This window comes from Cajanus cajan, chromosome 5, assembly GCF_000230855.2.
Source record: "Cajanus cajan strain Asha chromosome 5, NIPB_CcT2T_4, whole genome shotgun sequence".
NCBI lineage: Eukaryota > Viridiplantae > Streptophyta > Magnoliopsida > Fabales > Fabaceae > Cajanus > Cajanus cajan.
Genome location: NC_138521.1, coordinates 60,541,383 through 60,601,768, shown reverse-complemented (window position 1 = coordinate 60,601,768; position 60,386 = coordinate 60,541,383). Strand labels below are relative to the sequence as shown.

Below are 60,386 nucleotides of genomic sequence, written 5' to 3'. Positions count from 1 at the left end.
TGTCTATAATTTTGGCAAAATTGCAAAGCCTCTAACTGGCATGCTTAATAAGGAGGGATTTACTTGATTCGAAGAGTTTATTGAGGCTTTCTAAACTATTAAGAAAGCCTTAGTTACAACCCTTGTTTTGGCACTTCCAAATTTCTCTAAACCTTTGTGGTTGAAATTGATGCTTCAAGCAAAGGTATTGGTGTTGTTTTGATGCAAGATCATCATCCTACTACTTGTATTAGTAAATCTCTTGGTCCAAAACACTAAACCATGTCTATTTTTGAGAAGAAGCTTTTTGCTATTGTGTATGCCATCTAGAAATGGGAAACCTATTTGTCACATGGTCCTTTTGTGGTTAAGACTGATCGAAAAAACATTAGGTTTTTGTTGGAACAAAGGCTCAACACTCCCTTTTAGCAGGTACGGATGTCTAAATTCATGAGCTTCAATTTCATTTTTCAATACAAGGAAGGAGTGACTAATGTAGCAGTTGATTTTCTTTCATGACATACTAGAGCTGAACTATTACCATTGTAGTTAGATAATGCTCAACAAGGATTGTTAGACCAAATTAAAGTTGTATGGCTTTCAGACTCAAAGTTGCATCAACTTATTTCTGACTTAAAATAGAATCCTACTTCTCATCTGAAATTCACATGGAATCAAGAGGAATTAAGAAGAAAAAGGTAAATTAGTTATTGGTGAGGACTTAGTACTAAAAGATATCATTCTCAAGTGGCTTCATGACTCCTCATTAGGAGACCATTCTAGAAGATATGTAACAACAGTAATAGTTAAATCTTTATTCTTTTTGGAAAGGCATGCTCAAGGACATTCAACAATATGTTAGAAAATGTGATATTTGTCAGGAATTTAAACCAAACTTGGTTGCTTCTTTGGGTCTATTACAACCTTTTCCAATCCCTAATAGGATTTGGGATGCTATTAGCATAGATTTTATTGAGGGTCTTCCATTCTTTGTTGGAAAGCAAGTTATCCTTGTATTAGTGGATCATTTGAGCAAGTATGCACATTTTTTTGCCACTTTTACACCTTTACACAACACTTGAGGTTGCTCAAGTTTTCCTAGATAACATCTTTAAATTATATGACATGCCTATTTCCATTACAAATGATAGAGACCTTATTTTTCTTAGTAAGGTTTGGAGTGACCCCTTTCAACTCTAAGGGGTGGCATTAAACAAGCCTACAACCTACCATCCTCAATCTAATGTTCAAACTAAGGTTGTCAATAAATGTCTTGAGACTTACCTTCATTGCATGTGTTATGAGAAACCATTTTATTGTCTCATTGGCTTTCTCTAGCTAAATAGCGATACAATACAAATTTTCACACTACAATTCAAACTACCCCATATGAAGTAGTTTGTGCCCAAGCTTTTCCTATACACCTCCTTATTTGCTTGGGGAATCCACTAATGCAATAGTTGATAAATCTTTAATGGTTAGAGAGGCTACTATTAAACTCTTGAAATTTTACTTGTTGCGTGCCCAGAATTGCATGACCCAACAAGCCAACAAACATCGCAATGATTGAGTCTTTTCCATTGGTTATTTGGTTTACTTGAAGTTCCAGGCTTATAGACAACATTTCATGCATCATAGTGCTTTTCACAAGCTATTATCATGGCCCATTTGAGGTTCTGGATCATATGGGACAAAAAACTTATCAATTAGAGTTACCTATTGCAGTTGAAATTCATAATGTTTTTCATGTTTCACAACTAAAACTTTGCAAGGATCCTACTAACAACCTCATTCATCCTTTGCCTATTGATTATGATGCCTTTACTACAAAAGGGGAGCCAAAGGAGATCTTAGATTAAAAGAGGTGAAAAAGGGTCACATAGCTGCTACAAAAGTGTTCGTTAAGGGGAAGAATTTGCCTCGTGATCAGGCAACATAAGAGTTTTACTATGATCTCTTTCACAAGTTTCCTCACTTCCACCTTTGAGGTCAAGGGTGTGCTTATTGGAGTGAATATTGTCACATCATATTTGTGATACTTAATAATACACAATATGTGCTTTTTATTTTATTTCTAGTTTTATATAATAGATGATGACTAGTGAATTGTGAACACATGTTTCTATGATGCCCAAACTGAGGTGCCATTGAGTTTGTTAGAATTCGTCTTTTGTTGTCATGTAATTATAATCAATTTGGGTATTATTACACCCTAAGAGCCAATGAAAACTTTACATCGTCGTTCACTAAAATTCTATCTTCTCTGATTATTCTCTACACAAATATTTACGCTTCTTACAACAAAATCCATTCTAACATTGGAATCCTTATTTTGAGCAAGGATTATTCTTGATATACTCCCTGAATATCTAAATTGTTTCGTAGTCTAAAGTCAAAATCTTGCTCCTTGGATTAAGTATTGTGTTTTGCTGCACTTAAAATGGTGTAAGTGTAACTCCATGATTTTCAAACCGAAAGTGATTCTTGTAATTCATTTGATCCCAATTTTTATGTAGGTGATGTGGTTTATATTGTCTGAATAGTTGTTAGAGTATTATCAACATGCAAAACATTTAGTGCCCATATTTTCACCACAATAATTTTCTTTTAATTCAATGTTACTTATTGATATCCATTATTCACCACTTGAAAAATTTATTACTTGTCTTTTTATGTTAAACTTGTTTTTGTTAACAATTGTACAAACTAAAAAAAAATTATAGGAGTAAATTGTCCTAATAATTTTTGCGTTACACTTAATGAGTCTAAGCTAACCCATTAAGTTGAGTTAAATTGCCTCGATTCTTTTTAAACTTAAAATTTTAGAGTTCAATTTGGCCTTATTTTTAAGTTGTTTGGGATGATCACTAGGGTGAACCCATTTGGTCACCTCTATATACAACTTTACATGTTGAAAAATCTCTCTTTTGGGTATTGGATGTATTATCTCTTCTTTTAGAATTAAGTAGTTGTATCTTTTAAATTAAATAATGAAAAAATTATTAATTATGTGTTTTATATATATATATATATATATATATATATATATATATATATATATATATATATATATATATAAGGGGAGTTATAATTATACCGGTGTAACTTTTACTAAGTATTACACCGCTCAATAACTTTATATTAAATGTGAATTTTGTAATCCAACCGTTAAATTGAAAGTTCATATCTTTTAGATCATATATACAAAATTTTATATTAATCCAAGATGATTTGATACTTCATTTTTATAAAACAAAATTGTGTAATATATTCATTTCAAAATACACTAAAATATGAACACTTTGATTACTTTCATGTTGTTGTTCAATTTTAACAAAATTTGATATACACTTATAAAGTTATATAAACTTTCAATTTAACGGTTGGATTTACAAAATTTACAATTAATATAAAGTTATTGAGCGATGTAATACTTAGTAAAAGTTATACCGATATAATTATAACTCCCTCTATATATATATATATATATATATATAATATTGACCGCTAATTTTGTTATTAGTGACTAATGTTATTTATTTATTTATTTTATATAATGTATTTTTTTTTTATATAGTGAATTATTCAATTTAGAAGACCTAAATCTCAAATTTAGAAGACATGTCAAGCGAGTAAGTCTTGACAATATTGACACATGTCTCATGTTAACATATTCATTGAAATAAAAAAAATTGTAATCTTCGACTTCACAAATTACACTTTCATCTTCAAATTATCATTAATTTTACTCTTTCTCACATTGATAACTTCTCTTTCAATTAACTTTTTTTTTTTAAGAGAGGCACCTCTAACGACTACTTTCATTACTCATAATACTTTAACATTAGGATGGAACGAGGCAGGTCGGGTACGAGTTTCATGATACCCGTCCCCGCGAGTCAAACTTATCCCGTCCCCGTACCCGTACCTGTCGGGTATGTAATTTTCATCCCCGTCCCCTCCCCGTCGAGTATTGAGTATACATGTACCCGTATCCGTACCCGTCAATTTATTTATTTTTATTTTTTGTAAAAAAATATGATATTTTTAAATTATTTTTTTATTATATTATAATTATAATTAGGTTATTTTTCTATCTCATATTATAATAAATAATTACACATAAAAAATATTAAAATTATTTAATATAATTAAATTAAAAGTGGATATTAAATTAAAAATAGAAACGGGGACGGGTATGTGTACGGGTACGGGTATGGGGCGGGTAAGTACATACTTATACTTTTACCCGTACTCGATTTAATATATCGGGTTTTATCCGTACCCATACTCGTATCCCGGCAAACTGAGTATTCCCCATCAAAGTCGGGACGGATTCAGATATTACTCGCGAATACAGATATATTTGTCATCCCTATTTAACATCCATTATTGTTGTTTGTGAATTATGATGCATAAATGTCATATAAGATAACATCTTTTAAGTTTGTAAACAATGTTAACACAAGGTATTAGTGTGAAACCAAAAAAATAAAATTTAAAAGAACAAAATGGAAGCTTAATTTTCTTACGTTGATATAAAGATATATTATCAATTCATCAATAATCATTTCTAGAATATAAATAACAATAGTTATTATAAAGTTAACCAACATATTTGAGTTTAAATAAAATAAAATATAAATAATGTATAAAAATATTTTTAAAATTTAAATTAATCAAAGATAAAAATAAAAACTAGAATTTCGTGAAAAAGAAAAAATTATATATCTGTGTAAAAAAAGTATTAGTATTAGATTGTTATCTAATGCAACCAGAAAGAAAATGTTAGTTCCTTCTAAACTAACCAATCGAAATTTTCTCCAACGTTTAAAACTTGAAAATATTAAAATTAAAGAAATATTTTTTTAAAAATTGTTGGCAGATGCAAATGAGTGACGAATGAGTCGGAATCTCTCAAAAAGAAATGGTTGTCTCATTTTGAACATAAGGAACACAAACAAGACATACAAAAAATGGTGCAAGCATAAACGATTCAAAATGCAGGGTTTAGTTCGCAAAGTGGTGTCACAGGCACACCGGCCCCATCGCCACATCTTCCAAACTCGAGTTCACAGCGCCTTCTCCTCAGTTCCCAAACCTTCACAACCCCAACTACAGCAATTCAACCACATTCCCTCTCTCTTCCTCCCTCATCGTTTTCACTCATGCCGCTTCCTTTCCACCAAGCTTCGCGCCTTTCTCTCCCAACCAATGCCTCGCCACTTCGCCTTCAACACTCTTCATTTTCGTCGACACAACTTCAATTTCAACCACAATTATGCTTTTCTCCAGCGTTCCTGGTAATTTTCCCTAACATTATGCCTCCAATCACCGCCTCGTTTTTTCTTATTAGAATACCTCCTGGATTTAATTAGGGTTTTTGCTTGACATTTTTCCCTCAACTATATATTCCTTGCATGATTTTACCCTGTGGTTGAACTTGAATGGCAATTTGGATCTCTGTACCACGCTGTCCTCGTAAACTTCTCTATAAACACTTACCCAAAAAGAAAATAATGAGGTCAAATGAATTTAGCTTCTCTTATAAGCTACAACCAACTTATACACTTGAGCTTTTGGAGAAATTAAATGAGACAGTTTCTATAAAAGTTAGGTGTTTAAATTAATTTTTGCTTACGAAGGAAACTTAGGGGGGTGTATTGGATTAGGATTTTAAAGGACTTTTTTAGTTAAAAAAAATCCTGCGGATTTTAAAAGACTTTGCAGGATTTTCATGACTTTTAAGATTTTGCAAGATTCTACAAGACTTAAAATCAGGATTTTAATGGATTCTGCAAGACTTTTAAATTAGGATTTTAATGGATTCTGTGGGATTTTGTGGAGTTTTGACATTTGATAAGATTTAAAAAAAATTATACATTCAAATTTAAAAAGAGTCAAAGATAAAAATAATAAATAAAAAAAATAATGTCTAGATAAATAATAATAATAATTTTCTATAATATTCTATCCTCTTTTTATAGCATCCACTATCAATTGTAACAATTCATCGGAATCATCCTTAATCCAAGCTTCATAGTTTTCTTTCTCTTTTCATTTTTCTTTATTATTTCCTTGTGAATCTCCCATTTGAATTACTAAAACAATATATGTTAAAAAATAGTTATATAAATAATTACGGATAATAGACAAAATCAATAAAATTATATTATTATTTTTAGAAGCACACCATCATACAAGATCGAATATATTTTTGCTATCCAAATGGATCAAATACCTCAGTTATTATAAAAAAAAATGTAAAAACAAAAATATAAAAACATAAGATAATTTTTTATATAAAAAAATTAGTATATTCGATACTGAAAAAATATTTAGATATATAATTTTTTTTATATAAACAGAAGTATTTAGATATAGAGAATATATATATATATATATATATGATAATTTTTAACGATATTTATAAATATAAATTATTCTAACAAATATTTTAACAATATTTTCTTTTTTAAAAAATAAGTTAATGAAGGCATAAATCCTAAACCCTAAAAAATTAGATATTGCAATGTCTTATGTTAATTTTCTTTTTTTAAAATATAAAAAATCTTAATTTCATAATATAAAAATAAAAAAGAAAAATTCATAGTAAAAAAAATAAAATAATTGTTGAGTCATAAAAGGAGGAAAGGAGGAGGGATAAGAGTAACAAATTCAAGGGAAAGAGAGAATTCACAATTTTTATGCTAAGAGGGTTCTTCCCCCTACTAAGATCCATTTTTATTTCATTCTACTCACAAAAACCCTAACAAATTCATCTTTTATATATATATATATATATATATATATATATATTGTTGAGATTATGATATCAATTTCATCTTTCACCTTTTTCTTTTCTTAACGTGTGTCATAAAAAAAATTACCACTTAAAAGTTAAAATTTCAAGTATTTTTTTGTGTTATATAAAGGAACAAATTCAACTACATAGAATAAAATAAAGTAAGTCAATTAAAGAGAACGAACAGAAAAATAAAACAAGTCAATGACACTATCATTTACATATTAGAGTTTCACAAAATAGGAGAATGGTATGAGAATAGTATTATATATGAGCAATGAACAATAGTGTAGTATTATTAGTAGAGAAAAAATGGAGAAGACAGGAGCATAGAAAAAAAAGATGAAAAACTCACTTGAAAATTCTTAAAACACTTGAAAAATCATTTCAAACAATCCTTCAAAATCCGATGGGTTTGGATGGGATTGTTTTATGAATCTGGTATTTATAGATAACACTATAAAGTCTTTCAAAATCCCTCTCACACAACAATCCTTTAAAATCCTTAAATTTTTGAATACCAATGGATTGTTTTTAAGTTGTAAAAAATCTCAAATGAATACCAGTGGATTTTAATGGACTCTTTAAAAAATCCTAAAAATCCAGATTGAATACCACTGGATTGTTTTTAAGTGACATAAAATCCTGATTGAATACCAATGGACTTTTTTACTCAAAAAAAGTCTTTTAAAATCCTACGAAATCCTAAACCAATACACCCCCCTTAATTCATTGTACTTTATTTTCTTATCCATGTATATAGAGAAGTTTATGTAAAGAGAGTCAGAATTATGTAATGTCATGAATTTTGATTTCATTTGACTAATTCCTAGGTTGGTGATTTATGGCACTGCTTCTTTTCATGGTGCATAAAGCTTTTGTGGCTTTATTCATTCCTTCTTGGTGGTCTGATAAAAGACAAGACAAAGTTCGATTGTAGACATTTGTGTTTCAAAAGTGTTTATAGTTGCATTTGGAAGTGTCTTAGAGGAATAGCTATAATTAGAATATTTAAGAATCATTTTGAGGGTTTGAATTCAGTTTCACTCCTCATTGTAAAGTTACTAGTGGAGTGGTAATTAAGTAGCTACTAGCGATGGCTATTTTGAGCTATCCTCATTATAATTTGTGTATATCACTTTTTTTGGTCCCTGAAAGTATTTAGCATTGTCACATAGGTCCTTGAACTAAGGAAATTCCAAATGTATCCCTAAAACTGTCTGCCGTTTCATCTAAGTACTTAAACCACTTATTGTCAATTTGATTCCTAAACATATGTTAATATTATCACTTAATTTCAGGGAATTTTTTTGAATTTCATTTGTTTCAGGGATTAAGGTGATAACACCTAACACTGTTAGGGACAAAATAGGTGATTTACCCTTATAAAGAGACAGAGCAAGTCTTTTATAGTTTTGACACCTATACAAAAAGGTTCAATCACTAATAACCCTTTGTCTGGCAACTTATTAGAGAAAACTTGGTGTTTCTAATAAATGTAAGAAGTGAGAAACTAACATGTTGACTTTTGTTTAATAACCATGTTTTTCCAACTATCTGCCATCTCCACTGAAAAATAAAAAATATTTACATCAACATCACCTTGATAATGCAAGTGATATCACATTTAAAGTTTATAAAACATGTCCTTGCTTAAATCATCTTAATTATTGATTTTTTAAATTATGGTTTCAACACACTGCTTCTAGGATTAAGGTTTCAATGCATTACTTACCTGCACTTGTGCAAGCTTTACTGTTCTGGTTTCCTTTTCCACATGAAAATTCAAATTTATGTATTTATTAGGCTAATACTACCAAATATTACATGGTTATGTGTGGAAATCTCAGTTCATCTCCCATTATGGAAATTTTTTTTTTTTAATGTAAATTAGTGATTGCCAATATTCAGACCTGAGACAATTCAGTAATTAACTCTTTAATTTCTATAAATTGGAAATTCAATTTTTCAAACTTCACTTATTTATTTGAATATTAGAAGTTGTAACTAATTACTTGCTAATTGGAAGGAGGGAAAAAATGGAAGAGCAGATGAAACTCCTATTGAGAGAACATGTCATTTTTAGCATAAAATGTGCAGCACGAAGGCCAATACTTTCTGAGTGCGAAATTTGAAAGTTTCAAGTCTTATATCTCTGTTTTAATGTACTATATTCAAACCTTTTATTCATTGTATTGTAGCCTATCTTTCTTATTCTTTGAATTCTTGGTATGTGGAATCCTCGATGGTTTACATTTCATAGCTATTTTCAATCCTTTGTATGGTTGTGCGCAATTTGTCATTAGTGGACTTGTAATGTACTGCAGTCTCCTTCCAGCCTTTGTGCCTGTAAATCAAACAAATGGAATGGCAGACAATTATGCTCTAAATTTTGTTGTTTCTTTGGCAACTTGTTTATGCCTGATGTTGGTGAAAGTTCAAAATTTCTGGTCACTTTCTCCTTCATTAGGGCCACATAAATAAAAAGATTTCCACTAATAGTACTGTGTAGAAAGGTCAGGGTTTCTAAATTTCAGTATTCTTGTTTAATCTGTTTACAAGTTTACACATGATATGGTAATTTCAATAATGTATTTTATTCTGTTTGCAGGAGATCATGGCTCCACAGGCTAACGCCTAATGACATGGTTTTGGGCTTGATTATAGCTAATGGTGCTATTTTTTTATTGTGGGGGATAGCAGATGAGAAGTTTATGATAAAAAACTTTACTGTGAGTTTCTTGATTTATAAATTTTGCTCAACTTGATGATGCCACACTTGTAGATATTTATTGTCTGACCTTTGCTTTGTATGGCAATCCCACCTCTGTTGTGGGACTAACAATCCCACCTATGAGATGGTTGAAGTAAATGCATGCCTGATGTATATAGATTAGTATGGATTTTGTTAGGGTATATGAAAATATCTTATCATAGAATGCCTTAGATTATCCTCTTGGTAGGATTAGTTTCCTTATTTGCTCTTAGGATTGGTTATCATATTTCATCTTTTCATAACTTGTTTCTCTAATTAATTAGGGCTTTGATTAATATAAACTATAAATAAAGGTTAGTGCTTTAGGTTTTACAAAATATAAAACACACCAGCACGTTGAAATACATTTCCATTGATATCAATAAGTGTTTCATTCTCCTTTATCTTTCTCCCTCCCTCTATACCTTAAACCTCCACCATTTCAACAGATATCATCAAACATCAAAGTACTAATGATTTCTGGTGTGGCACTTTACCAGCTGTTTAATGATGAAATTGAGAAATGTGCTGTTTCAACCCTTAATGTTATTGTCTGTATGGATTTGACATCAGACTGCTAATTTAATTATTTGCTGTGAACAGGTTTCTTTGGACAATTTTAAGAGTGGACGTTTGCACACTTTAATTACCAATGCATTCAGTCATGTAGATACCTGGCATTTAGTTTTCAACATGCTTGGACTCTACTTCTTTGGATTGAATGTAAGATGCTATTCTTGTATTATATCTTTGGTCATTATTTTTCACATGTCTCTTACTAATAATTGTACCTCTCGCTTTGAGATACGACATGTTAGGAGTTAAGTTAATACTGTTTGTTAGGACTAGGTGTTATGACCTTTACAGCAATAATATTTGAAGGCTGTGATTTTACCAAAAAAAGAAAGATATTATTGTCATTGGCATACATGGTAAATAGATTTTATTATTAATTATTAGCATATAGCTTGGTTAGTTGGCTTGTTAAAGAATTAGTTTAATTTAGATACCATACCATCACTTAGTGGATAAATTTCTTTCCTGCTTTTCTTCAACTAATTATTTGTTCTTTTAGCTTTTATTACTCTTAATAACTATTAACTATTCCTGCTGGGCTTTGGGCAGGTTGGAAGAAATTTTGGACCTGAATTTTTGCTGAAGCTCTATCTTGCTGGGGCAGTTGGTGGCTCTGTTTTTTACTTAATGCATCAGGCCTATAAAGCACAAACATCAAAGGTCCAATGATGATTAAAAATTAAGTACAATGCCTCTCGAGCAATTCTATAACTCTCTTTCTTGCATTTTCTGAGTAAAGAAAATTAACAAAATTTTGATTTATGCCAACTTCAGAACCTAGAAGGAAAAAAAATACAGTAATTAATATACCAATTCTTCAAATCACAATCTTTTGAGATATTAATTTTTATATTTTACTTTCTTTTTGATGTACCTACCTGTAACTTTTGAAACTCAATGCTGAAACTTTTGTTGAAATGTTTGATAATATATTTGATTTGGAGCCAAGATCTAAAAATGCTTTTTTCCTCAAAGATAGTAAAAAAAAATTGTTATAGGATACAATGGTAAAATGATAATAAACATATTTTATGCTTAGGTGATTACTGGCTAGTGATAAATTTCATTTACATATAAACAAAATTGAATACTTGTTCTCTTGTTTTTTCTCAATTATTCTTTATTGAATTTCAATGTTTCTCTGCGTTCTGTTTGCAACAGGACTGGAGAGCTATGACTGTGTCAAAGGAAATAGCAATGGTGAGCCTTTAGAAACTATTATATAAATTATTTAATCGGCTCCTCTTCTTTAGGGGATATAGTCCATGTTTTGTGCTAACAGACTTTCTTGGTTTGACTTGCCAATTATGTTTTTGATGAACAATGCATTTTCAGGGAATTATTTTTACCTTCTACTTTTAAACTATGTTAATTCTTGGAAATATTTCTATTCAAAATCAAAAGAGGATATTGCTGCATAAAATTTAATTTTTCATGGGTGCTTAACATGACAGGACAGAAAATTTCTTTCTGGTACGAGATTCAATGTAGTAAACAGTTCATTCCATTTTGGGTCCTACACCTTTTTTTTAGGCACCTTTATGGCACACTTCGATATGTTTAGATAAGCTGTCATTGCCTACCAGCATTAATCTATTTTGTGCTGTCCATTCCATTAAGTTCTCCTAGTTGCAGGAAACGTCATTTTTTTTTTTTAAAAAAAAATGTTCTCTTAATTGTTAAATTGTTTCTATCATTTTTATTTTCTTGTATAACTTGTGACATTGATTAAAATCACTACCTCCTATTATTGGACTGGAACTTGGCAATCATCAGGGGGCAAGTGGAGCTGTGAATGCAATTATGCTACTTGACATATTCCTCTTTCCAAAAGCGACCATTTACTTTAATTTTTTTATACCAGTTCCTGCAATCTTTCTGGTATGCTCTTCTCAACCTTATGCTAAGCCAAAATTGTGAAGTTTGTAATGCGGATACTCATCTCTTTCTTTTTGTCTTGTAAATTCCTGTTAATTAAGGGTATCTTTTGGATTGGGAATGATTTGCTGCGGATAATGGAGGTAGGGTGAACTTTCCAAGGCTTACTTGTTAACTATTTTTCATAGTATTTTCCATCTTGAGTAACTTAGTTGTAGAGAAATGATCAAATGCTAGGGTCGTAACTACCAGTTCAATGACATTAACATAATTCTGCTAAATAAGCCACTAGGATTGGGTTAGTGGCGATGGTCTCAGGTGGTTTGTATGAGTCTATGAGATCATTGGTTCCAATCTCATTAGTCATTGCTACCATTTATACCCAAAAGAAAAATAGAGTAAATTATACCAACACATTCTGAGGTTCTGCAAGATTGTAGACAAACCCTCTGTTTTTTCTACCCCCTACACTAACCCCCATAATTGTTTGAAAAACATGTCACTAATACTATTTAGATATTATATCAACCCTCCTTAATTGTTTGAAAAACATTTACCGTGTCTCTTATAAGGGATGTTTCTATAATTGTTAAAAAAAAAGGGAGTGTTTAATTTACTAAAAATAAATATCAACTTCATTTCTTCATACTGTTTCAAGATTAAGTAGATCTCTCCTGTCGGTAGTAATTTTTGTATAAAAAAGTAGTCTTCTTTGTCACAATCTTGATGCCAAACTGATGTAAGTCAAGCCTCAATTGTTTGAGTCAGATCATTCCGCAATTGATTCAAATCACCACTAACTAAGAATATCCAAAGAAGAAAATGAAAAGCGGAATTAGATGACTGGATGAACAATGCCACAATCATGAAAACTCACAATAATCTTTTGGCCTCTCTCCCTCCAAAAGCATTGCTTTCTCACTTGATTGTGTTTTAGATAGATCTTCATGTGCTTGTTGGCTCCTATCCCTTGTGACGAGTCCTCCTAACCTTGCTGTCATCTTCCTTTTCCATGGACCGTAGTCTCCTCCTCAAGTAATCCTCTATCACAAACCAGATTTTGAATAGTAAATAATAAATTGAATTGGTTAATAAGATTTAGAAATAGGATGAAAAAATAGCTTTATTTATATATATATATATATATATATCATATAAATGATTTATAATGCCTAACTTGATAGATTTTAACTAGGAATTGACAAAACAACTTGATCAAATGTCAAATTGGAATCATAAGTCATAATAGAGTCTTGCTATTAATTGATATAACTACATAAGTCTTGTTTCACTAGATAAGATTAGCTATGTGGATTACACAACGTCATTGTGTTTTATAAAACCACATTCTTGGAAGTATTATTCACAATGAGATACCTTATTACAAGACTAGAAATCATGTGAATTACTCTTCTCACTGACTGGTGTCTTCGGGGACTTTCTTTGCACATGTCCGAAGTACTTTAACTGATTTTCTATCATTTTTTTTTTTCAATAGGTGCCACACTAATATTTTTGTTATACAATCATTCCATATCCTGTCCTTTCTTGTGTAGTCACACATTCATGTTAACATTATCAACTTATATAAAAACTGATAATTAAAAACCCATAGCACGATCTGTGAACTGTCGACGATAATTTCACCAGAAAAGTATAATTTTCTTGGTTAACATTCTTCTTCCCTTTCTTCTCTGTTTAAGAAAAACGGTTATCACATAAAATGACTACATAAAACCTATCTTTTGATAATAACTAAAACAAAGCAATGCCAATGATACAGCCAAACAAGTTACTTATATAAAGTGAGTGATTATCCCACGTTGGCCTTTATCATCTCCCTTGCCTCTGCAGAGAACATACATTCCTCTTTGCTTGGCAAGCCGTTGCCTCAGCACGATACATGCATATCTTTAGAACTACACTTCTCGTCATTCATTGGATGAATACTAAAAGTTATTGTTGACTATCACATTGCAGGGAGACAGTCAAATATCAGGATCTGCACATTTGGGAGGTGCTGCTGTTGCAGCCTTAGCTTGGGCACGTGTTAGGAAAGGAAGATTCTAAATCGTTATCCATACCCTGCAAAACTTTTTAAGTATCGTATTTATGTCATTGGTTTAACAGCGTCGCATACAAAAATTTACTGTTTTTCTTTGCAAATTTGAATGAAATTACCTTTTTATACTTAGTTTGGTATGGAATTGAAGAAATAGGGAAGAGGGAATGATGAGATTGTTTGATTGCGAAGAAATAGATGGGAGAAAGAAAAATAAAAGTTGTACTTACACCTTTTTAATATCATGCTACACTATGTGGAAATCTCCTACCGTTCACACTCAAATTATTGAGTGATAAATGATGCTTTGTGTTAGATTGTTTTCTAGTTTTTTATTTTATTTAATCGATTAAATATTTGATTTAATCAATTAAATAAAAAAAATTGAATGTTTTTTAATTGATTAAATAAAATTAATAATTATTTAATTTAAAAGTTAATGAAAAATATTTTTTATTTTTCTTTTTCTTTTCTATTTATTTTTTTTATTTCTATAAATTTTCACACTTATATTTTCACTTTATTTTTTAATGTATAATTCATTCTATTTCAGTCTTTCCTAACTTTTATTTATTTATTTTTTTCTCATCTATTTTTTTTCTTCCAATCAAATACACTACTAGTCTTCCAAAACCAAAAATATATATATATACATATATATATATATATATATATATAGATTAATTTTTTTACCTATTAAAATTACATTAACAGTTCTAGAGTATGAGCTTAACATTATGCATATATTATCTAAACTCTCTATTACTAGGTTGACTTTGGTAGTTATATAAGTTCTTTTGTAAGTTAGCAAATAAATGTGAACCTCATTCTATTTTATAGAAGTATAATTTTATTAGATGATATTTTCTCATACAATATAAATTTGAAATTACATTCTTGAACTAGAGTGGTTTTAGTAGTTATATTTTTATTCTTGATTCACATAGTTATTTCTCTTGTATATTAAGTACTTAATTTTATCTCTTTTAAAATATTATTACTTAATTTTATTTTGATTTAAAAACTTGGTATTATCAAATTGAATGTATTTTTTTTTCCTTTTAGCTGAACTAAAATTTATTATTATCATAATCTTAATTAATATTAATTTCAAACTGATTTATGTTGAACTTTAATACATTATGCAAACAAAAGTGATATTTTGACTTAAATAATTTAATCTTTCAATTTTAAAAATTTTCTCTTTAAATATATTTGTATTTAGTATAATAAAATATTCATTATTCATTATTCATTATTTAAATATATTTTTAAAAGTTAGGGACTTGTTTGAAAATATGTAAATAATTAGAAACTTATTTAATAATTTAACCTCTATTTTTGTGTCTATGTGCTAGAGTAGAATTTAATGTAGTAACGAAATTTTGCTTGATATATTTTTTTAGATGTGTATATTACTAAAATTCTTCCACTACTAGAAAATCCTTTTGGTAGGAGTAGGAGTTTATAGAATGACAGAGTTGGTGATGATAATACAGCATCTAAGTATAAGATCCTAATTTATAAAAATAAAAAAATGAAAAAGAAAATTTTCCCTCTTAAATATTCCTTTGTTTCTTCTCTTTATCTGCCTAAACCTTATCCCACGAAAACAGAAAAACCCAATCATCTTCCTCCGCACCACACGTGAGATATGTTCACCTCATCATCTCCCACCTCACTCCGCACCCCAATCCTCCACCACCGTCTCCCCTCCCCCTCCCCCTCCCCCTCCCGCATCCACTTCTCCTCTCTCGCCCACCGCACCCTCTCCTTCCTCCCCCCTCCGCCGCTCCGCCTTGCCCCGCCCCCCCTCTCGGCGGCTGCGGCCAAGGGCGACAAGTCCGGCGAGCAGAAGTGGGTCCACGAGGGCCTCATCATGGAGTCCCTCCCCAACGGCATGTTCCGCGTCCGCCTCGACAACGACGACCTCATCCTCGGCTACATCTCCGGCAAAATCCGCAAAAACTACGTCCGGATCCTCCCCGGCGACAGAGTCAGAGTCGAGGTCAGCCGCTACGACTCCTCCAAAGGACGCATCGTCTATAGGCTCCGCACCACCACCCCCTCATAGCGTCCCCAACCTGTTTGTTAAAATCCCTCACACAACGCCTGCCCTTGTTGTATAAAAAATTACAAAAATAGAAAGATAATGCTTCAACTTGTGATTTCCCGCTATTTATTTCAGTCGTTACTCGTTAGAGTGAGCAATATTTTCGATTCGCAATCCTTGCTTGATTTTGTAGGAAATTGATTGCAGGTATTTGCGATACTATTGCAGAGATTTCAACATCCTTGTCGCGACGGTTGCGATTAGGTGAATTTCATTTTATTTGAAGCTTTCGTTCTAGTTTTTGAGATTATTAATATTAGTCTCGTTTCTGAGTTTGACAAAAACCATTCATTGCTGCGATAGGATTTTCTGATACAACACTTAGATGTAAGTTCTCGATTGAAGTTTCAGATCAGTAATTTAGGCTGGGTTTTAATGCATCACTACAATATGGACAGTGCATTTAAATATTGTGTAGAAGAATAGAACGAAGATATAGTAAAATAAATATTTAAAACCTAAATTTTAATTAAGTAGAATAACAGCTTGTAGCTCCATTTTTGTTCTAGTTAGGATGTGTAGTGTACTTTACTAGAATAATTAAGAAAAAGAAAACGGGTCCTTTGATGCACATGCTAGGGTCAGTTTTCTATCTACTGCTACCTTCGGTCTACGTTAACAAAGTTCATGATTTGGCCCCACCTCATTCTCATCGATACGTTTCTTAGTCCATTATGCATATAAAGAGGGTTTGCAACTCTATATTGACATAGAAGAGGTAGAGCTATATGCGGTTTTACTTGAGAACTGAATATATAATACCCTTACCCCGATTTATACAGGAGTATGGTTCTGGACTCTTCAAACAATTGTTGATATCTGTTATTGCCACGGATCCAAACTTACTAGTTTCTACCCCTCTCCATGCCCATAATTTCTTCTTCAGCCATGCATATCATGCTATTTATCATATTCCGATTCACACTTTCTCCTTGAAACCTCCAGGAGAAGTTGTTAAGCTTAATATTGACCAATTGATGAATAACTAATCCTTTTTAGTTTTTTTTTTTCTTTTTTATTGTTGTCCTGTGTCTTTTTCTCACAAACTTATCTCGTTTCACATTCACTACTCTAATTATATAGTTATTCATATTGTTTCTAACTAAAAGATAAAAATTTAAGGTTAATTTTATATAATTGTAATTTTATTTTATTTATTAGTTATTTTTTATTTATGTAAGATAATTTAGGACGACACTTACACAATTTATTATGGATAGATAGAGTATTCTTATTGTAGCAATATTCGTATTTTGTGAGGTATATTTTGATCCACTAAATTAAATTAATAAATATTCATTTTATTGATAAATTTAAGATGGGTTTTATATCACACTAACACAATTAAAAAATAATAATATTTTTTCTCATTAATATTATTGATTACTAATAAACATAAATACTTCATCATTAATTACGGTAAATAATAAAAATTATAATGTCACTGCTCTGAATAATGTAATTATATTCAAGTCTTTAAATGATAAAAAGAATCCAAGTATTTAATGACAACATAATTATAGTCAAGATTTAGATTACTTAATAATTATATCCAAGTATTTTCTTATAAAGTATGAAAATTATAACATAATTCTTTACCCAAAAAAATATAACATAATTATATCTAATTATTTAATTACTATAATTAATAATATAACACGATATAATCACTTATTTATATTATTAGTAATTAGTCAGTAAACATATTGCTTTCATCTATGTTACTGTAAATTATTTAAAGATTTGTAAAAAAAATTGAGTCGCATAAATAATTTTACAATCAATCCATATATACTTTTACTATTTATGTCTGAAAAACAAAGTGCAAAACAAATTACTCTATCAAATAATTGAGTCAAATGATTTAATTAATTGATTCGGATGTATCTACTTGTTGCAAAATAAAATTAGTCAAACAATAAATTAATTTAAATGACTTAAATACATAATTATAGTTAAAATATTAATTATATCATCACAACAAGATATTACAAGTTTTCTCATCGTGAAAACTTTTGGGCCTAAAATGGGAACTTAGAAACATTTTTCATTTTCATTTTTTCCAGTTCGATTAATTTCTTTGAAGAAGGTAAGCGAATAAAATATGCTTTTTTAATATCAAAACTTTGAATGTTTATTTTATATACTGTTGCATTTTCTCATGTTTAATAGATATGTTAGTGTATTGTTTTTTTATTTATGTGAATATATGCAATTACACACTTAGCCGAGGAATATCAAACAATTTTGGTGTACAATCAACTTGTAGTTTAACCTCTTTAGAACAGGTAAGCAAATGCTATAATATTTTGAAAAATTGTTAAATATGTTGTTTGGACCAAACCTCCTGATAATAAAAGACAATTAAGTAGAGTAGGTATATGTTTGAATTCTTCTTTAATTATGGTACTCAAGGGCGATGATGAATTTTTTAAGGTTTGGACGAACTAAAATCATAATCTTTTTAATTATTTAAGTATTATTTTTGTATATTTTATTATAAAATATTTAGAATATCAAACGTATTTAATTATGTTTTAGTAATTCATCTTATAAATTACTTATTAGATTGTAAATATCTAATAAATTATATTAATTATGTTGTCCAATGTGAATATGCTAATTTTTATTATTAAGATATTTTAATTTTATCATGATAATCATCTTCATTTTTATTATTTTCGACTAAAATATTAAGCTTTTTGTTATTCTTATATAGTTCTTTGTTCTCCAAATTTTTAGTTTTGGAATCTAGATTATCTATATTTGCATTATTTCAAAGAAAAATTATAGGATTTTAACAAAAAAAATATATGAAGAACACCCTTTTAATAATCAATATTAAATTTAATTTCTTTATTTCTTTTTCATTTAAGATGATCAAAAGATTATTTTTCATGCAATATGTTCAAATTCAAATAATTAGACAAGTCTACTATAGACAAAAAACTAAATTATAATATATGATACAGATTATGTGTCTTTAATAATCTTTAATGAGTAAATGATAATGACATAAAACAATAGTAACTGATTTATTTTTAAACCTTCACCTTTAATTCTTAATTTCTTGCAGTGGAGGAAAAATGATTCACAATGGTAGCATATCACCTACAAAATTGCATAGCAACAAATAAATGTTTTCAATTTGATTTTAAGATTCTAATAAAGTATAAGAGACCATAATTAAAAGAATAAAGAGAGAGAATCAACATATTATATACATAAAAGAAAATGGAGAAATTTTAAGACAATCCATAAGAGAAATTAAAAAGAAATAAGTCAATAATATAATATAATATAATACATATTCTTCTTTATATTTAACATCAATGATTTATTATTAAAAAATTATAAGTAAATTTTTATTGAGAAATAAAAACATCACATATCAATTAATTAATTATTGTTAATTTATTTATTTTTATAATAATATTTTTTTTGAATAATTTAATTATGTAAATTTTATTTTTATATTTATAAATAAATAAAAAATAATACCTCTATAAAAATAGAGTCTAAATAATTGTCCCCTTTACCCGTAGATACTAATCTTATAAGTATATAAACAACTCAATACTTAATTATTAAAATATACTTTGTTTGCACATTTTAATGATATTAGTTAATAAAAAAAATTATTTGAATGAAATAAAATAATATATTTTATTCTTCTTAATTATAATATAGCATTTTTTTATTGAATTCTACGTTTAAATAACTTTAATTAAGTTTTCAATTTTTTAAAATAGATTAATATCATATTTGTAATGAAATTTAAGTGAATATATGTATATATATATAATAATAAATTTATTTTTATAAATAATATTTTTGTAAAAAATATTTATAAACCCAAAAATATATTATTGTAATCAAACTTGAAAAGATTTAATTTCCAAAAATAGTATGAATATTCTAAAAAAAAATTATGAATAACCAAACATATTTTAATTATTATCGAGAATTATGATTCCTATGATTTGAAATTCCCAGGAATCATAATTCTTGGTATAAAAAAATTTCTCACATACCAAATGCTCCCTTAATGTATGTATTAAACCTAATAAAATTGAGGTGAGATTGCGAACAACTAGGATTATAATTGACCTTAATAGAATCAAAGGGTTATGTTGAGGTTGCAAACGACTCAAATTATAATTGACAATAGTATCATCAAAGATTGGTGTTGGTGTTGTGAATGACTCAGATTATAATTGATTCTAGTAAGATCAAAAAGTTGTGCCAAGGTTGCAAATGACTCGTTATAACCGACTCTAGTACAATCAGATAGTTGTGTTGAGGTTCTGGATGTCTCAGATTACAATTGACCTTGGTATGATCATAGAGTCATGAGGATGTAAAAAACATGAATTATAATTGAACATAGATCACGGAGTCATGTAAAGTTGTGAATAGCTCATATTATAACCGACCTTAGTGCAATCACATAATCGTGTTGAGGTTGCGAACAACTCAATTTATAACCAACCTTAGTATGACCAAAGAGTCTTGCTAGGATTGTAAATGACTTAAATTATAATTGATCCTAGTACGAATAAAGAGTCAAAGGTTGCGAACGACTCAAATTATAACTAACCCTAATGCAATCACAAAGTTGTGTTGAAATTGCGAACAACTCAAATTAGAATTGACCCTAGTACGATCAAAGAGTCGTGCTGAGGTTGTGAACAACTCAAATAATAATCAATCCCTGGTACGACTAGAAAATTATACTGAGATTGCGAACAACTTAAATTATAACCAATTCTGAAGTGATCTAAGAATTATGTTAAGGTTGCAAATGACTCAATTTAAAATTACATATTTTGTGATTTTATGAAATTATTCAACAAGTTTGAATTAATATTGACTTTTATATGATGTTTGGTTTTAGCTAATTATTTTTCTCATATTAAAAAAAATATCTTGATCATGGCTGTTCAATGCGACAAATGATTCAAAGTTTGGAAAATTTGTTAAAAGTCTTAAAGAAAAAGTCTTATAAAATAAAGTGTAAGACATATGTTTTAGATGAGATGTTAGCAAAAATTGACATGTAATTGACAATAAATCAAAAGATGTAAGATTGATTGATTAATATTTATTCAAACCCTACTTTCATTAACTTTAGGTTGAATGAGTTATGTATCAACCTCCAAGTTCTACAGACTGGCTTATGGATGATCAATATTTTTTTGACATATAAATCCTAAAAATTCTAAACCTTAAACATAAAAGATAAAAATCACTTAAGTGTTTTAGTATTAATTCTTGTTATTTTATGAGAATAATTATATTGATTTGTGTATAACTAGTTAACTTCATATCTTATTATGAAAATTTTAATTTTACTTGGTCTTTTTGTCCTAAAAAGATTCAAAACTTTGAGGGTTGTGTATCTTCCTGACTCAACAATTATATGTGAAAAGTGAGATGTGGTGGTTATAATAAAAGATATGTGAATTAAAATATTTTTTTTAAAATCATGGCAAGATAGACAGTAGGGATGAGAATAAGTTAGAACAAATTAGATTTTAAATATATAGACTATGTTTGTTATGCAAAATTAAAGTCTAAACTTGACCTATTATCTATCATATAATTCTTTTATAGGTTTGACCTGACCCTTTTAAAGTTTGACCTAACATATTAGTCTATTTAATTAACTTAATTTTTAAAAATCAACAACATTATTTTTAAAATATAGTTCACTCAATATTATTAAAATTTAAATTTTATAATAAATATATGAGAAAAATTGAATCATTTTCTATTGATGGAACAATTCATGTGTAATCATGTATATTGATGTACACTCATGCACAAGTCGTAAGTTTATAAATTTATAATAAAAAAAATAATTGTATAAAAAAATATTTAAATATTGATAATTTATTTTTATTTTATAAATTTATTTATATCTTTAATATATATATATTATTTTATTATATTGTATAAGTCTAAACCTGACTTTATATATATATATATAAATAGTTTTTTTTAAAGTCAAAACTTGGTCTTTTTATTAAATAGGTCAGTACAAACTAAACTTTAAACAGGTCAAATCATAATTTCATGTTTAAGTCTAGCGTATTTTTATTCTTGATAGACAAAAGAAAAGATAAAAGACAAAAAATAATAGTTATAATAACAAATACAATGAAGGAAAGAGAATTAAGTTGTCTAGTGATGACTATATTTTTTATAAAAATAATTAAATTATTTATCATTTGCAATTGCATGTAAATTACAATAATTTTTTTTATTGTGTAGTAAGTTTTGTGTAAAAATTATAAAAATATTCATTCCTAGGACTCCACAAAATATTTTCCAGTAACATAATTCATTGGGGATGACAAATGTGTAAATACACTTTCATCTTTCCATAAAAGTGAAAGAAGTTAACAAACGTTATATTGGAGTGGATGATATGAATTTTACATCGGAATGTATAAAAGGTATTTCATAATATTTTTATAAAATTTATATAAAATATGATATTCTCAAGAAAATATTTCAAAATTTAAATTAATTTAAATTTTATTTGTTTTATAAGTTTACGTATATATATATATTTTTAGTTTATGAAGTCATTTAATATAATTTTATATATTATTTAGTCATATTATAATATAATATTTTCTTACATATTCAAAACTAACTAGGTTTATTTTGCTAATATGAATGATAAGACATAAATATTTTTAAAAAATGATATTATGTTTAGTATAACTTTGAGATTGAGTTAAACTAAAAAATAATAATATTCGTACACTTGAATTTAAGGCCGATTAACATGAAAACAAGGGAAATAAGTATAAAAGTGAAAAAGGCATGTATAAGAAGTAATAAATATAATAAATGATAAGATTAAATGTTATATATATTATATATTTATTATATATAATTAAATTTTATAATAAATTAAATTATATTTTTTTATAAATAAATATATAAATTATATTTTACAAGTAATTTATATTATAGTACAAAATTAAATTTTTATTTATCAATACTTTATTTTTAAAATATTAAAATTTTATTTTTAAATAATTATGACAAAAAATAATTAAGTTAGATAAGGAGTTAAAAAGATTTATAAAAACTTTTTATTTAAAAAAATTCTAAAAATATATTTATGAAAAAAATAATTTTATTTAATATATAGAGATATAATTCGTTCTTTTAATATAAAATGAATGTACACTAGAAAGTAAAGGCATACACTTTATAAGAAAAAAAAACCTCAAACAAAAATAAATGTAAGAGAATAAAAATGTAAAATATTTACAAAACAAAAATTATTATAGTTCATATATTGAACGAATAATTAGTAATAATTTGTTTAATGTCAAAGGATGATTAAATTATAATTTTAATAATTAATAAAAAAAATATATAAAATTAAAATTATAAATTTATTGAATTAAGAAATTAAAAATTAAAAGATTATAATTATAAATTAAATATCATAAATGTATATAAAAAAAAACTATTAAAGATAAGGATGTAAAATAACAAACCACGAATCTCCGGACTAATTTACATGCCACGATTAACAAAGGTGACCAATCCTACGACCATAAATTTGTCACGTGTAACACAAAGACCCGCCATTCTTCGGATTCACTCTCTCTCTTTAGATTTTTTTACTGGCCTCGCCTTTATCGCCAAATACCCAGTTTCACTCTCCCTCTGATTTGATTTGACACTTTTTTTTTTATTTTATTTTAAATTTTCCCTATTAGCATGTATGCTATCATCTCTCTCTGATTTGATTTCACTCTCCCTCACCCCACCCCATTTCTTCTTTCCCATATTTTCGAATTAAAATATCTAAAAAAATTGTTTTTTAAAATTTTATTTAATTGGGGTGGTGAGGAAAAAAAAATTGATTCCTGGTATCGTCGAAAATGCGGTGGGAAAAGCTTGAGGTGAAGGCGATAGGCACAGAGGGTGGAGGAGAGGTGTATGGGCCAGGGAAGCGGTGGGGACACACCTGCAACGCCGTCAAAGGTGGCAGACTCGTCTATGTCTTTGGCGGTTACGGCAAAGATAACTGTCAGACCAACCAAGTTCATGTCTTCGACACTGGTGCGTTTGCCGATTCCCATGTTATCATGTTGCAAAATATTTCATAGGTTTAAAACGGATGTGGAACTTAAAAATGTATACTTGTTTTTTTTAATGAGTGACTTTATTTTATACATTTCAAATTTTTTATGCATTTGTAGATAATGTGAGTATTGTTTATTTTGTTATTCCTCGTTTGGATTTGCAGTGAAGCAGACATGGAGCCAACCCGCTGTAAAAGGCTCCCCACCTACACCAAGGGACAGCCATACTTGCACAGCCATTGGTGATAATCTGTTTGTGTTTGGGGGCACAGATGGAATGAATCCTCTGAAGGATTTGCATATATTAGACACTTGTGAGCCATCTTTCTCATATCTAAATTATTCGCCCGCATCCTACTCGGCTAGAACAGGATTGCTTTAGTTGGAGGATAGTGTGGTCTAGACCAAATAAAATTTCACCTTTTTTTTTGCCTCCAAAAGCCAAAATGTATATTTTTTTAGCTGAAGTTGAATGTAGAGCATGTGCTCGTGGTCCCAGCCTTTTATTGGATGATGACACTGGAACCTACTGCTGAAGTTAAAATTTGAGAATTTTATGAAACTAAGAGTAATGGCCTGTTTTTATCTATTTGCTGTTTGACTCAGTGGTGTTAAATTGTTGTTAGCTTCACATACATGGATTTGTCCAACCATAAGAGGAGAAGGGCCTCAGGCACGAGAGGGTCATAGTGCAGCAGTTGTTGGCAAACGGCTATTCATCTTTGGTGGTTGTGGAAAATCTGCAGATAATAATAATGAGGTCTACTACAATGATCTTTACATATTAAATACAGGTGATTCTCCCACTGCCAGTCAGGGAGCAAGTTAGTTCACTACATGATTTATTTGTCTTGATATTAAATGAGATCTCATATAGATGATAATGAAAAAACTGACTAGGGTTTTCTAGTTTGTTGATTATTTAAAAAAAAAATGGTGTTAGAATTTGAAATAATCATATATCTTGACTTGCTTGTAAAGGCTCATTATAATTGTGGTTGTGAATGAAATGAGAGTTCTTGTTTGGTTACTCATAGAGAAGTAGGAGTGTGGAGTGTGGAGATTTTGAAAATTTTAGTTGTTTTTCTATTTATTTTCCTTTTACATTTGCATTTGTGTTGAAAATTTGTCTGTTACTTCTGATTAATTGATTAGATGTAGGACATGTTACTGATAATTCCTTTTTACTCTTTCAATTGTAGAGACATTTGTTTGGAAGTGTGCTACAACATCAGGCTCTCCACCATCTCCTCGTGATAGCCATACTTGTTCATCTTGGAAAAGTAAAATTATTGTGATAGGCGGTGAAGATGGGCATGATTATTATTTGTCTGATGTCCATATCCTTGATACTGGTATTAATCTGTTTCATTTTTTTTATTTTTATTGAATTGTAATATTTGCATTATAAATATAAACTCACAATTAATTTTAAATGTTGCAAACTAAATGAGCTTTGTTCATAATATAATAATTTTCCTTGAAACTTCTTTAAATATTAGATACTCTAATTTGGAGGGAGCTGAGTACATCAGGCCAATTATTGCCACCCCGGGCTGGTCACTCCACTATTTCTTTTGGCAAGAACTTGTTTGTTTTTGGTGGATTTACAGATGCGCAAAATCTATATAATGACCTTTATATGCTCGATATTGGTATGTTTATTTAAATCTTATAAGAATACGTTTTTTGCTTTTAAGTTTTTGCCTGTGTTATATTTGGTTTAACTGCTTAATTAAAGCAGAATCTTACTGTGAGTGTAATTGCTCTGACTTATATAATTTTTGCCTTTGTTAGAATACACTTCGTAAATCTTCTGTTATGGATATGTTAATAGTCTGTTAGTTACAGCTACAATGATCAATTAGTTTTAGATTTGATGTATAAATACCCCTGATGTAATTTTGTTATTTGGGTTAATCAATTCATTAATTTCAATTCCAATAATTTAGTTAAGAATTTAGCCCTCATGGAGCAGGCAGCAGCTTTGAAGTGACTGTCTGTTGACAAGCTTATTTTTCTATACACTTCATTGACACAAAATGCTTTTTCACATTTCTTGAGTAGATATTCAATCTTTTAGGTGAAGGGAGGGCTGGGAGGCTCACATTTGTTATGTTAGCTTTTAAAGTAGGATCTTGCTCCATCTTTCGCCAACATTATTGCTTTAGTGACTTTTGTTATTTGTAATATATATGGTATTTTCTCAATTTTTAGAAAGACATGGTTAATTTGATTAATCAATTCTTGTTTGCTGTTCTGAAAGTGATAGCATGATATTTTTTTGTCAATATTGATCGAGTTGGGGTTTCTCATATCATCTTTCATTTCTGATTGAGTGTAGATACCGGTGTTTGGACAAATGTTACAACTGCAACCAATGGTCCTTCTGCTAGATTTTCTGTGGCTGGTGACTGTTTAGATCCTTTTAAGGGTGGTGTTCTTGTATTCATTGGTGGTTGTAATAAAAGTCTTGAGGCCCTGGATGATATGTATTACCTATATACAGGTTCAGCATAGTGTCATTTGTTTGCTACTATTAAATTTTCTAACATAACCTTTGGTTCTGGTATTTCTCAAGATTGTTATGTATATAACAAATTGTGATATATTTCTGACTTTTAGGGATTGCTCGGGAAAGTGAGCAGAGGCCAGAGAAGTTATCTTTAAGGAAGCAATTGAAACTGAAATGCCAAGAACAAAATCTTAATCCTAGCCAAAATCAAGTTCTAGTTAGATATGGAGTGGGTTCTGATATGGGCCAGATCATGACAGTATTGAATTATAGCCAGCCAAGTAAGAATTTGTCTTCATATTCTGATTCATGGATATCATATAGTCTAATTTTGCTCTTAAAGGCCTATGGTTTCAAACTATGATGCATGGATACTTAAAAATTGGTGACTTATCCATATTTTACCCAATACTAATTAGATACCGACATGTGTATTATGCGGTTGTCTTTGTATTGAACTTGACTATCTTATCTTCTAACCTGTTTAATGTACATTTTTTTCTTGGGATAATGAAGGAATCATTATCCAAACTTGAATATAGCCATTTTTTTGTTTTAAATTTGATTATGATTGTGCCTTTTTAATAAATTTTTCAAGAGATTAAAGACCAACAATAATATGATGATGATGACAAACCAAGAAAAATATCAGCCATGTTTAGAAAAAAAATCAATAAAATTAATAAAAATAAGAAATTTATGAATATAATTATATTTTATTTACTATATATTACCATATCTGTATTCATTTTTTTTTATATAAATTATATCATATTGTATCCTGTGCTATACCATATCTCTGCAACATAAATTTTAAACTTTTAGCCTATCAACCTTGGTATGTTGGATTCAATAAGTTCTTCAAAGTTATGTTAGGGCTTACATTCAAATATTTGGGCAACTTGGCTAAGTAAGTTTAAGGCAGCAACATGTGGTGTTCCTAGTTGAATTCTTCTTGATATTCAATTAGTCAAGTTTGTCTTCGTGTAGATCCAGTTCTTGCATCTAATATATATTGAACTTAGACATGGATTGTAACTATGGCAAGTCAGTGTTGAGTAAAATAATGATTCCTCTAAAATATGGATTTTCATCATTTATGAGCCAGGAGGATCAAGAGAGTTGAAATGATCTTTGACTATTTAGTATTTACATTTCAAAGTACCACTTGGGGACAGCTAAATATCCTCTATCATAAATGCAGGTAGACCAAATATCCCAGTAAACCAGTCCCTACCTTCTGGAAAGAAAATGTTTGAAGCCAAGGTCACTGAAAACATTTCAGAAGGATATACTATTGAAACTGTTATTGATGGAAAGCCTCTTCGTGGAATTCTGTTTGTAAACAAGCCAAACTCTCTGTACTCAGCTGCTCATACTTCCAGTAGGTACGTCTTCAGTTCTTCCCAGACCGAGTCTCACTTTTCAATCTGTTGCAAGTATTAAGCACCTGTTTCTGTATAAGTTTGTTTTAATGTATGCTTAATTCACAAAGCAGGAAAAGGACTGCTGGTGAAATTGATAATGTTGTCTCAAATGGTATGCATCCTAACCAATTAAGGACTCCGAAAGTGCTCAAGCAGAATCAAATGGAAAATAGGGAAGCATTTCGTGGAGACAGTTCTGAATCTCATGAACACCGCACTGAATCTGTTGCTGTGCTTATGGCAACTGACCCAACGACTGCCAATGTTTCTGATATCCATAAGGTGAAGTTGTTTTCTCTACTTCTGTTGGTTAGAATTCTAGAGGAAGGCCTGAGTGATGATTTCTGATTTTTTTTAATTACAGGCTGAGATTGGTCCATACTCAATAGAATTATTGTGTGAAAAAATCGACCGAGTGATTCAGTTGAGCTTTCTTAGTCTTACTGAAAGGAAGTTGGTCTTAATATTATGACTCATATTTTCATAACTTTTGTCTTAATAATTGGTAGAACTACTGAAAGCTAGAGTATATGCTGCCTGAGATAGAGTTTCTGCCAAGTTTTTTTTTTTTTTGAAGATACTTAATGTATGCTCCTTGATAATGTTGTTTTATTTCCTATAAATTATTAATCTAATCCTGAGATCCATTTCTGCAACTTTTTCTTAAGTTTTTCGTTTATGATTTTGTTGTGGGTCCTTGTGAACTGCTGTTGATGTTATTCATTTGATATATTCCTGGAGTATTTGTACAATGATGATGTTTTTCCTTTCTTGCCATGGGTTAATTATGTCCAATTCTATATATCTTATAATTTTTCTTTGATAAGATGACATTCATTTGTCAGTTTTCAAATGACGGTTGGTTTGCTTGGATCTAATAGTGTATGTGTTTGAAAGGTCACCATCTGTGTTGGGAAATGAGATTATGAATCTCATCAGAAGATATGATACACAAGTTTGGGTCAGGGGGTAATTGTTTATGATGTTCCAAAATAGATCTCAAGCTAATAATTTGTATCCTTAGGAGTACTGTGATGGTCTTTTTTTAAAGTTTCTTTTATATATACATGACCATCCTGCAGGTTTCTGCCAACCCTGAACCAGAAGCTGCTGCTCTGAATCGAAATGATGAAAAACATGAAACACCCCAATCCTTAAGCGGAAACTTAATAAATGACGCGACAAGTTCCAAAGCTGAGGTGCAAACAAATATGCTAATTTCCAATTTTGAAGTTCCAAGACATGATATAAAAAGTGATGCCCCAAACTACAACACTGAATTTCCGAAACCTTCTGCAGCTGAGAGTGCTACGTGTCTATCAAATCAAGGTACGAAAACTAGTAATTAGTGCAATTGGTCTTTTTCATGTGTTTGCACCGAGTCATTTTGTTTTTTGGGGTTTAATCATAAATCAACTATTCCAAAAGTTCAAACTGTTAAGAGTGTGTTTGTTTGATGTTATCTTATTATATTCTTGGGCATATATGGATAGAGAATGCGTTTTTTATATTTGTTACAACTTAGAAGGTTACAAATTTTATTCCCAGACATTGAGCATTTCGAGGAAAAAAATAACTTTCATTTTTGCATGCTTTTATTCTCAAGGAAAGAGGTGGGTAAGTTGATTCCCATGACTTGGGGAATAACATTATAGATGTAAAAGAAATTATTTTTATCCTTTTAACTCCCTCAACACTCCATTTTCATAAAAGCATTTCCAACATTAACCAAATGTATTTTTTAAAAATACTTGGGAATGTCATTTCCATTATTATATTCCTTATTCTTAGGAATAAAAGTTGATAATTTGAAACAAATATCTCCTTAGATCTAACAACATGCCTCCTCATGTAAGATGCCTTTTGTGATGGAGTATCCATAATACACAGGCCCAATTGTATTATAAGAATTGGGGACAAGAATTGAAACCAGACTCCATCGTGAAAGGCTCTAATACCAGTTCATGAACCAACTATCTCTAAGTCTGAAGTTTTTAGGTGAAGACATATTTTTGGAGGTAAGGTTTCAAACTGGCTAGGACAGAAAAAATATTTACCGCCCAGATTATTGAACTGGTGAACTGAGTGAATTCAAGCAATAAAACTTGACATGAAAAAGAACTAAATTAGGGATTCCATCCTTCCTCCCCACCAGACCAATGACTAAACCTATGGGCTAATTGGACTTGCAATGATAATCATCCCTTGCGGTGCTGTTTATGCTTTGAGAATAAGTGGCTTGGTTATATAAATTTTAAGTGAAATAATAGAATGATATCAGAGCTGTCAAAACAGGTTTGCTTGATCCACTTGGTGTCAGCTGTTTTTAGCCAGCTCCAAATTGGTGTAGCTATATGTTTTGGGCCGGCCCACAAAATCTCTCTGTCTGCAACAAATCCAATTTTTACAAATTTAAACAAATGAAAGTTAAGAAATATGGATAACTTGGTTTCAAGCCAGTGACAAATGAATTTGGGAGCTAGCTCATTTGTCAATTAGGCTTCAATCCCGTGCACTTAGTTGCTAGTTTGTTTGATTTAAAAATAGATAAGATTTCACGCTATCAGGCCTACGGCCTACCTGATTCTGGGCTGGGCTAGATTGGGTTTGAATTTTATTAGTCTAGCCCTTACATTTAGTTGGTTTATTCAGGTCAGGACAAGTCCATTTTGAAAGTATTTTGCATCAACTCCTATTTGCTGCTGTGAAAAAATAATGTTACATTTGGAATAATGTCATATCCTGATTCCAGAAGCTAATCTTTTGCTTCATTTTGACTGTTTTAAAAATTAAAAGGAAGCATATAAGCATCGATGATTAGATATGATTACGACTGCAACTATATAGTGTCTCTTTTTGGCATAGATGTTATTTTGGTACTTGATGGATTTCTTTTTTTTACTTGTGTCATTGTGCATGCAACACAAGTTTATCCATGTTTTGAGTTGAAGTTTTTGGGACAATTAATGTTAAACTAAAAGGGGGTATTGTGTTTGAGGGGAAGTGGTTTTTAAGGATTTGGATAAAAAAGAAGAGATTTCTGGTAGAGTATTTTGTTTTTTTATTTTGAATTTATTCCTTGTTTCTCATCAATATAAAATGGACTATAATTCCCTACAATACGATGAATTTTCCGATGAACTGGTAGGTGCAGTGGCGGATTCCACAACTCCAACGACAAGAGAATGCGGTGGACCAGCAAAAATAATTTGAACTCGGGAGATAATGGCTGATGGTGATAACTTTGTCTGCAAGGCATTTGTACATTCCTCTTCCCAAGGTGATCATAGAGGTCAATATAACTGGTGATATAGACTAACGTCCTCAACTGGTGCGATATACAATTATCTGCTCACTGACACCCTTTGGACTGAAATTTTAATTGAACAAAACCATGATTACTTTTAGGTGTAGGTAGTAGTCATAGAAGCAGTTCTAGTTTTGAAACTACTGAGTTGTCTATTTATGTTCATTCCTGTCTTCATTTATTGCAAGGAAGGAAAATTTTGTTTTGTTGGTGCTTGGGCATCAATATTGTTTCCAAATGCATATTTGCCTATTAAAACTCCAAGGCTCTTGGAGTTATTCTATTGTTCTTTTTTCATCTTTTGGGAGCCTTGTTTTGTTATATATTTTTCCGTAGTATCAAGGAAAATATGTTTATCTATTATCAAAAATGTTATGCCATTGCTTCTATAATTGCTTCAGATGCCTACTAAAGGAATCTAATTAGGCACTATGCAGATTAAGAAGCGAAGAACCGCAAAAAAAGTGCCACTAAACTAAATTGACTATTATTGTACTACGAGTTTAACTGTTGGTGTAAATGAAAAAAAAAAGGCATGACAATGGTAATTGCACGAACACAATTTATCTGTGGGTTTACCTTTAAAGGAAACCTGAGTACATTTATTCTTTACACATTTATAGTTGGAAAATTAATCTATCACACACTTGTGCCAATAAAAGAAAAGTAGAATAAGTATGGCAATGACACTTTTCAGAAGCTTTAATTTCTCTGATTTTATATGGTGACAGATGCTGAGCTTTATGTGTTTGGCATTCAAGTACCTTCTTTATTAGTTATATTTTCGTCACTGTTATTGCCATCTTCATGGGGGTGGTTGACAAATAAAACTGAGCATTTCGTTAAACCAACCAACCACCATTTTCCCCCAGAGCTTTAAGCTATGATTAGAATGATACGTGCTTCTCAGTGCCGACTCACACCTACCATTAAGTTTCTATTTAAATGTGCATGCAACTGTTTTAAAGGAAAAGCATATGCTTTTACTCATTATTTTCGGAAAGTTATAATATCTTTTTAGTTCTAATAGTTTCATTCATTTTACCTTTTAGTCTATGAAATTTAAAATAGATTTTTTAGTTCTTATATTTATATTTTTAATTTTTTAATTTCTGTCATTAATTTATTTTTTAATGTCATTTTTGTGTGAATAATGCAAATTTATTAAATATAAAGTCAATCACTTATACACTGCCAATGTAAAATTTTTTTACACTGGCAACCAATTATATCTTTTAATTGTGCCATGTTACATTTAAAAGTAAATGTGTTTATAGTCACATGACACAATTAAAAAATATAATTAGTTGTCGGTGTAAAAAAATTTTACACTGACAGTGTATAGGTGATTAACTCTTAAATTTATATGATGGTGGTGTATTTAATCTTGTGGATGGTGATGCTTTCATTTAATGATTTTAGAGGAAAAAAAATGTAAAATATAAATAGTTTTGTGAAATAAACTATTAAATGAACCATCATCATCTAAAAAATTAAATAATTGTCACATCAAATTAAAAAATATATAAATATTAAAATTAAATATTTATTTTAAATTATAAGAAATAAAAGTAAAATAAGTGAAATTTTAATGATTAAAAATAAATTTTAATCATTTTCAAAATATGCATTTCTTGGGTCCACTAACTCCTTCAAACACCACATAAAACCTAATTAGAAGCACCCAATTATGAACGAAGCCGTAAGTATTTCATTAAAGGATAGTTCTAAAGTCTAAACCTGTTATCGGACACGTCGTATTATAGTTGCGTAAGCCGTAAGTATATATAACTAAAAAAAATTGTTTAAAATTTTTGAACTGAAATATAAATAAATTTTAATTAAATCATTTTTATTTAGTATCTTTAATTTAAAAATACTTTAATAGTAATAATTGAGAATATTATCTACTATAAACGTAATTAAAGATATTTTAAGAAATATAATATATATTTTCTGTAAAATTATAAAATTAAATATATTTAATAGAAAAATTTAATGTGTGAAATTAGTTTTTCTGTAAAATTATAAAATTAAATATATTTAATAGAAAAATTTAATGTGTGAAATTAGTTTGATATTTTATATTATATTATAGGAAGTATCATTTTCAGTATTAATTACGTTATCAAGAATTAAAGATTCTACACAAATCCAAACGCAAACTTCCTTCCCATATTGTATCGAGGGTATCATGCTGAAGACATGCACCTACTCCCGCGATAGCCATTCAATAACTCAATGTTTATACTAATGTTAACTGGGTAAGGGACGAAAAAGGATGAAAGCGGACCATTTTATTTTATATGCAATTCTTTTTATATATAAGACAAAAAAGTTTCCCTAGCGTAAAATAATGTTTTTATGAGGGAGATTCTATTGTTGAGTGTAATTCTCCTTCATGCTCTCAAGTGTGAATTTAGAACTATCAAAACAGGTCACAAGCATATATGTTAACTGGGTAAGGACATGCTTAATACATGTGCTTATTATATATTTGATTTTATATATGAGTTTTAACCAAGCATATACGATTTATATGCTTAGTTATATCTTATATTATAGTTGTTAGAATTGATCGGTTGTGAGTTAACATTAGCTTTTCATTTGAAATTAAATACAATACTTACACAATTAGTATATAATTATTATATTGAATCTTGAATTGTGCATTTGAACAATTTTAAAAAAATATTTTTACAGTTGATTATATATATATATACATATATAGATATATATGTGTGTGTGAATATATATAAAAAGAGGTTAAGATTTTGGTTAACTGTATTTTTGGTTATTCTCGTTGTTCTCTAGGTGCATATTTGGTTGTAGTAAATTTGATGTCACCACTTTTATTTTGTGTACTTAAAAATAAATGTGAAATATTGTTAAAATTTTGTCAAATTTAATGCATGAAACTTTACCTTTATATATTAATCAAGTATAAAGAACTATCTTTTTGAATGGATAGAACTATACCTTGTATTAAATAGTGAGTTTTACACGGTTTATGTCAAACAAATGCATTGATGGATAGAGTTGGAAGAACCAGTTACACATAACTATCAAATATGATAATGGAGTGAAAGAGTTTTTTCAATTTGTACAAAAGAATGTTACAAATAATAATGAAATGTTTTTATTGTCTTTGTGTGAATTATTTCAATTTGCAAAGGCATTTAATAGAGATTATACAAGAGCAAATTGACTAATGTTTAACTGATCTCTTTTTTGAAATTGTAGGCATTTTGATAATTAAACTTCATTTATTGATGAAAAGTTGGAAGATATATATATTATATATATATATATATATATATATATATATATATATATATATATATATATATATAGAGAGAGAGAGAGAGAGAGAGAGAGAGGAGAGGAGAAGAGAGAGATGGAGAGAGAGAGAGAGAGAGAGAGAGAGAGAGAGAGAGAGAGAGAGAGAGAGAGAGAGAACGATGGATGACATTGATTTGGTCTAGAGTCACTTTGATGGCTAGTTTTTTTTTTTTGTACATTTTTATAGTTTTCTTGCACATTAATATCATATTTAACATTGTTATACAATGTTCTACTTTTAGCTTGACAATAATATTGTTATTAATTAATAAAATTATTTTGTTTATTTTAGTTTCATTGTTAACTCTCTTTGATTGACAGTTAGTTTACTTTGTACATTCTTTGATTTTAAATTTCAGAGGCATTGCATATTTATATAGGATTATATATATATTGTATTGAACTACCTGAAAATTATATTTTTCATGTACAAGTTTGAGAAAAATTTTAAAAATAAACAAAATATTTTATGAAACAAACTTTACGTTGACCACCCACCATAAAATATGTTGATATTCTACATAGTCACTTTATGACAGATCTAGGATTGACATAGAAAGTTCCGGACACGATAATGTTTTTATTGAATTTTATAAGAGAGAAATAAAGAGTTTTATCAAAAATTCAATTTTACAATATAATTTGATAAATTTCCCACTGTATATTGGTTATTTGGTTATGATTTTTATTCCGGAGAGACATGACAGAAGAAAAAAATCTGAAGACTCTTTTATATGTTACAGTAATTAATAAAATCAAAAGGATTGTTAAATATGTTATAATCATTAGTGAACCCACTCTATGGGCCCAGACTTAGTAAAGTGAATATAAATAGTGACGTTTAGAAAAAAAAGTATTTTTACATTTATTATAGTATTAATTATCATTGATTTATCTAGATGTTGTAGGTATCTTCCCTTTCTCCTCTTCAAATATGTATATCTCTAAAAACTACCAAAGTATTATAAAGGAAATAAGTAAAAATCATCTAGACGAGAACTTATAAAAAGGAGGACAAAAGTGACAAACCCTCATATAGGTACAATTTTTATATGAAAAAATTTACAAGGATACAATAACATTATAAAGAAATTTATATTAAGAGGAAAACATTAGTAAGTACTATAAGGACATATCAGCCAGAAAGATATTTAGAGGTTCTTAAAAATAAGCAACTGTGGCTTATAAGAATTCTGCAATGGAACATGCGTACATGGCAACTCAAATTCCTTTAAGCAACACCGTGTGATTTTTGATCAAATTCCTTAAGCAACACCGTGTGATTTTTGATGTTACATGATGACAATTTTTTTTTCTGCAACTTAATGACATCTTTTAAATACGTTGATATCATTACAATCAAAGTTACGCTTTCAAATTAAACAAATCTTAAGTATCTACAGAATTATGAAATTTGATACACTTTTTCTTCGATTTGTCAAATATGTAAAATTTTACAATAATTGAAGATACAAGAAATACTATCTTGTTTAATAATATTTTATGTATTTGGTCACTCCAACTTAATTTATCTAGCTTTACCACTTTGCATTGCACCTTAAAGATAATGTTCCATTGCTAAGCAAGCATGTGTATTATTCGATTGGAATAGTTCCTAGTTTTCATTCATGGTCACACAATCTGATACACTGTTTTTGGATGGTATATGTTGTTACACCATGGCTTACGTACTTTTCGACAAACCCATTAATTTGTTGAATAGATCCACCTTTTCTCATAATTCTTTCCCTCATCGAAGTGCCTCTATACAGTCTCCACACACACATGATGATTATTAGTTGCGGATGCTCTTATAAAAAAGGCAATGCGTAAAAATGTGCCAAGCATAGAGAGTTACGAGCAATAAATGTTCCTTCAAACAAGGGGCAGACTAAACAGGATAGGTTGGTCTTGCTTTATGGATGTGGGGTATTCATACCCTCAATCTTTCTTTGTTCCTTTATAATCTGTCACTTCATTTGCTATATAGGTCACAAGTGAATCAACCAAAGCAAAAGTCAATGCAAAGTGTATGAAATCTTCACGGCATGCATATAGGATTCAGAAATACTATTATCACACTCTTTGTTATATTTTTTAACATTTCTTTTTGTGCATCATATATTCAGCAAAAGTTAATGCAAAGTGTATGATAAAATGCTCAATATTTTGAAAGTCATAAGCAACATGCTCAAAAGAAAAAAAAAAAAAAAAAAAAACTAGGTGACAAAATTTTAAAAGTTTGAGACAAAAAAGTAATTTAATTATTTTGTCTCGAGAAATTATTAAGTGATTCTAAAATATATGATTCTTAATTAATCTCTATATAACATGTAATTAAGTAATATTAATTTTTTCTCATAAGTTAAAATTTTTAAATACATGTCATATAATGATTGGTTGAAATTATGAACACATGATAGTCTTGAACTATCTAATAATTTCTCTCATCAACAATCTTATGCATTGCCACTCACCATTAAATTATCGCAATAGTTATTCATATCAGCATTATTTTCTAAATTATCAATTAAATTGCTATATTGAAAATCAACTAATGGAGACAATAAATTAACTAATATTAAAAAATGTGTAAATTTTGAAAGTTGAGCGATAAGAGTTAGGTGATAAATTATGTGAAAACATAAAAGTTAGGAAAAAAATAAATAATTAAGTAAAGAATAATAATGTAATTTTTAAATTATATATTTAAATTTATAATATAATAATAGAGAAATAGAATCATTTGAGCCATGCGTGGTTGAACGTTTTTTTAACAATGTTTTTAATTAATAGACTATATTTTAAATTTTAATTAATAGATAAATAGACTATATTTAAAATAATTTTTAAAATTTGATATTTTAATAAAAAGTAAACTCTTTAATATATATTTTTTTAAACATGTATTTAATGCAACTTATTTTTTTAAATAAAAAATTGACTCAGAAAGTGGCTTAGCCTAATTTGTCGGGGAAGAGACACAAAAAAGCTAGTGGTATCTGAGTCTCGAGGACAACTGATCCACTAAACACTTCTTAGTCAACTTTTGTAAAAAACTATATATCCAAAGAAACATTGACTTTTTGTGCCTGTTTTGACCAGATTGGGTGCACATTTTGACGATTCTCTTTCTCCATTTTTTCTTTTGGGAGAAAATTAATAAAATTCTCCTTGGATATGCAAAGATTCACTTGCACTCTACATTGGAACTAGTTTCATTTAAGTGGTTCAAGCTGCTGAGTGTGTGTTGTTCCTCTACGTTTTTTGTGTATATTTTATTAACTTTTAAGGATCATTGACTCTTTTTGGTACTACCCCAATGGTACTATTTGTTATACAAAGTGTTGCCTGGTTTTTCGTAAAAACCAAAACCCAAAAAGCTAATATAAGTCGTAATTGGAAATTTTTGGGATTGTAGTTCTGTCAGCAAAAAATGTTCTCTTTCATATTTTGTAAGGAACCAATTCTATATTATTTGATGAAATCAGCTGGAGAATATTTTCCATGAAATATTTACAGGAGCCTTATAATTAATTTAGAAATATTAGTATTGTTTATGAGTAGCTGAGGATAGAAATCAACCTCTTTCTGGGTGCTGCATATGGAACTACATAGCATAAATATGGAGACATGTTCCTTTAACTTCTTGTTATCAGGGTCAAGACAGCATGAACTATGGCCTAGGCTAAACTTCTGAGTGTAAAGAAAGAGAAAGGAGGTACATTTATATATATATATATATATATATATATATTTTAGTACGATAGTTTGGTTTTTTCACATTTTTGGATGGTAAGGAGTAAAGACTAAGGACCCTTGTGAGCTGTCTGAAATGCTGGATGCTATGTATTGTTATATTGTTACTTATTAGAATTTGCAACCCTTTAAAGAAAGTGTTTGGACTTTGCGTTGCTGACTTGTGTTGGTAGATTTGGAGTACAAATGAAATGATAAAGCTTTTATGAAGAGGGAGTAATTGTAATTGATTGTGGTAGTTGAGAAGTTGAGTTTAATTGGAGAAGAAGTAGTAGATATGGCAACAAAACTCTTGCATTCTTTAGCAGATGACAACCCAGATTTACAAAAGCAGATAGGATGCATGAGTGGGGTTTTCCAACTCTTTGATCGTCACCAAATTGTTCCTGCTCGCCGCATTAGCCCGAAGAGGCTTCCTTCAGGTAATGCTATTTTTTTTTTGTTTTTGTATCTATGATATTGTTACGAAATATTTATTAACTTTATAAATGACTAATTTCTGTTAGAGAATCTGATTAACCACCTTTAGTATGGAGGTTCTCCAGATAATGCTTTACTAATTACATGTTCAATTCTAGTAATTTAGTTTCAGTGAGATGGTTTTCATAATTTGATTTTTTTCCCTTTTATCTTTCTATTTCCCCATATCAATCTCAAATGTTTTTATCACTAGAGCCGTTTCCTAATGGTTGATTTATCACAAGGGTATTAATCTTATGCCAGATTCTTAGAACGCCTTTTGTCTATGTTGGTCCCTTTTCAACTTTCTTCTACACATGTTGGGAATAACGGGAGGGTGGTTTGCAATTTTTCAACTTTTAGTACCTGCAGGTTTGCTCTGCATTCATGTGGATGAGATGCTAGTGATAATCTTATTTAACAAATCTTGGAATTTCATTGAGCACTTCGTATGTAGTAGTGGATTAGGCCTTATGTTTCCATTTCATTAGAGTATTCGAATCTAACGCTTGCTTTTGTTGTAGGTATTTCCCACCTCAATTATGACAGCCTAGAAAGAGGTTCTAATGATGTACACCAACGACAATCGGCATCTGTAAGAACCTTCCTTTACCCGTTTCACAACTTATATACTGTTTTAAGTTCAAATTTTCTTTAATAATATTTCAATTTAAGGCATGGAAGTTTTTTTACCATATCAGAATTTGGGTGGAGTCAATTTGTATTTGTACCATCTAGTGGAGTCAAATGTAAAAAGGCTAAGAATTGTTTGTTATCTTCCTCAAAATTGTTTCAGAATTTGTTGTATTCTTTTTATTTCTTACTAATTCAGTGCTTAAATTCTGTGTTTTCCTAGTGTCGGCAATGTACCGAAACTACCAACTTTTCTGAACTGCACGTATTTGAATGGAACTAAACTTATGCAACTTGGTGAATTTGTTGCAGGATAAGAGGGGTGTGAGTGAAAAACAAAGAATTTCAACCGAATCATCAAGAACATCATTTTCTTCTTCTTGTTCATCATCAATGTCCTCTTTGGATAATAAAGCTCAAGCAGATGCTCCCTTTGACCGAATTGTTTATCCTAAATCTCCTATGAGGTACCCAGTTATGAACCAAACTAGTACCTCTTCCCATTTAGGATCTCACTCCCTTGACCTGAGGGATGTGGTGAAGGACTCTATGTATAGGGAGGCCAGAGGACTATCCAAAGAAAGGGATTCCCCAAGACATTTTCCACTGTCCAAATCTGTTGAAGGAAAACAAAACACGCCTATTGATCTAAAGGAAACCCTGCAAGTCCTTGCCAAACTCAGAGAAGCACCTAGGCATTATGTTGAGGCTAAAGAACTTCCAAGATTATCATCTGAAGTAAAAGATGGACAGTGGCATTCCATCTCAAAGGATGCTCCTAGGTTTTCTTATGATGGAAAAGAAACAAGAGGTATATCTTTTGAATCACAATGTACCATCAAATGCTCACCTAAGCTAAAAGAGCTTCCTAGACTTTCACTTGACGGTAGGGAAGGTTCATGGCACACACACATCTCTGATTCAAAACCAAGTTATCTCTCAAGAAATTTCAATGTAGGTGGTGCCTCCACATCTGTTGACAATATTTCTAGTCCACAACATCCTTCAGCATCCCAGGGCCGGCCACCTAGTGTTGTAGCAAAATTAATGGGCTTGGAAGCATTGCCAGAATCCTATATAGCCAGTGATACTATGTCAAGTCTGAGTAGTGAAAATGGCTCAACACAAAGTAATGATCAGTTTATGAAAAATGGACTCTTCAGGCCACTTGGAGCTTCTAATTCCCCCAAAATCTCGTTGAAAGACACCACTTCGCCACGGTGGAAGAATCCTGATTTGGCTGGGAAACCAATCTTAAGTTCAAGGCTTCCCATTGAACCAGCACCTTGGAAGCAGCAGGATGGAAACCAAAGCTCTGAGAGACTAACTTCCAGGGCCATAAAAGCTACAGCAAGAACACCAGATTCATTTCCTTCAGTTTACAGTGAGATTGAGAAGAGATTGAGTGATCTTGAATTTAAACAATCTGGAAGGGATCTCAGAGCACTCAAACGGATACTGGAAGCAATGCAAGTAAAGGGACTATTAGAGACCAGAAAAGAAGAACAAGCTTCAAATGTTGGAAATAAAAGAGACTTTGAACTAAAACCGAGTCCAATTCAGCATTCTATTTCATCAAGGCAACAAACAATCAGTGGATCTGCCTCTGCAAGGGCTTTAGAATCACCAATTGTGATCATGAAACCGGCAAGACTTATTGAGAAAACTGGAATTTCTGATTCTTCAGTCTTTCCAATTGGAGGACTTTCTAATTCCCATAAACTTCAGAGTGGTGCTTTACATGCACATGATAAAAAGGAGTCGACATCCGGTCAAATAGCAAAGGATCAATCTCTTAAAACCAGTTATAGGGATGCTTCTACAAGTTTTAGTGAAAGGAAAGAAAATAGTATCAAGACTACAAAATCAGCACAATCTCAACAAAGGTCTAAACAATTTCCAAAAGAAAATGGCTCAAGTTCAGTAAGGAATTCAGGATCTGTTAGCCCAATAATGCAACAGAAGAAGATGGAGTCAGAGAAGAAATCTTGCCTGCCATCCTCACCATCAGATTCAAATAAATCCAGAAGGCAGTCCTATAAGCAGACAACAGAATCACGTTCTCCCAGTCGAAAACTGAGACCTAAAGTCCATAATCCACAGTACAGTGATGACCAACTTAGTGAGACTAGCAATGAATTGAGAAGTTTAAGTTGCCAATGGGATGAAATATCTCTGCAATCAGATACTATCACTGTCGACTCAAAGATGGATATTGAAGTCACTAGCAGTTTACAATCTGCTGAAATTATTGATAGCCATAGCCCATCTATGAAGGCTATTGAGCATTTGGTTTCAGGATCAATGCAGACGGTTAGAAGTTTTTTTTTTTTTTAATTTTAATTTTATCTTTTATGATTCAAGCATTCTGATTAAAACTGTATGAGAAAATTTAAAATTTTAGTAGTAACATAATCCAGTTGTCAGTTGATATGAATATTTTACTTAATTTTGCAGAAATCAACTATGAGGTGGGATGGGTATGAGTCAATTGCAGAACTTGCAACGGATGCCCCTGATCATCCAAGTCTTGATTCAGTTCTTGATGACTCAGTATATAAATATGATATGTCATCCCTAGTAAATCGTACATCCAATGCTCCTAAAGGTAATATTTCTGTTTTCCAAATAACAATAAAAATATTAAGAGCCATATTATCTGCATGACTATATTTCACCAAGTCCAATAAAATAAGACATTCTTGGTTTTGACCGTCAGTTCATCCTCAGGATTGATTACAACTTTATGTTTAAAAGAACTCTTAAACCTTTTCTATTTGAAATGGTTCCTCATGTAAGAGATTGAAATTCTTATTTTCTTATGATGAATTGACCTTAATCAGAGTTGATCATGTTTATATATGATGATATATAATTTTACTGTGAGATTTTCAAAATTAATAAAAGGTTGTATCCTTGCAAGAAGTTATGTAACTATTCATGAAAAATCATGAGATGTGACTCTTCACCAAGGCAACTGTGATGAGAAACACATTTAGGGTACCTTATTAGGCTTTCTACTTTCTTCCTTGCATAACCTGTATTTTCACATGTAATGGTGTAATATATGATGTGTAAGTTCATATTTATTTAGGTACACTATTTATAACTATAAACTCAAATTCTGCAGTTGATAATGCTCAAGAATCTAAAGAAAATGATAATACAGATCAGTGGAACCATGCAGATGGCTTCTTCATTATCAACACAAGATATAGAGAGATCAACCGCAAGAAATTGCAAAGCATAGATCGCCTTATTCAAAAGCTTAGACAGCTAAACTCAAGTCATGATGAAACTAGAATCGATTACATAGCTTCCCTTTGTGAAAATACAAATCCAGACCACAGATACATTGCTGAAATACTATTAGCTTCAGGTCTACTACTGAGAGCTATGAGTTCTGAGTTGCTGACATTTCAAAATTACTCATCAGTTCTTCCCATTAACCCTGAGTTATTCTTAGTGTTGGAGCAGATCAAGTTAAGTAGTTTCCTTTCAAAAGAAGAAACCAGCCTTGGAAAAGTTGCTTGCATGAAGCTAAATACAGAGAAGTGGCACAGGAAACTCATCTTTGATGCTGTGAATGAGATTCTTGGTGAAAAATTAGGCTCTTTTCTTGAGCCATGGTTGAAGCATAATGGGCTAGCAACAAAATTTGTCAGTGCACAAAAGCTTCTTAAAGAACTTTGCTTTGAGATACAAAAACTTCAACCTTTGAAGGCAGATTGCTGTTTAGAAGATGAAGGGGATGGTCTGAAAAGTATGTTATGGGAAGATGTGATGCGTCACTCAGTAAGATGGACAGATTTCCCTAGTGAATTACCTGGGGTTGTGTTGGATGTCGAGAGACTGATATTTAAGGACTTAGTTGATGAGTTTCTGATTGATGAAGTTGCTAGTTTGCGAGTGAAGTAGTTCATTCCATTTGTTCCCTTATTTATGTGAATCTCTAAAGCATAATTTTGTTATTTATATATAATTTTTTTCGTGCCAAGCCATATAAGTTAGCAGATTAAGAGTTTTGATTATTTTTGCTATGTTGTGAAGCAACTTAACATGATTTACAAAAGTATTCCAAAAAAATTCATTGAGGAGCATATGTGTCATCTATGACTTTGACTTCTGCCACTAACTTCCTTGCCGTGAAGGTATTAGAAGAAGACTAGAAGTTGTACGGGCTAGAGGAACAAGAAAGAACTAATGCTGTATGAATTTTTTGATGTTGAATACTTAATGGAATGATAAAATTGATTATAGAAAATAAATAAATGGGTACTAGAGAAATTAGAAGAGAATGGCTACGAAACACACAAATTAACCCATGTGTTCACGTTTATTAGATAAATATTATATTAGAAAATAAAAATAAGAAGTTAGGTGTAAAAATGTAAATTAGGCCTAGTTTTGTTTTATATACAGTTTCGTCAACAAAAAAAAATCGTATGATTAACCCGTAGTACCAATGATTATTTCTCGAACGAGATCATTTCAGATTGTCAATAACCAAAAAAGAGTTTCTAACCATCTTGTAGAAAATATCACTCGATTCAATCAAGCAGCCTCCGTAGCATAGTGGTAGTGCGTTCGCTTCGTAAGCGAAAGGTCGCGAGTTCGATCCTCGCCGGGGGCTTTTTACTATCGTTTCTTTGTCATTTGCCTGCTTTATCGTTCAAACTCGGGTGCAGTGTTTTTTTTTTTTTTTTTTTTTGGTTTAATTTAAGTTAATTTAATTTAATTTTTTTATTTTACTGGCTTATGAGGCGTTCTTCCATTGCAATGTAAAGGGTTCTTCACATCACATTTTTCTCTTTTTCCTCAATTTTGGAACAAAAGAAAGAAGAAGAGCCACAAGTGTTAAGTGGTCCCTTATCTAATGTTAGGCCCTTAGGCCCATACATTATGTTTGCAGGCAAAGACGTATGCATCTGCACGCCTACAAAGCACAAGCAACTTACCAATAAATTATCACAGATTTATATACATATTTTTCCTTCTACGGTTTATTAAAATTGTTCTAAGTAGAATTGGATTTTGATTTCTTTAAATAATGATTTGATTTTGAATATTGTGAATTAAAAGAATGTAATTGGAATGAGAAACTCAACTAAATTAGTTACTGACAAAATTGACAAATACTTAACATTAATAATATAGTTATAAAATAAATAAAACTTTAAAATAAATAATTATGATTTATTAAAAATAAACTAATTGTGGCCAATGTGTTACATTTACGAAATAGTTTAACACTTTTAAAATAGGTTTGACAATTTCTTTTAAAATAAGTTACACAACTTATCAGAATCTATAACTTAGTTTGGAAAAGATCAGATTTATTTATTAAAAATTTCAGAGATTTAAAACTTTTAAAAATCTTTTAAATAGATAATTAGTATATGTTAATATATTATATTGTATTTATATTAAATAGATAATTATTAATAATAAAATTGTAATATTATATCATATTATTTAGTAATTAGAAAGTTTAGTCATTAATTTGTGACTTGAAACCTATTGACTTGTTTATAGGCTTTATATAAAATAAATTATATAAATATATTTTTGGGTGATACCAAACTTTTATATAAGTCAGTCACAAACTTAATAAATACATGTTTTAGTTCAGTCCTAAGTCTTTCAAACCCTAATTTGATTCGTTTTAACCGCCATTGATAGGTAAAAGTAGACTTGAAAAGAATAATATATATACTCACATATTATTTCTGTAACGATGTCATAAAATTCAATTCTTTATAGTAATTATTACTATAATCATAAAATAAAATAAAAATTGATCTTCTTTATGGTTATTACAAGAATTTGGTGTTTTCTATCATATTAATTTATCTATTATTTATTTAAGTTTTTTTAAAATATAAAAATAATTATTAATACATCATGGTAGCGTCTAAATAAAGTAAATGAATTAACAACAATCAGAATTTAAATTTATATCTTAATTTAGGATAAAAATGATTTTTTAAGAAAATTTGTCCCTTGCATAAAATTCAATAAATTGTGATTAAACTTTTAATAAATCTTTATTTTATTACTTAAAATATTTATTCATATTTGTAATAGAGCTTAATAGACATAACCTAAATGATCGAATAATAATTATATAAAAAGTTCAAACTAGTATAACAAATTAATGTTGATTATTTTTTTGTGTTTGTTTCATTGCTTTAAAGGATATATCTATGTATAAATTTTTAGGAAATTAAAGCTAAATAGGAGCCAAGATATATAGTTTCCCACCATATGAAAAAAATAGATAGAAATTTGTTGAGATTTTTGTTTTCCATAAAAAAGTTTGATTTTTTTTAATTGAATTTCTTTTATGTCAGAGGGAAAATAGAAAAATTGGTGATGTTGAATTTCTTTCAAATTTTACCATCTTTTAGAGATAAATTAGATGTTTACTCATATTTTTTTTTTAATTATGTTTTGCTGCATTTTATAGTTGAATCTCTTGAATTTAATGCAAGTTTATTCACGAGCTTTAGTGATCATTTCTTCTCTCAATGTTTTCTTTTAACTTGTCATTTAATGGAATGATTGAAAATTGTGTTCATAATAAGGAATTTTGTGAATATAGCTAGAATTGAGATATTGCGTATCATGTTAATTTGAATATGAGTTTAGGAATAGAACTTCTTGATTATTGTTGGATTTAGAACCTATTTTGAGAATTTTTTATTAAAAAGTATTTTTTTTTTATATTTTTGATAGAGTAATTAAAATATTCTAAATTTGTATTCATATATAAACTCTTAATTTTAATAGAATTAAGGAATTAGAGTATTTGCTAAGATCAAAAGAATATATATAAAAAGTTATTACTAGTAAAGTTGTCTATAAAATAAAAAACATACATACACTTATATTCAACAAAATATATGTCTTTTATTTTATGGATGACTTTACTAAGAATAACTTCCTACAAATTAGTAAAACACACACATAAACCTTTACTGTCTACTGCTAGATACTTAATAACAATTTGGGTATAATTCTGATTTCTTATTTTATTGAAGCCTTAGTGCCTTACGAGGGTGTCTGGAGTAATTAATTGCAAGTTGAGCTAAGCTAATATAAGAAATAAGTCGAGGGTAATGAAACACACCAAACTCCACTGACGCTGCTAACTACTGCAAGAAAATAAAATCTTATATCTATAAATGTAACTGTCTCGTCTTAATTGTTTTCCGTTTTCTTTTAGTTTTTAAAAAACCCTAGAATCGGGACCACTGGCATGTAAAACTTCTGGTCCTTTTCTTTGATGCCACCTTTAAAGGATCCTTTAAAATTGCAGCAATGACTGAGTCTCCTTTAATTTGTGTTGGATCTTGTGATATATATTATTGTCCAGAGACAGCAGAGACTGCTTTCAAAATCAGTACTCTGCCTGTGATTTCATGTTGCTTCCTTTTCATGGTCAGAAGAACTGCAGATTCAAAAACATTTTCCCACTTTTTCCACTTTGTGTTGAAGGATGCTTCTATCAGTTTCATGTCCTTCATCAATATGTTGTTAAAGAGGGTACAAAGACGAAGGAAGATAGGATTTCCCATTTCCTCACTATATATACACAAAGAGACAGATAGATCTTTGGGCTGTTTGTAACAATTATTCATGATCTTTTTCTTTTTCTAATATTTTATATGTTTCTCTGATAGTTAACAATTTACAGAGGGATGTGTTTAGTTGCACTTCCACAAGTCTTTGTTTATTTTCTTTGTCTATATCATGTTTCGCGCGGCATGCATGGTTTGTTACATGCATGAGAGATTATATAAATTAAGTCATTTAACAAGCAAAACTTATTTTTCCTACCTAGGGTTTAGTCTGATTTTTTTTATTATTTTAAAGTTATGAGTTAAAATAGGTTTATTGAATTTAAAGTTTAAATTGTGCGATTATAAATTTTTAAATTTAAATGTTATTTATGAGTTAAAGTTTTTGAACAACGTTTTATTAGATCTCGAGTGTTAAGAATAATTAAAGAAGGAAAAAAAATCTTCTAAAACTAATTAATTAAATTTTATTTTTTAAGGGTTGCTTTTCATTAATTAATTATAATTGGACACATAAAACTCATCCACAATCACAAGTTAAGAAAATGTATTTTTTTTTAGCATCAATATTTATGTACGAAAAAGATTAGTAGGTGATTTAATTTAAAACCTGATTATATTCCATATGAAATTTATATAGAAAGATAGATATATTGAACACATGATTTAGATTAGGAAAATGTTAACCAAGCCTTTAAAGATATTGGTCAAGAAATAATTTCTTTTTAGATTAAAATAGAAATTTGGTATCTTATTTTTATTTTAAGTTTCAATTTAATCTCTTATGTTTTAAAAGATTCACTTTGATTTTTTTTAAGTATTTTTAATTAGAAAGTGTAATAGTACTGTATATATTTTCTATAATTTTTAATGTAATCTCAACATTAAAAAAAATATTTATTAATTTTCTAATCAATGTTTTAAAGGTACGTATTGGTTACACGTTTAGATAATAACTCCTTAATTTTGTACCTTTTTCACAAATTATTTATCCTTTCATTTGATTTGCAACATGTAGTAATGACATTTAGATAGTAATAAGGGAAAAAAGAACCTTTCATTTGATTTGTAACATGTAGTAGTGACATTTAGATAGTAATAAGAAAAAAAAAAAAAAAAAAAACAGCCTGTAGGAGCAAAAACAGATTTAACACAAACCGACAAATTAACCAAACCATCCCACACAATTGCAAGACAAAATCTTCACATATATGTATATGTGGGAAATTCACCTTCAATTCTCGACCAGCATCTAGAATGTTAGTTTTAAGGTATATACCTTCAGAATACAAAAGTCTGACTCTTCAATAGTGTCAGGGTTACAGTTAGATTAAAGAAATCAATTATTGCATCGTGTATTACGCAACTGACGAAATTAAACACCAAAACTAACTAATGCACGTAACCACTTACTATTAGCCTCTGCATTCATGCATATATCAAACATATCATCTTACATATGTCCTTGGTCTCAGAATGTGACATTTTGAAAATAACAATTCGATAAAGCTTAACCATAGTCAAACTACTTTATTAATTAGCAGTCTTTTGGTTAATGTGAGTGCATATGTGTACAGAAGCGTTCTTGGGATTGATTTCCCGTGTCATTTGAACATTTTTTTTTTGTCACATTGTTTACAAAAAGCAATACATATCAGGAGAAAAAAGTTCAAAATCACCTTTAGATAACAAACAATGACTACTCTCAAGTCTCAATCAGACCTACATATTATTAAGAGCTGCTTCCATTAATCATCCTTAAAACATGTCAACTATATACACATGAAATGAAATGACGCATAGTATGTAGGAGAGATTACATGTTGATGAAACTACATTTTATATATATATATATATATATATATATATATTCTTAGAACTTTGTTAGTAATATTTTAGAGATAACGTTGGTATCTAGTACTAAAAAAAAATACAAAATTGTGCATAAAATTTAGAATAAGAGGAAGATAATTTAGAACTAACTTACATATTTAATTAACTTTCAAGCTATATTAGGTGCAATATATAATGATCGGATCACAGTGGAATTCTTTCTTATTGGAGGCTCTAAGAGAGGGTCATGCTAAACAAGTTCCAGTTACGACTTACACGTATATGACTTACACATATATGACTTACACATATATAAAAAAGAATAACACATGAAATTAACTCATTTAAATGCAAAAGGTCTCATAAGTATCGGTTTATTCCTTCTGTACTAGATATATGGGATGGGATAAAGCAAAATATGTTGATGAAAAGCAAATTAGTTATATTGATGAAAGATGGAGTACAACAATAGCCCAACTCAGAAATATGACATTCATAAAATTGATACCCATGAGTTGATATTTATGACTTTCCTCCAGGTACACCGACTTAAGAGTAGTCCTTTCTCATTTAGTGGCTTCACTTATTTACATATTACACCTTAATCTAACCTATCTCTATATATTATTAAACTTTCTATTATAAAGAAACTTTAAGGGTGAGTTTTAGGTTAGTTTATTTTGACAAAATATTTGTTTTTTAAAAATTCATGGAAATTTTAAAATCAAAGATTATTTTCTAAAATGAAACTGTATAGACATTAGCTAATATGACTCTGTATATATAGACAAGTGTCATATTATTGTCATGAACCAAAAAGAATTCAAGTATAAAAAGAAGACCCGTAAATAATTTTATAATCCTTTAATATTTCCTTAGAGACACTAATTATTTGAAAAAGTTGTAAAAAAATTTATCTAATAATTGATTATGTAAATAATCAATTATTGTTATACTCTATTATAATGATGAAATTTGTTTTGAAAATTTTACTTAAAAATGATTTTAAAAAGATTAATTTTGTTTAAATATAATAATAAAAAAATAGTTTTTACATAATAAATCATTTCTAAAAATTGTTGAAAAGTAAATCATAAATTTTATATTTCTAGTTTCATAAAATAATTTATTTTTCAGAGAATAAAAAACTATTTATAAATTTTGTTATTATTCTAAATATGCAAATTATTTTACAAATAACTTGTTTCTTAAAAAAAATTATAAAAAAAAAAACACACACACACACAAGTTGAAAGTGAGAAAATTAATATTTTCTAAACATGCTCAAGTGTAGATAGTAAAAGTCTACCTGCATGTGATGGAAAAAGGATAAAAATTTAGTTCCACTCGGGTACAAGACTAAGCTAACACCATTCCATTAGAGTTAAACTATTAGATAAAAACACGTGAATAATTTTATATTATATCTCTAACAATAAGCACATTAGAGCAGTATTCAGATAGTTTTATTATACCTCATACTCATAATGATTGATCAACGAGGTATCTACAGCTAGCTGCAACCACAACGATTACTTCAAAGATAAATATTGTATATGTATAGCATTGCCATACTCACAAAATTCAAATCCACTGCTGAGTGCGAAAATTTAAATTATGTGCTTTAGCCTCTTGAATAATTGATATGAAGAATGTCCAGCAAGCACTGATAGATTAAGGAACCATGCTGAGGAGCTTCAAGAACGAGTACTACCTTTATCTTGGCTCCGATCATTATTATCAGAACCAAGGAGCTTGGAACTAAATGATGTTGGAAGGCGTCTAAGAGGTGAATTAGTTGGATGAATGAGAGGATGAGGCATCATGACTTGGGAACTTGAGCTCAAGATGTTGGATTGTCTTGGATCACTTTCCACTGAGTAAAAAGCAGATGGTGTAGCAGAAGGTGGACAAAAAAGTAACTGTGGACCAGATGCTCCTGAGAAATTAGAAGATGAAAATTGCTCACCACTGCCACTGCTAGGATGAGAAGGAAACAATCCATGGCTTCCAAAGTGGGACAAAGATAGACTTGAAGGCTCAGAATGGTGGTAGGAGTTATGTGTCATGCCATTGTTTAGAAAATTACCAAGTAAAGAAGAGTTTGTAGTCCCAATGGGGAAGAGCTTATGAGCTGAAGAATACTCTCTATTATGAGTACCACCAATTGAGATTCCATCTTGATTTTCTTGTTCACTTCTTTTGATCCAGCTCTTGCCTTTTTGGAAGATTGACACACTTTCACCTAACTCCTTACCATTTAGTGAATCTATATTCCAATACCTTGACTTTGCCATGAGGTTTTGATTTCCCCCATCCTTGCTAAAATTGGAATCAGGATCATAGAAGGGTCCAAGAGAAAACTGAGAGTTACCTGGAAGTAGGGTTTGTTGGTGAGTAAAACAATGAGGAATTTGAAGTGGTGGTAGTTTATCAATATCAGATTTGGTGGCTTCAAGCAACCAATCTACCGCTTTGCTAGGTTGGTTGAGTCCAAGCCTGTCTTGAAGATCATATAACTGAACTGCTGTGGGTACAGACAGTCTAATCCTTCGGTCCCTCAGTCCCCTAATGGTGCAAACCTTGCTGTGTCTATCTTTTCCTCCCAAAGTACGTGAGACTCGCACAATTCTTGGATTTCTGAATGCTGACCATTGCCTTGAGGTGGAGGGTGCCTTCAAGAACTTCTCAGTTTTAATGTTATTGCCCTCTTCTTGTGTACTGGCTTCATGACCTTTACTTGAACTTTCAATATCCATCATCTTACTAATTATCTCATCGTTCCTTGATTTCATTCAATGAAATTAACCTTTTCTCCTGAACTGCAAGCAACTAACCGGATCTGATAAACAAAGGGAAAAAAGGAAAGTTATAATACCAGAAAAACATGTTTATGTTATTATTGTGCAGTTTTTGTCTTAATGTTCACAACAAATTATGCTAAAATTGTTGCATACTTGACAAGGAGTCTTTCCATAACTAGGAATAGATTCACAAATTATTGGGTCAGAAAGAAACAAAATATAGGAACTAATTGAAGTTCTATACTGAAATCAGCTTTCCCAATTCTACATACAACTGAAGTTATGCTACTCCAAAATCAGGGCTAAGACAACTCTACTCACTCAATTGATAGTTATGAAACTGAATCAAAGCCAGAAGCATGAGTTTGGTTGGAAATTGAGAACATGATTAGGATTTCATTGACAAGTTTAGAAGCACGAGGACAAGGCTGGTGTTAGTAGAGAGATTACAAGATCAACTTACGTGAGAGAGGAAAGTGTGGATGCTATGTGCCAAATGTTCTAAGCTTTTTCAGCAAAGAAGAAATGGAGGAGACTGCAGAAGTAGAAACTTCGTACAAGTCTTCAATGTTAATTAGTTGAGCAGATGACCACAAGTTTCGACTTCAACCTTTTTCCTGCAAAGGAATAATGCTGCATCGAATTGAGAATTTATGTAAAGAAAAAGGTTAGAATTTTACAGCATAATGATGGGTGTAAATGCCAAATAAATAATAATAAAAAATTAGGAAAGTTGCTACGGTACTCTCAAAAATTGAGGAATTGCAATATATTCTTTTATATAAATTTATAAAAATTAAAAAAATAATTAATTTAATTATAAAATGAATAATTTAAATTATATTTATAAAATGAAAAGTAAGATAAAATTATAAAAATTAAAATTATAAGATTTCAATAATGTTATAAAATATTAAAAAAGAAAAGAATTAATAAATAGTAATAATAAAAAATTATTAAAATTATAATATAAAAATTAAAAAATTTAAGACAAAAAACAAAAATATATTTAAAAAATTATTAAAATTAAAATATAGAAATTTAAAAATCTGAAGTGAAAAGACAAAAAATATACTTAAAAAATTATTAAAATTAAACTATTTAAATATATAATAATATTATTACAAATAAAATTAGAATATATAAAATAAAAATAAAATAACTAAATAATTTAAAATTTTAAAAAAATAAAATATCATAAATATTATTTAAATAAATTACTAAAAATATAAAATATAAAATAAAATTATACTTATATAACTGTACCAATACCTTCCTAAATAATATGGATACCGTAGAATTTTTCAAAAGTTAGTTTGTTTGATCACGTGGCATCCTTGTCAAGGGCAACTTCAACCAAAGTGTTTGTCTTGACATACACACCACATGCTGAGCGATCACTGGCTTAATTAATAATGACTATTATTAAGTGTTATAACTTACAATAATTAAGCCATTTGTTATTAGAGTGTCGTTACATTGATTTTTAGAATATTTTTATCACTAAAATGATCTTTAAAATATTAACTTATTACCAATTTAGTTAGTTCTTAAATATATGTGATTATTTTGTAATTATATTACTCCTCTAAAATTACAAATATTGCAAAATGAATCTTTTCCGGGTCATTATATATTATAAGCCTTTAAAAGATGCATATGATAAATTTATGTTTTCAAAAATTAATTTGATGACTAAAATGTTCAACAAAAAAAATAGAGGCCACGTAAGAATTAATTTATGATAAAATATTAAAAAATAATAATAATACACTAAATTTTAAATTAAGAGTGTTTTGCTTTATAATTATTAATTATTAAAACTTCGATGTGAGACTAATTAGGAACTTCTGTGCCAGCTAGCCGAACAGGACAAATTAGTGACAAAAGAAAAGTTAGGAAAAAGAATACTTTAATCCATTATTTATGACTTACAACTTTTTTTAATAAAAGAAATGAAGCATTATCTTTTTCAGCAACAATAGAGTTTTTTTATTCGAAATTTTCTCAAAATGAGTTTTTATCCTTTATGAAAGACAAATTTACTTAAGGTATATAGACACTATAATATGGAGCTTTTTTATAGTCAGAATTTGAACTGAAATTTAGAATTTTGTAAGGGATTAATCATTTTCACTAGACTAATTACTTCCATTGGTAAATTCCTCAATGTAGACGTAGTTAAGAAAATATACAAAAGCATAACACTGTTAGGGAATAATGTATTTTAAACCACTCTTATATTATAAATTTAAGTTCTAATTCTTGAATAATAAGAGCATCTTAGTTTCACTTCTTTTTTGATAAGTGACACCACTTTTATTCAACATTTGTTTTTATATATTTTTAAAATTTTTTAAAAGATTAATTGTTCTTTTAGTGATAATATTTTTTACTTAAAATTTATTTTTATGTCAAGATTTTAAATTCTTAAATTTTAACTTTTATTACATTTAAAGTTTCCGTTTTATATTAGGGTTTTCATTTTGTTTCAAATCTTAACTACCCTTGCTTTAAATTTAGTTTTTTTAAAACATTTTGAAAAATTCCCTTTACCTGAAATCTAAATTACTTATATTCTCTATTAAAATTAATATATATATATATATATATATATATATGAGGAGGGTTCAAACGATACCGGTGTAACTTTTACTAAGTGTTACACCGCTCAATAACTTTATATTAAATGTGAATTTTGAAAATCCAACCGTTAGATTAAAAGTTCATATATCTTAGATCATATATATATAATTTTGTTAAAGTTGAACAACAACTTTAAGGTAATCAAAGTATTCATATTTTAGTATATTTTGAAATGTATATATTACGTTAATTTTGTTTTATGAGAATGAAGTATCAAATCATCTTAGATTAATATAAAATTTGATATATATGATCTAAGATATATAAACTTTCAATCTAACGGTTGAATTTTCAAAATTCACATTTAATATAAAATTATTGAACGGTATAACACTTAGTAAAAGTTACACCGGTGTCGTTTGAACACTCTTATATATATATATATATTATATATATATAGGCACACACTTGCAAATTAGATAAAAGCAAACCGCGTGTGAAACTCAACATATTATATACGAAATAAAATTTCCTATTCCCTCAATTAAAATTAAAAATAACATGTCAACAAAATAATTTATCTTTCTTTTTTTGGCAGGAATTTCTCTCTCTCTCTTAGGCAGCGCTTAATTGTTATTTATTTATTTATTTATTTATTATTATTATTATTATTATTATTATTATTATTATTATTATTATTATTGACTTGTCATTTTTAATTAAGACAGGGAAAGAAAGAGACAGATGAAAGGAACAACTGAACAATTTTTATCATTTTTTTTAATTTGGAGTATTTATTTATTTATTTTACTTTTTATAAGAATCAAAGATTAATATCATAAATACTAAGATTCGAAATCGTATTTCTCAAATTTTTTTATAAACACTTACTTAAAAATGGAATCCTTGATTAAATACTTAAAATGTTTTATTATTTATTAGCATGTCATATATGTTAATGAAAAACTGATTTTAGTTCATATCGTAATTAATTACTTGTTTCTATTTTTAATAAGTCGATCTTGTTGTCATGAAGAACTAAAAGATAATTCTCTCTCTTCTATTAGTTAGTTATTTGGTTCACGTGCATGTCACTTTTTAATGGAAGATACATGAATGAATGGGGAAAAATAGTAAAATGGGACTCTATATATACATTTGATTCCATTATATAGAGAAATTCCTCTATTATATATACATACAACATTTAGTTTTAGAAATTATACAGATATCCAATGCATTAATTTATGGTCATAACACCAAGATTTGCAACCAATTGGCGAAAGTTAACAGCCTAATAAAGTATGATATTGGAAGAAATTAATCAAAGCTATTATTGTCATTTTTATTTGCATTTTGTTATGATTTATATTATTTTTATACAATATTTGTTCGTTTTTCTGTCTCTATCGTATCATTTATCTTATTTTACATTTCTCTCTCTCTTTTTCTGTCTCTTATTTTGTTGTAAACTGTACAGATATATAACTTTTCTCTTTATTTTTTTTTAATTTTCAACAGACATACTTTTGTTTAAAGTTACAAAATACATTACTTTTACTGTTTTTTTGTTTTTAAGATGTCATGAAGAAATAATGAAAATATTTTGTTTGTTATTTTCTGAGAAACAATAAACAAAAATGAATGGTTTACTAATTAATATTTTTGTCATTATTAATAAAATTATATAAACTGTAAGTAAAAAAACAAAAAGTAAACTGCAACAGGTAAACTTTCAAAAGTTATGATGTACGTTTGAGTCTGATCTGTTGATGAGATAATAGATCCTAGCTGCGCTGTAGATGAGGGACCAACTTAAACTTAGGCTCTTAAAATCATCCACTCAACTTATAGCAGGAAAAAGAGAGGGACCACAGGCAGTGAGATTTGCACACAGCACAATTTGGAGTGAGATTTGCACACAGCAAACTTGGAGTAGTTTGTATTCACACTATAACAACTAATTTGATTAGTTATCTAATTGTGCAACTTCTTTTTCAATATTAAGATTTTTTTTTTTCGTTCCTGGAGTATCCACCGCCGATAGCAGTGACTAATCTTCTCGCTACGTTGGAGGCACCTCAAAGAGTGAAATAGCTGATCCCAAGATTTAACGCGACTGCATACACAAGGCAGGATTCGAACCCCTGACCTTGCTTAAGCGCTGATCAACCCCTACCTTTTTGAATATTAAGATAAATATGTATATATGCTGATTAATCAATGTCTCATATAATACACCAAAAAAGATTATTTTCTTCTAATTGATTACTAATCGAAGTTTCATTCACCTATATATGAACTTTGCCTTGACCTTGCAGCTTAGAATTTGTATTTGGTCTGGTAAGTCGAATAATCCAGCCTACTACAGTATCTAATTAGGTTGTTGTCTTTTGTATATGTCTAGTGTATAAGACTACTTGTCAGCTAAACTAGAAAACAAAAAAGCTAACATGAAACTTATATACTAATATTTTGCTTACATAATCTTGAAAATATATATTTTCCTTCTAAAACACACACACAAGTAGAAGCCTATGTTTCTAGAGAACATGTGACAAGTAAAATGGCACAAGAAGAACCCTAGCTTCAGTCCTGTTATATATCCAAGGTTGGAAAAAAAGAAAGAAAAAAAACTGATGAATCTTCTTTTCTAATGTCGTTAGCCGAATTTAAAGACAAGGAGTAAGAGCCTTCAGCCTTTTCCTTCAAGATATCTAGAAAATAGGAATCTTTACGAAATTATTGAGGTGTTCATCATCAGGACATTGTAACTACCATTGTTTGGTTCTAGTCAAAAGCTGAACCAACTTTAAACTCAAAACCCTAAGTGGGGTTAAAATTAACCTTGTGAACCTCATCCAATTAATGCTCACTGATATTAGTTTTCTAATCTATTAGACTTGAAAAAACAAGAAATACAAAGCATGGTATTATTATTTGTGATAGGGCAAAAGAAACCCTAAATTTTCAATTCAGAGAGAACTTTATCGTTTGAAATAAAGATGTTTCGTTGGAAGTATTCAGTTTTTGTTTGCAGAAACAGAAAATGATGAATTTGACGTACTGTTGTCGATCTGTTTCTCTTTCTCAAGGGTTTTTTAGTTTTATGTGCCTAGCGTTATCTTTCTGTCTGCGAGCTGTTGCAGAAAAAGTAATGTACTTAACCAGAATTTCTAAACAATATATGATGATGACATGATTATTTAACCCTAATTGCCCAAAAACTCCGAAATTAATTCTTCACCGCTCACTACCTCTTATAATTGGAAAGGATTTAATTCAGTATATAGAGCGTCAACAATATAATATAATTTTTTATTATCGATTATTACATCTGTTAATAAATTTATATGAAATATAAATTTTATTGATTTAATTATTATAACTTTATATCACTTTATATATTTATATTAAATTTTATTAAAATTAAATAATAATTTAAAAATAATTAAATTATTTATATTTTAATATATTTTAAAATAAATATATTATATAAATTTTATTTTATAAAAATAAAGTATTAAATTATTTTAAATTAATATAAAAAAAATTATATCAAATTTTAACAATCTGTTTAAGATATTTAATATGTTAAATTAAATTAATAAAACGAAATATTAAATAATTTTTAATTTTTTTAAAAATTTATAAATTTGATTATATATGAATTATTTTTTTAATAAAAAATGATTCAATTTTTTTATATTTCTTTTAAAATTAAAATTTTAATAATATTAAGTAAATTATATTTTAAAAATAATTTTGTTTATTTTTAAAATTTAAATTTATTAATTTAATTAACAATAATTTAAATAGATTAATAAATCAGATCATATCTATAAAAAATAATTTATAATAAATAAATTCAAATTTACATTCTAATTTTACAGAACAAGTTTATCCTATATATTCAAAGTTTGATCTATTTAATTCTTATTCTTAAACTACTTTTTAAATTCTAGTTAATTAGTCAAAGAATTCACATTTAGTATGTGTTATTTTATATATATACACGCAGACACAGAACCTGTACAGATAAGAATATATATATACAGAGAGATCCACGCAGACACAGAATCCGTGCAGATAAGAAGATATATATAGAGAAATAAAAAGGATTATAATACTATATATTGATGAGTATTTTAAAATTTCAAAGGCCTATTAAAGTTCCACCTTGGCAAATAGCTACAGAAGCTCTTTAAGAGTTTATATTTGAACATTCATCTTAAGCTTAGTTTCATGCCTTATTTTTAATTACCTTCAGTAGCTAGGTGTATATAGTCTACACTGTCATGCAAGGTTGCAAACTTTCAAGACTACTACTTCTGCACATCTGAAAACTTCCTTCTTCCAAACCTATATGTATGACAAATCAATGTTTGGGAAGAACCTGGATGTGCTCATTGATCAAAAGATGTATCTCATCGTGTATAAAAACTAATGCTTACTTTAAATGTTACAGGGAAACTACAAAGACAAATTTTCCTTTAATATATTTCTTTCTTTCTTTCAACAACACAGCTGAAAACACCGTTGCATCACCATCAACACTGTCCACTGAGTAGTAGTGAATAACCCTCTAATGAATGAATATATACTATCACTATCAAGGACTGTGAGATCTCTGCTATTTAGCAACAAGATATGACTCAGTTAATAAATGTGTGTTCAGAGATATGAATAGATAATTCAGGAGGAATCTAAAAGCTTTGTATGAATGACAAGTTCCCATTGTCGGTTGGGAACGGAGGAATCTATAGCTATTTATCTATATATATATATATAATATATATATATGAAAATATATGGACATTAGCGTATATTATATGAAGAAAGGTTATCCAGAATAATTAAATTTTTAGGTGTTTCAAATATACTGTGACGATGTAAGACATGATGCTTGATCATAAATTGTCTTAAATTTAATATTATATATATATATATATATATATATATGATTTTTCTGGATTCCTTGAACCTGCTGGCTGAGTAGTTATTGCACTGTGAGGAAAAACTGCAAAAGCAAGTGACAACAGAACAGTAATATTATGATGTGAAGATAAGAAGAAAAGTAAAAAAGAGAAATGCATGCACAATAAGCTGAATAGTTTGGTAGAAGTAAAATAAAAAAAATAATAATAAAAGGTTCGCATATATCTAAAAGTCTCTTCTCTCCATAATAACCATTACTCTTAAGCAGTGACCGCATGCGTTTGCCAACCTCTATGCGCGTGTCCATGTGAATGAAAGTGACTGAGAAGGAGGGAATGGCTTCAGCCATTGGTGTGGACTTTGCCCCTTGCTGCTAAGGTCTGTTTCATGTAGGAGATCAATAACAACATTATTTATTACCATATACTTTGTTAAAAGGTCAACTCAGAAGGAGCTCAAATTTTGATGCTGGCTGCACCATTTCATTATTTTTCTACTTGTCTCAAATACACCAAGTAATTTAATGTCCTCTATTAAATATTTTTAATTTATAATATTTAAAATAGGTAATAAAAGGTAGAATTTTTTCAAATAATTAAAAAAATCCCAATCTACAACTATCACTAAATTATGTCCCTATCTACTGCATATATTATGATTCGAAGTATTTCACAAGACATTGTATAAGTTTAATAAAGTTAATTTTATTAAAATAAATTTATTTGATATGTAAGTTTAAAGTGTGTTTAGCAAAATATTTAAGTTTATAAATTAACATGTATTTTAGTATATGTAATCCACATATTGTTTATTATATATTAGAGTGATTGAGATATTTCGTGTCTTTAATAATTATAAATAAATAAAATATTAATTAGAAGGTTGCATGTAATCATTCAAATAGGATATAAG

At 29.1% G+C, this 60,386-nt stretch overlaps 5 protein-coding genes and 1 non-coding gene across 11 annotated transcripts; 5 read left to right on the top strand and 1 right to left on the bottom strand.

Moving 5' to 3' along the window:
- Window positions 1-4,884: 4,884 nt before the first annotated feature.
- RBL12 (RHOMBOID-like protein 12) lies at window positions 4,885-14,187 on the top strand. Its single transcript, XM_020371649.3, has 8 exons — window positions 4,885-5,282; window positions 9,396-9,516; window positions 10,143-10,262; window positions 10,665-10,775; window positions 11,277-11,315; window positions 11,892-11,996; window positions 12,095-12,136; window positions 13,974-14,187. Exons 1-8 carry the CDS (start codon window positions 4,981-4,983, stop codon window positions 14,061-14,063), a joined length of 930 nt encoding a protein of 309 aa, XP_020227238.1. The 5' UTR covers window positions 4,885-4,980; the 3' UTR covers window positions 14,064-14,187.
- A 1,447-nt stretch (window positions 14,188-15,634) lies between these two features.
- Window positions 15,635-16,427, top strand: LOC109807205 (Nucleic acid-binding, OB-fold-like protein). The gene has a single exon (XM_020369726.2). The coding sequence runs from the start codon at window positions 15,710-15,712 to the stop codon at window positions 16,127-16,129; it is 420 nt and encodes a 139-aa protein (XP_020225315.2). The 5' UTR covers window positions 15,635-15,709; the 3' UTR covers window positions 16,130-16,427.
- Window positions 16,428-23,808: 7,381 nt separating this feature from the next.
- Window positions 23,809-31,834, top strand: LOC109808443 (uncharacterized). 5 transcript variants are annotated; one of them, XM_083075554.1, is made up of 12 exons: window positions 23,809-24,265; window positions 24,453-24,602; window positions 24,915-25,082; window positions 25,491-25,643; window positions 25,791-25,943; window positions 26,633-26,797; window positions 26,914-27,084; window positions 28,008-28,191; window positions 28,302-28,512; window positions 28,595-28,653; window positions 29,128-29,199; window positions 29,313-29,525. In XM_083075554.1, exons 1-12 carry the CDS (start codon window positions 24,085-24,087, stop codon window positions 29,347-29,349), a joined length of 1,704 nt encoding a protein of 567 aa, XP_082931680.1. In that variant the 5' UTR covers window positions 23,809-24,084; the 3' UTR covers window positions 29,350-29,525. The 5 variants fall into 5 exon arrangements, with proteins under 5 accessions (XP_082931680.1, XP_029129318.1, XP_082931681.1 ...); XM_029273485.2 differs by lacking the exon at window positions 29,128-29,199 and adding an exon at window positions 31,385-31,834 and having other exon boundaries at window positions 23,810-24,265; window positions 28,595-28,654; window positions 29,313-29,559; XM_029273484.2 differs by lacking the exon at window positions 29,128-29,199 and adding an exon at window positions 31,379-31,834 and having other exon boundaries at window positions 23,814-24,265; window positions 28,595-28,654; window positions 29,313-29,559.
- A 5,645-nt stretch (window positions 31,835-37,479) lies between these two features.
- LOC109807567 (protein LONGIFOLIA 2) lies at window positions 37,480-43,827 on the top strand. Its single transcript, XM_020370112.3, has 5 exons — window positions 37,480-39,060; window positions 39,622-39,692; window positions 40,043-42,043; window positions 42,188-42,338; window positions 42,861-43,827. The coding sequence occupies exons 1-5, from the start codon at window positions 38,916-38,918 to the stop codon at window positions 43,646-43,648; spliced, it is 3,156 nt and encodes a 1,051-aa protein (XP_020225701.1). The 5' UTR covers window positions 37,480-38,915; the 3' UTR covers window positions 43,649-43,827.
- Window positions 43,828-44,291: 464 nt separating this feature from the next.
- On the top strand, window positions 44,292-44,363 carry TRNAT-CGU (transfer RNA threonine (anticodon CGU)). Its single transcript has one exon. It is a non-coding gene; the product is annotated as a tRNA-Thr (tRNA).
- A 6,173-nt stretch (window positions 44,364-50,536) lies between these two features.
- On the bottom strand, window positions 50,537-52,595 carry LOC109809246 (uncharacterized). 2 transcript variants are annotated; one of them, XM_020372496.3, is made up of 2 exons: window positions 52,414-52,595; window positions 50,537-51,988 (listed from the first exon to the last, which is right to left on the bottom strand). In XM_020372496.3, the coding sequence occupies exon 2, from the start codon at window positions 51,939-51,941 to the stop codon at window positions 50,844-50,846; it is 1,098 nt and encodes a 365-aa protein (XP_020228085.1). In that variant the 5' UTR covers window positions 51,942-51,988; window positions 52,414-52,595; the 3' UTR covers window positions 50,537-50,843. The 2 variants fall into 2 exon arrangements, with proteins under 2 accessions (XP_020228085.1, XP_029129079.1); XM_029273246.2 differs by lacking the exon at window positions 52,414-52,595 and adding an exon at window positions 52,272-52,413.
- Between the last annotated feature and the right edge of the window lie 7,791 nt (window positions 52,596-60,386).

What these genes read in the sequence shown, in the direction of transcription:
- LOC109808443 (XM_029273484.2), top strand. Translation starts at nt 24,085, where the DNA reads ATGCGGTGGGAAAAGCTTGAGGTGAAGGCGATAGGCACAGAGGGTGGA. An exon ending in AGTTCATGTCTTCGACACTG is followed by an intron (nt 24,266 to 24,452) that starts GTGCGTTTGCCG and finishes TTGGATTTGCAG; the next exon opens with TGAAGCAGACATGGAGCCAA. An exon ending in ATTGAATTATAGCCAGCCAA is followed by an intron (nt 27,085 to 28,007) that starts GTAAGAATTTGT and finishes TCATAAATGCAG; the next exon opens with GTAGACCAAATATCCCAGTA.
- LOC109807205 (XM_020369726.2), top strand. Translation starts at nt 15,710, where the DNA reads ATGTTCACCTCATCATCTCCCACCTCACTCCGCACCCCAATCCTCCAC.
- RBL12 (XM_020371649.3), top strand. Translation starts at nt 4,981, where the DNA reads ATGCAGGGTTTAGTTCGCAAAGTGGTGTCACAGGCACACCGGCCCCAT. An exon ending in TGTCAAAGGAAATAGCAATG is followed by an intron (nt 11,316 to 11,891) that starts GTGAGCCTTTAG and finishes GGCAATCATCAG; the next exon opens with GGGGCAAGTGGAGCTGTGAA. An exon ending in CAGTTCCTGCAATCTTTCTG is followed by an intron (nt 11,997 to 12,094) that starts GTATGCTCTTCT and finishes CTGTTAATTAAG; the next exon opens with GGTATCTTTTGGATTGGGAA.
- LOC109807567 (XM_020370112.3), top strand. Translation starts at nt 38,916, where the DNA reads ATGGCAACAAAACTCTTGCATTCTTTAGCAGATGACAACCCAGATTTA. An exon ending in ACCAACGACAATCGGCATCT is followed by an intron (nt 39,693 to 40,042) that starts GTAAGAACCTTC and finishes AATTTGTTGCAG; the next exon opens with GATAAGAGGGGTGTGAGTGA. An exon ending in TTTCAGGATCAATGCAGACG is followed by an intron (nt 42,044 to 42,187) that starts GTTAGAAGTTTT and finishes TTAATTTTGCAG; the next exon opens with AAATCAACTATGAGGTGGGA.
- LOC109809246 (XM_020372496.3), bottom strand. Translation starts at nt 51,941, where the DNA reads ATGAAATCAAGGAACGATGAGATAATTAGTAAGATGATGGATATTGAA.